The 70716-nt window shown below is 50.1% G+C and overlaps 1 non-coding gene across 1 annotated transcript; it reads right to left on the reverse strand.

Moving 5' to 3' along the window:
* Positions 1 to 9506: 9506 nt before the first annotated feature.
* On the reverse strand, positions 9507 to 9710 carry LOC134433972 (small nucleolar RNA SNORA74). Its single transcript, XR_010031781.1, has one exon. It is a non-coding gene; the product is annotated as a small nucleolar RNA SNORA74 (small nucleolar RNA).
* Between the last annotated feature and the right edge of the window lie 61006 nt (positions 9711 to 70716).

Consider the following 70716-nt stretch of genomic DNA (forward strand, 5'->3'; position numbering starts at 1 on the left):
TTATGAGTCTCCTGAACAGAAGGTTCTTGCTTATTATTGATGGGAAATACAATGTATTGTAAATAGAATTAAGGTTCAAAGTAAATCACGTATAGTTTCTATAAGGTGTAGGAAATTAGTGCCTTTAACACAGCATTCAGTTGTAGGACCCTTCCAAGGGGATCCTGATAGAGCATTAGATTGCTGCATTGATAAGTTGAAAAAATTAAGTTTGAAAGTGGCAGGACCAGTGAAATTAGGAGCAGCAAGATTGAAGACAGATAAGAAAAAGAAGGCAAAAAAGGGAACGGTCTCATTTGAATAGGGGTATCAGTGATTGCTAATTAATTTTCTATGATTAGAACAATTTTACTGTTGTGGGACCCTCGGGAGGATATAGTTGTTGAGGAGGATAACGAACAAGAACTACGATTACGAAATAAGATACACCTTGTGTTAAAGAAAGACCTTGAGCTGTTAGCCTCATATAGTAAAAAGGTTGAAGAGGCTTTGCGATCACCACCACTGAATTGGTTGCTTTGGGTTGAAGATACACAATTTTATACTGGTCCTTACTTACATTCGCTTCCTTGTTATGTTTGCAAAAAGGATAAAGATAAATGCTATGCATGGGTAGCTTTGCATTGTGCAGATTGTAATCAGATTTATTGGTATTCACAGAAGTCATTGGGATATTTATGGTGTACATCTTGTTTTGGAAAGTGGATTCGAAATCATATCTGGGTTAGAGCTCTTGAACCAAGTACTGGCCTGCCAGGACGGACAGGATTACAGCTCTTTGAGAGTGCAGAACAAGTGGTTATAGCATATCTTAGGTGGAAGTTACAGGAAAACCTTAGAATATTTGAAATCACTAGAGCCTCACGTATCATAGCAGCTCGCTGCAAAGCTGATTTGCCTTCAAACTTACCTCGTGCTATACTTGTGAGCAAGGATGCTGATTTAGAATTAGATCAGTGTATTCAAAAATTGACTCAGCCTTACAATAGACAATTTAGCGAACCAGGGAAAAGACAGCGAAGAAAGAAAAAACAAAGTAAGCAGAAAGAAAAATGAGGTTTGTTTTTGTAATACTGCTCAATGCTGTAGCAAGTGAAGCAGTAGGAGTAACACACTTTAGTCAACCAAGGGAAAATTTATGGGTAACACTTGCTAATCAAACTAACCAATCATCACTTTGTCTTAGTCTTGGAGGAGTCACTAACCCATTTCGAACATGCCTGGTGGGACTTCCGGTGTGGTCTCCTGGAGAATTTTGCAGTTTGATAAACAATCAAACCTTATGTATGTCTAACATGTCAAACATCACATTGCCGGTGCAACAAGGGTATACTGCAGGTCAGAGTGATGGCTATCGTCAATGCTTACTAATCCAATCACTTAACACCTCTTTGCATTCTCCTCCTGAAGAATTGGATCTTTTTGGAAGTACAAATGCCAGCATATCTAACACTACAGCTGGTGGATGGTTTAGCTTCAAACTTTTGGGTGCTCAGAATTTAAACCAACCTAAAGAAACATGGGCCACCCTAGATTCATCCCTGAATGTGAGTGAATTCTCTCCACAGCATTACAGTCAATGTAACGGCACAAATATCACAGCACCAATGAAATTACCCACAGGAATATTTTTGATTTGTGGAGACAGGGCATGGAATGGTATACCAGCTAAACCACAGGGTGGACCCTGTTTTTTGGGAAAATTGTCACTGTTTCATCCTAATGTGTCCTTGCTAATGCAGCTGAGTCAAAATTCAAACAGGAGAAAATGTAGCATACATGACTTAGACTGCAGCAAGAAAGGAGATCCACGGTTTTGGGGCACATTCAAACAGGTGGTGGTTTCAACTATCTTACCAGGAGGATCTGCCAATAAAGCTATGAATTTAGCAAAACAACTAGGATGCTGGGCAAAGAATGAGCTGAACAAGACATCACAAATTCTAGACATGCTAACTGCAGATGTGCAAAGTGTTAACCATGCTGTTTTGCAAAATAGAGCTGCTGTAGATTTTTTGCTCTTAGTACAAGGGCATGGATGTGAAGAGTTCGAGGGAATGTGTTGCATGAATCTGTCTGATCATTCAGTGTCCATTCACACTAAGATAAAAGAGTTACAACAGGGACTTCACAAACTTAAGGAAGAAGACGGTTTAGGAATTGACGAATGGCTTAAAGGCCTGGGACTCGGACCGTGGCTGAGGAACCTTGTGATCTATGCTATAGGATTGCTGGGTGTAATTTTACTGTTTTTGCTTATTTTGCCTTGTATCTTTAACTGTATCCAAAACATGGTCAGCCGTACAATAGCAAAAACATGGCAAACTAATCTCCTTGCACAAGAAGAAAACGGGGGAAATGTGGAGAGCATTATTAATAATTGGTTAGCTGAGAAAGGCCACACTGATATAATGCCACTGGTTAAACTGAAGGAGAAAAGTCAGCAGTCAGCAAGCTAAAAGGAAGAGTCAGCAGCGACCTTGCTGCAACATGAGGATAGGGAGTTGAGATTAGTCCTGAATACATCCTAAGAATATGTAGAAAGTATCAAAAGTAGAACCACAGGAATGTAGAAGTAGGCGTAGGTGCTGATATGCAAGCTGACCAATCCTGAGCTCAACTTTTGCAATATGTATGAAGCTCATTATTAACTGTATTTAACCCGCCGTACTGATCAATAAAATTGAGCCTGTGATGATCAAAATGATGTCCTGGTTCCCTTCCGTCGACAGTACAACCTCCTGTTTCTACAGGAGCAATCAACCCCCGAGGCTTACAAAGCCTACAGTTGTGGCAAACAGATGTTACTAAATATCCTTCTTTTGGTAAATTTAAAAATATTCATGTTTCCGTAGACACGCTCTCTGGTGCAGTTTTTGCTTCCCTTCACACACAGTCATGCCTGTCATCATTTCCTGCAAGCTTTTGCTTCCTTGGGTGTACCCAAGAAGTAAAAACTGACAATGGTCCCGCATACATATCTCAAAAATTGGCCACATTTTTAAATGAATGGGGTGTTCGACACATTTTTGGTATTCCCCACTCTCCCACAAGCCAAGCAATCATTGAAAGAACACATCAAACCTTAAAACGCATATTAGATCAACGGAGAGGGGGAACGGAGATCACCCCACAGATGAGACTGAGTAAGGCTTTGTATGTTTTTAATTTTCTAAATAGTTCAAGTACAGAACCAGATCCACCAATCTTTAGACACTTTTCAAATAACACACAGGCAAAACTGAAAGAACATCCTCCTGTTCTAATTAGAAACCCTGACTCTGGACAGATGGAAGGTCCGTTTCAATTAATAACGTGGGGCAAAGGGTATGCTTCTATTTCCACAGGTGCTGGAATTAAGTGGGTTCCTGCCAAAAACGTCAAACCATATCGCACTTCAGAACCTGTTGTCGAGCCTAGAACCGAGGAAGTGAGTACGCAGACGTGAACCGAAGCGAAGGATCCCGGGTCTCGCCTGACGCCTCTTGTGCCTGACGTTCTTTGTGCATCGGTGGAACCCATGAACTCTGATTTTGTGTCAATGTTATTTATGAGTATACTAATTGAATGCTGAATGTTTGTTTAACAAAGCTAATTTTTGGCTGAAAACTTAGGTTATTGTTTTTGCTTAGAAAGAATTCTGCCAAAACTTAGTTACTGAAAGAGATGGGGCAAATTCAAATGGTATACTTGTTTTGCTTGATTTTAATTGTTTTTTGTCGTGCAGATTTGCCTGTGGATCAACCGAAAACGAATGTTTGGGTGACCTTAGCCAAGGCTGCCGGATCGGATACTATATGTCTGTCTAATTCGAAACCAGAAAAGCCTTTTTCAACCTGTTTGGTTGGTGTGCCAGTGAAAGAGTTGCCTTTGGTAAAAAAACAATCCAATGGTAAACCAGGTGGAATTGACAATGGAAACAGTCCTTCCTTCAATTGGAACATTTGGTCCAAAAAACTCCTTAGGGCAGCATCTGAATTTCAAGAATTGGAAATCCTTGGTTCTTTGACCATGGATTTTTGTTTTGCTTTCATGACTCGTGCCTGGCGAAAAGGTGATCCCCCAAAGTTCAGTGTTACTCCTCATTATTTTGCATATAAAAATTTGAGTTTTTGGTGTAATGTTTCAAACAGTTGGGATGTGGTTCCGGAAACGGATCAGTATCCACGGCAATTGCCAAAAGGGTATTGGTTCATTTGCGGAGACAGAGCTTGGCACGGCATTCCAGCCCACCTTGAAGGTGGCCCTTGTAGCATTGGTGTGCTCACCATAATTGCCCCCACTGCCAAAGCAGTGATGAAAAAGAAACAAAGGAAAACAAGAGCCGTTCCTTATTATGATGAGAATTGTCAGAGTGATTTTATGCCTTGGAATGCCGCCAGAAGGGTTTCAGCAGGTATATTTTTACCCCAATTGGCTTCAGCTGTGGCATTGAGACAATTAGATCGAGTTGGATGTTGGCTGAGCAAACAAGCTAATGCCACATCCTCTGCAATCAGTGATATGTTGACTGATATTGATAGTATTAGACATGCTACTCTTCAAAACAGGGCAGCCATTGATTTTCTTTTACTGGCACAAGGACATGGTTGTGAGGAATTTGAAGGATTATGTTGTATGAATTTGTCTGATCATTCTGAATCCATTCACAAAAGCATTCAAAAATTGAAGGATCTGACAGCCCAAATTAAAGAAGATGGAGGTCCCTGGTTGGATGATTTGTTTCAAAATTGGAGTTTTGCACCTTGGCTAAGGCAACTTTGCAAGATAGGTCTTTACGTATTAGGTGTTCTAATACTGATATTGATAGTGGTACCTTGTATACTCTGTTGTGTTCGGCGAATGATGAACAAAACAGTCCGAGAAGTTTTTGTCATTCAAGCAGGAGAATTAGGAAGTAGAAGCACAGAGAGTGTACGAAATCTCACAAAAGCAGTAGATGAGGGTATTGACATGAACGAAGGTTTTGAATTAAGGCCTTGGAATCGACCAGAGTTTTTCAAACGATGACTTGTGACTGCCAAATGTGATTCATATCTCTTTCAGGGATTGGGTCTTTACAGCATTAAGTTGCTGTGCCATAATATAGCAATGCTTCAGTTTAGTGAAAATAGTCTTCAACAGATAATAACCAGAAATTTTGCAATAGAGCTATGAAACGCAATTAGCAAGCGACAAGAAAATGAAAGCTTCTGGGTCAAACAGAGAGGGGGAATGTTGGAATCCATAAGGTTAGAGGGTTTTTAGGAAATGGTTAAAAAAGTATAGGCCTCAGACTGAAGTTTTGTTAGCATTGCAAATACAGCAGAAAAGTTTCCCATGCAAGCAGAAAAGTTTCCCATACAAGTAGAAAAGTTTCCCAAGCAGTAGACGTGACAAAATAACGATAGGTCTCTGTGGAATTTGCTTTAGGATGGCAACAAGGTTATTTAATGTATATCTTTAGAAGGTTAGCATGAATAGAACTCTGTTCTTTGTCTCTTATGAACTAGTCTTTGTTTTAGCTACGATTACGTATGTTTTATAAGATTGGATAGAATGCTTGTCAGTATGTGTTTTCTGTGTCTGATTGGCTGAATTCTAGTCTGAGATGATTTTATGTATTGCTGTATGAGCCCTGTTGGAGGAGACATTTTTTGGTGTGGATCAGTGAGCTGTCATGTCTCCATTTTGTATTTTGAGACTGATGTGCTGGAAATAAAAGCAAAAATCTCTTCACTGGTCTGGTTACAATGTTATCCATATTTGGATATTTTGCCGTGGCCTAGTGGGTTCCTTTTTTAAGGCGTGGGTTCCTGACACCATTGGACTTATACCTGTCCCGTCCCCCACACTGCCCTGTCCCTCTGACGGTGCCCAGGGCAGCCCCGCTCTGCAGCACATCCTCCTCCTCCTCCTGCTCCTGTGCCAGAGAGAAACTCAGAGAGTCCTCCTGACACATCCCCCAGGCTATAGGGTGCGCTGGCTTCAGGAGATCCCTCCAGGAGCACAGGGGACATTGCCCTGCACCCACACACTCACCATGCACAGGGCTGTGAAGATCTTTCCCCAAGTGAAATCTCAGCTCAATGTCTTCCCAATCCTGATTGCCTTCAGCCTGTCTCTGCCTGGCTCCTGTCCCCTCAGTGCCTGCAGGCAGAGCCCTCTGCCCTGCTGGGCTGGGAGAGGAGCTGGCCCTGGGAAGAGCTGTTCCTTTAAAGCTCAGCAGTACAGATACAGCACAAGGACTTAAATGAGACTCTTGGGGATTTGGTGTTACTTACATCAAACTGAGTCCCTGAGAGAGTGTTCAAAACACTTCTCAACAACTCAAAATTAAATTGAAACTCCAAAGTTTTCCAAGTTTTAATGGGTACCACTGAGAGACACAAATGACAAATTTTCCCCTGGTTCCAATTAGAGCAGAACACTGGAGGCAGTGATGACAGTTGGGTACAAACAAGGCAAAGGTGTCTCTGGTGCTGAGCAAAGCTGGATGTGTTTGAGGAATGCAAAGAGCCCAGGCCTGAGCCCCAGCCTCTGGCCAGGCAGATCCTGTCCCTCCCTCCTTGCTCAAGGCTCTTCCTGGGATGGGCACTGGCATGTGGGGATGTGCAATGGCAAGGGCAGGAGCATGGGGTGGCCCCTGCCAGGCTGCTGAGCAGGGACAAGGAGGCAATGAGGCCCCAGCCCTGCAAGGGTCACTTGTCTCCTGCTCCTGCCTCAGGCCCAGGACCAGCAGCCATGGCCAAAGTGCTGCCCAAGTTGGCTCTGGCAGGGCTGTCTTGCAGCTGCTGCCCATCCCTGTGCCCTGTGCAGCCCAGGCTGTCCCACGGTGTCCCTGCCTTGCTCCTCTGTCCCTGCAGGCTGTCGGCATCCCCTGGCTGCCCCACCTGGCTGGGCCCTTCCTTTGCTGACAGCTCTGCCTCCTGCCTGCCTCTGCCTGCCCACACAGAGCCTGGGGCTGACCCAGACTCCTTCTGGGAGATGTGTTGTGCCACAGCCCTGCCCTGGCAGGGAAATTACAGAATCACAGAATCACAGAATTTTCAAGACTGGAAGAGACCTATAAGATCATCTAGTCCAGCCAATGTTCTAACTGTTCAACTAGATCATGGCAGCAAGTGCCACATCCAGTCTTTTTTTAATTATTATCTCTCCTTGTTTCCATTCTGGGTCTTCACAGCTGCACTTGGTGACATTATTTCTATCTCAGGTTCATTTCCACTATGAAGAAGAGGTCCAATATATTTGAATCCACCTTTGTCATCCTCACAGGCTATTCTTGTTTTGTCCTCAGTCTCCACCGAACCCAGGACTTCCAGTTCCCATACAGTGATCATGTTCTTGGGGCCTCCAAATCCCATCCTGGGAGATCTCTGGGCCTTCTCAAAGGTGCTCAGCCCTGGAGATGTGATTTAAGTCCAGGAATGGCTTAGTACAATTTTGCCCAAGATTATATTGGGGAATATAATACAGAATAATACACTGTATCTTTTAAGTGACTGAGGGCAGATTTAGATTTTCTGTAAGGATGAAATATTTTTTGATGATGGTGGCAGGACACTGGCATAGGGTGCCCTCAGAATTGAAACCCCATCACTGGATGTGTTTAAGGTCAGGGGCTTTGTACAACCTGAAGGAGTGAAGGTGTTCCTGGGTAATGGGAGTTTTACCAGAGACTCTTTTCGGTCTCTTCTAACTCAAACCATTTTACATTTCTTTGGTTCTTATATCCCAACTGCTTCTCCACACGGCTGCAAATACCAATGCACACCCTGCCAGCATTTTAATGTGGCCTAATTCCCAACACTTTCATAAAAAGGAAAGAATTGCCATATTAGGGACATGAATTGCCATGTTTATGGAGGAATCATTAAAAGCCCCAAAAGTAAAGAAACTGAAAGGAAGGACCAAAATCTCAGTGTGAAAGATTCACCAAGTGGGATATTGGCAGAGACTCTGATGGTGACCTCCCAGCTGAGGATGGGGGTTTCTGTCTTGGGGTCTGAGTATCAGGATGGAAGGTCGATCCCAGGAGGAGTCCCTGTGCATTTTCCTCCCCCATGGCTCTGCCCTTCCTGATCCAGCAGCTGTGGGGCAGCAGAGCGGGGGCAGTGCAGGGACAGGCCTGGTTCTGACAGGGCTGTTGTGGTTTAGGAATGGTGCTCCCAATTTACTACACCTACTACCAAGACCACGTGTCGCCCCAGATTTATATTCCCACCATTGCCCCCCCACACCACAGGGGCTTTGCCTGGCCTGGCCCTGATTGATCTCAGCCCATGTTTCACAGTCAGGGATAACCTGGAGATGGTGTCCAGGGTTCACCCCTGTGTGGCCAGTCCAGACCCCCCTGAGGCACTTTAATCCTGGCCGCCCCATCCTCCTGTCTGTTGTTGTGATGCTCTTCAGTGCCCAACTCTTGGGCACGTGAGCATCCACAGGAGGGAGTTTCACAGCCAACTTCTCCCCCAGACAGAGATGCCCTGCCCCAGTCCAGCAGCCCAGCTGGGTTTCCCTCTGTGCTCCCAACTGTCCTTTTTCCATGGTTCCAGCCACCCCAGAGAGCCTTTCCCACCATCCCTGAGTCAGTGCAGAGGTGCAATGCTGGCCATTTTTCTTGCTCAGAGCTCCAGGGATGGTCCCAGTGCTGCAGTGACTGCAGGAAAGGGGACCCCACAATGGGACATTTCTTGGTCAGATACAGACAGGAAGAGTGACAAACTGTCTGTGACTCGGGTTTTGGCCTGGCAGTCCCCGCCGTGGTTTGCAGGGAGCTGCAGTGTGGCTCGGCCTTGGCTGTGCCAGGCAGTGCTGGCCTGGGAGAAGGTGTTGGTGCCAGCTGGCCCAGGGAGCTGCAGCGTGTGGGGAACGAGTTCCTCCTGGCCTCCTGCCCCAGGGTGGCACTGCAGGGCCTCATGGAGCCAAGGGGCCATTGTAGCTCTTCAGGGCCCCATGGAATTAAGGGGACTCTTTGGACATTGTGGGGCCTTGTGCGACTGAGGCCATCATGACACTTTAGAAACAAGGGGCCACTGTGAAACTACAGGGCCTTGTGGAACTGACACTGAAATCACCCAAAAAGAAACTTTCTAACACAGTTTGAGTATCAAAAAGCATTCATTTTTATTGCAGCACTGATCACTTGGAGGAGCCTTCCTCCATTCGAGTGCCCCAAACATCATGCGAACAGAGGTTTTATGACACACCCAAGTTCCATATTGATGAGCTATAGAGGTTTTATGACACACACAAGTTCCATATTTATGAGCTATTCCTCTGTGATGCTCTACATCTGGCCTGTAGGCCACACAGTATAAATAATTCCAAGTTCATAAGTGATTTATTATATAATTACCTTGCTTATGTAATTCAACCAGTAAGAGCAGGCCCAGGCCATTGGAGACTCAGGCTGCTACTGGCTGGTTAGCTGAGTAGTAACTGGCTCAGCCAATGAGGATTACCTTCATGGGCCTTCTCATCTATATAAGGATGTTAGATCTCAATAAAGCTGCCTGTTGCTGCATGAACACTCACAGTCTAGTCACCGGTCTCCACGGGCAGGAGTTACTCCACTCTCAGGCATGCAGAGTGCTGCCAAAACCTGGCACCACTGAGCACCAGGACGGCCTTGCTGGTGCCAGGAAAGCTCAGCAGCACCTTTCTCTCCCAGCAGCATAACACTGCCACAGGCACTGAGCAGCCACGGGCAGCTGACTACTGCTGGGATACAAAAACCCCAAAACTGGGGGGTTTACAGGGCAGAAAAAACGTGGAACGTGGAGGCACTTTTCTGATGATGCCTACTCTCATCAAGGCTTCATCCAGCAAGAGGAATAGATAAGCTAAACTTATTTCTGGATAAACCACGTTATTTCCACCCTGAGGACCTGAGGCTAGCACAGGAGCCAGCAGAGGCCTTTTAGACAGCAAAACATTTTTGCCCATTTTCCCAGGCTGGCTCACAGTCACACCTCACCCATGTGGCTCCAGAGCTCTTGCTGTGTCCCACGGGGAGGTTATCCCTTCACATCTGCTCTCGCAGGCTCCAGTGCCCTCCCGGAGCGCCTCCCCGGCTGTCCCAGCACAGCTCAGCACAGCTCAGCTCGGGGTTCCACATGTGACGGGGCCGGGGCACCTCAGAGCTGCTCCTTCGGGCGGGTCACCGCCATCGGTCATCGGCTGAAGGCCTAAAGAGAGGACAGAAGAAACATCACAAATAAGCCATTAGTTCCATCTGTATTCACAAAGCTCAACAGCAGCGGCCTGGCTTGTTGCAGAGGACAAAAGCCAGCACACCGAGTGAAAGGCTGAGGAATTAATGCTGAACCGCACAGCCGAGCAACATCCCCAGTCCCCCGGTCGAACAGATAAATAGGAGACAGTGAGTATTTCAGGTGGCGCCTTCCTGCCCCGGAGCCCCGGTCTCCAGCCCCGCTGCCGCCGCCACCCGTGCCCTGTACCCCCCCCCCTCACCTCATGGCGGTGGTGGCCCCTCATGGCGAGGGAGCTTGGCCCGCCAGAGCCGCTCCTTGCCCTCACGGCGGCGAGCTGAACGAGCCCAGCCCGCCAGAGCTGCTCCTTGCCCTCATGGCGGCGAGCTGAACGAGCCCAGCCCGCCAGAGCCACTCCGTGCCCTCATGGCGAGGGAGCCCGGCCCGCCAGAGCTGCTCTTGGCCCTCATGGCGGCAAGCTGAATGAGCCTGGCCCACCAGAGCTGCTCCTTGCCCTCACGGCGGCGAGCTGAAGAAGCCCAGCCCCCCAGAACCGCTTCATCTCCACACGGCGGCGGGGGCAGAAAAGGAGCAGGCTTCCCCACGCTGCCGAGGTGATTCCACAGACACCGCCCCGCTCGCTTCGGCCGCTCTCCCCGGGGCGGGGAAAAACCCTCGGTAATCAGGCACCGGGAGGGACTTTAAGATCGTCTCGTCCCACTCCCTGCCATGGGCAGGTACACCTTCAACTGTCCCAGGTTGCTCCAGTCCCTGTCCGACCTGGCCTTGGACACTTCCAGCATCCCTGACAGAGCCGGAGCAGGAACACGATCTGTGGAGCTGGGAGAACTGAACTCAAGCACCGGCTCATGGGAAGCAGAGGGCTGGTGAGCTGCCTCTGCTTGCCCCTGATGTGTCCCACTTCGGGCACAGGAGCTAGAAGTGTCAGCTCAGAAACAGCTGCCAGCAACAAAAATCCAGCCCTGAAATAAGCAGAGAAAAAGCTGTGGTGCTGCCAAGTGCCTTGCTGGGAGAAGCACAATTCCACACCTTCCCTGACCTCCACTGGATGCTGTCACATCAGCCCAGTGCTCTGTGTATCCATGTCTGGGCACAGCAGTGTAACTGTAACTCCCTCGATGGGGATCCATTCAAAGGAAGTTTTTCTCTGTGCTTTGTGCTCCATTGACACACTTGAAGGCCTTTCCAGAAAGCCTGGCATCCCTCCCCCATGCTCCTCATGTGCTTATGCTCTCAGAGCTCAGCAGTGAACTCAGCTGGAGCTGCGCCTTGCCTCAGGCAATCATCCACTCCAGCTCTGTCTTTTTCAAATGTTTCATGGTCTATTTTCAGCCCAAGCAGGCAGCTATTCTTCCTGGATGTGGGGTGCTCCTCTCCAGCTCAGCCTGATCCTGCCTTGTCCTGGGAAGCTCTGAGCTTGTTGTGCCCAGGACACTGCTGTGTGCAGGGACAGAGGCTGGTGCTGAGCAGAAGGAGCTCGGTGCTTCCCCTGTCACTGATGAACCTGGTGAGGAACAGGTTTCCCAGCTATGCCCAGTGCACACAGCAAAACCTGTCTGGGGGAGAGACAGGTAAGAGCAGACACAGAACACTTCATGCTCTTGTTCCTGGGGGTCTCGCTGCCCATGGCCAAGGGCACATGCCCACACAGGCAAGGATGATGACTCTGCCAAGACCCTAAGCCACAGCTTCAGTTTTGAACTGTTTAATTCATTAGCCCAGCATGGGGCCCAAATTAATATGCTTTGTCTCTTTAATAAGACATTTTCAGCAGGATTGGGGAGATACTTCAAAAGCTTCCTGAATGCCAAATACCAGAACTCAGTAACTCTCAGTGCCAGGATCAGTCTCTCACTTCCCAGTACAGATTCCCTCTGTGTGCACAGCTTTTTCTCTGCTTGCTGGCCTTGGAGGGGGGCTCAAACAAAGGCCTGCACATCATTTGTGAACTTTGGGTGAAAAGCATCAAACCAGATGAAACACAGCAGAGCCGCTCTGCCATGGGGGTGAAGCCCTTTTCTGTCACAGGAATGTGCTCTCTGCATTAGCTGCAGCCAGTCCCTGTTGTTCATCTTGGCTTGCTGACCACTAAACAGAGCCTCCTTTTCTCCTGCAAGTGTCGTGGCAAGGCCTGAAAGGACTGAGAAGCTTTGTTCCAAGCCAGATTAGAGATATGAGTTACTATAAAACAAAAGCCCAGCAAGCCTCCTGGAGAGTTCCTCTAGTCTAGACACAGTCTCCCCTGAGCTCCCTGCATCCCAGCACAGCCCTGCAGCTTGTGTTCAAAGCAACTCAACTGGCTCCAGAAGCCTGGGTAACCTCTGTTGAGTGAATGTTCAGTTGCAGCATAAAGGAGGAATCACATCTGAGTGATTTTGCTCCCATAAATTAGCAGGATGGGTTAAACCAGGACATGAGCACTGTCTGCTGGCACAGTGCATCCACTCAAGAGATCTGCACTGGCATGGAGCTGTAGTGCTTCAAAAGATGTGTGCTCCAAGCCTGGGGTGGGACATCCCCCATGTAGCTGATGTCTGCAGCTCCTGTGGCAGCAAGAGAGATCCTTTACTGTCACCTCAGCCCTGAACACACCCGTGCCCAGGGCTCACTGCCTGCCCCCCGTCACTGCTCAGCTCTGGCACTGCAGGGCTGCTACTGTGATCCTTCTGTACCAATCAGATTTTGGCTCAACACCATTTGGCCACACTGTCAGTCACTGGAGAAAAAGACAGAGTAGTACCGTGGGAAGAGGAAGAAAATTCAGTAAACCTATGGAAGAAAAGATCTGTGGATGTACATCATCATTTACCATGGTGGTCACCTCCAGCCCCACAGCCAAGCATGTTCAGGCTTTGGTGAGAAGAACTTTTATCCCCCTGGTGTCTGTCATGGCTGGGGCCCGTGATGATGATACCTCATGGGTGTTGGTGCTTGCACTGCCCTGTGAGTGACACCAGCCTTGCTTGGCTCCCACACAGCAGAAGGCAGGGCAGCCATGGCCTCGATGGTGCCTTTTCCTCTTTGAGGTGCTGCACCCAGGTCAGGGATACCCCACACATGAGCACAGACTGGGAGAAGAGCTCATTGACCAGCAAAGAAGGACTTGGAGGATATAATGGATGAAAAGCTGGACATGAGCCAACAGTGGCAGCCCAGAAACTCCCCTGTGCTGGGCTGCACCCACAGAGGAGTGGGCGGCTGTTGACGGAAGGAGACCAGGACATCAATTAGATCATCACAGGCCTAATTTTATTGATCAGTACGGCGGGTTAAATACAGTTCATAATGAGCTTCATACATATTGCAAAAGTTGAGCTCAGGATTGGTCAGTTACATATCAGCAACTACGCCTACTTCTGCATTCTTATGGTTATACTTTTGATACTTTCTACATATTCTCAGGAAGAATCTCTCTTCCCTATCCTCATGTTGTGGCAAGGGCATTCTGTCCTTGCCTGTCGTTGGTCACTGACTGAAGACTTCTCCTTTCAGCCTGCTGACTGCTGATTTCCCTCTCTCAGCTTAACCAGCGGCATTATGTCAGTATGGCCTTTCTCAGCTAGCCCATTATTAATAATACTCTCCACATTTCCCCCGTTTTCTTCTTGAGCAAGGAGATTAGTTTGCCAGGTTTTTGCTATTATACGGCTGACCATGTTCTGAATACAATTAAAAATACAAGGCAAAATAAGCAAAAACATTAAAATTACACCCAGTAGCCCTATATCATATGTCACAAGGTTCCTCAGCCATGGCCCAAGTCCTAAGCTTTTAAGCCATTCGTCAATTCCTAAACCGTCTTCTTCCTTGAGATTGTGAAGTCCCTGTTGCAGTTCTTTTATCTTAGTGTGAATGGACACCGAATGATCAGACAGATTCATGCAACACATTCCCTCAAACTCTTCACATCCATGCCCTTGTGCTAAGAGCAAAAAATCTACAGCAGCTCTATTTTGCAAAACAGCATGGTTAACACTCTGCACATCTGCAGTTAGCATGTCTAGAATTTGTGATGTCTTGTTCAGCTCATCCTTTGCCCAGCATCCTAATTGTTTTGCTAAATTCATGGCTTTATTGGCAGATCCTCCTGGCAAGATAATTGAAACTACCACCTGTTTGAATGTACCCCAAAACTGTGGATCTCCTTTCAGCCTGCTGACTGCTGACTTCCCTCTTTCAGCTTAACCAGCAGCATTATGTCAGCATGGCCTTTCTCAGCTAACCAATTATTAATAATACTCTCCACAGGCAGCAGGTGAGGGGGGGATGGTCCCCCTCTATTCTGCCCTTGTGAGATACCCCTGCAGAGCTGCTCCAGCATCAGAAGGACCTGGAGCTGTTGGAGCAAGTCCAGAGAGGCCATGGAGATGCTCCCAGGATTGGAGCCCCTCTGCCATGGAGCCAGGCTGGGAGAGCTGGGGGTGCTCACCTGGACAAAAGAAGGCTCCAGGGAGAGCTCAGAGCCCCTTCCAGGGCCTAAAAGGGCTCCAGGAGAGCTGGAAAGGGACTGGGGACAAGGGATGGAGGGACAGGACACAGGGAATGGCTCCCACTGCCAGAGGGCAGGGATGGATGGGAGATTGGGAATCAGGAATTGTTCCCCGTGAGGGTGGGCAGGCCCTGGCAGGGTGCCCAGAGCAGCTGTGGCTGCCCCTGGATCCCTGGCAGTGCCCATGGCCAGGCTGGACATTGGGGCTGGGAGCACCCTGGGACAGTGGAAGGTGTCCCTGCCATGGCAGGGGGAGGAATAAAATTATTTTTATGGTCTCTTCTGACCCAACCCATTCTGTAATTCCATCATCTCCTCTGCCTCCACAGAGGGGCCATTTCCACTTCCCCACTGCCATCACAAGATGGCATTCCAGACCTAAAAGCTGAGCTGGCTCAGCTGATACTTGGAGATCTTTTCCAGGCCCTGGGGTGTCCAACCCCAGAAGAAGCTGTGGATTTAACCCTGCCTGCTGAGCTCTTCTGCCAGGTCTCAGCCCTGACACTGCCTTTTAATCACATCCTTTAACGCCAGGGCTGTGCTTTAATCAGCTGCACTGAAACACTGCTGCCGTTACTGTGTAACCTCTGAGCCATCTAATTGCACTGAGTTAAGCCAGTTACAGCTTTGACAGTGAATGTCATGCAGAGCACTTTAATCTTGACCTGCAATACCTCGGGCTCTTGCAGGGCCTCCTCTGCCTCCGAGGACACGCTGCTAATCAGACTGAGCCAGGATGTAGTTTAAGACATGGACAAAGGGAGCCAAGGGCAAATCATGAGCAAAATGAATCTGACTCATTTTGTTACAAAGCAGTGTTGAAGGTAGAGCTGCCTTTTCTTTGCCTGAGAATGATTTGGGAGAGCAGTGAGAATAATTTGTTTCAATAATTTATAACTTCAAAATAATAACAAAAAAAAAAAAAAAAAGAGAGAAAAATCATTCTTCTTAGATATGTTTTTTAAAAAGAAAGCTTATTTTGAGTTAGGTGCATAAAACGCTGGTGTAGTGTCTTATCCCCGTGTCTGCTCCCACGTGTGAGTGGGTGCTCCAGGCTTCACTCACCAGTTGCTCCCTGCAGGAAGAACCCATGATCCAACCATCTCCTTCCCTGGCCAAGGGCCTGCAGCGTCCCACCGGGGCTTGGTGCCATGTCCTGGGTGCCAGCTCTGCCAGCACAGCTCCCCGGGGATGGCAGTGGGGCAGGATCTGCTGCTCAGCTGCCTCGGAGGCTGGGGCTGGCTGTGTCCCTCTGGGCAGCTCAGGAAAGGCTGCTCCGGCTGCTCCTTGCAGGGAGCTGGAGCAGCAACCTCACTTGATCGGGGGAAAGAGCAGTCAGGAAAGGTTACATAACCCCGATCAGGCTGCCAGAGGGGCGGTGCAGCAGCAGCAAGGGCAGTGCCACTCTGGATGTGGCTGGGCAGGAGCGTGCCCTGCCTGTGGGACCCTGCCTGTGGGACCCTGCAGCCTCTCTGTCCATTCACTCTTGCCTGGGTCTCCTGGCCCTGTCAGAGCTTGCTGGTTTTGTTGTTCAAAATGCCCTCGGGCAGCTCGAGGAGCCCGTGCAGTTCCCTCTGTTCTGGGCTGAAACTGCTGCACAGCAACTCCTTTTTCCATTTTATCTCTGGCAGAGCCCTTGAGCTTTGCTCCCTTCCTCTTCCACCCTCCTCTCCTCCTTCTGAGCTTCTCCTTGGCCCAGTCTCCTTCCCTGGTGTCCCCTTCTGCTCCCAGCTCCTATTTAACCCCCATCTTTTCTGTTCTCTCCTTCAGTGCTCCTAGCCAGAGGGCAGATCACAAACCACAAGCTCTGCTATTCATCTACCAGATCCCAAGCCACTGTCTCAGTGTGATATAGGTGATCTGCTAATCGTGTGGAGAGGATCCCCCAGGATGCAAACTCCTGCTGGGATCTGTGGCAATTCCATGGCATCAGCCACAGGGTCAAACGTACAAGGGGAGGTTGCAGCTGCCTTGCCCGAGTGTGGGCACCACAATCAGCCTGCCTCAGGAATTGAGACCTGCAAAGGCCCACCAAACACACCTGTGTCCTTCCAGTGCCCCACCAGGTCTCCTGGCAGCAAGGAATTTGCTTTAGTTCTGTGAGTTTTATAAAGCCTGACTCAAATCCCAGGGATTTCAGGCAGTGCTGACACGCAGAGTGGGGTGGTGTGAGCACAGCCCTGGGGTCAGGTGCTGGGGCAGATGGGTGGGCACGTCAACATCAACCCAATGTTTTAGAGCAGAGCTAACTAGGAACAGCTTATTCCATTAAGAAAAAAAGAAAACCAATAATCATTCTTAATTAGAACAGAAACCTCCAGATAGGCTTTTTTAAAGAAAATGCCTAAAAATACCATTTTTGCTTTGATTTGAAAATTATTTTTTGCTCTTCAGACTGTAAGATAAAACAATTTGAATTGATTATGCATTTCACAGCAAAAATACATCCCTTTTCATCTTGAAAATGCTGAAATGAGTTGTTACAAAATTTTCAACGTTTACCCCCTTTCTTAAAAAACAAAATTTTTAATTTAGATGAAATGTCTTTTTTTTTTTCTAATAGAAACTCTTGATTACATTTTTACCCAACAGTTCTAATTAGAATTAACAATTACAGCTGATTCTTGGTGAGGTGATAAACAGCTGGACTGCACAGCCCTCTCCACTCTGGGACTTCCAAACAAGCCCCAGCCCTGGCAGTTTAGCCTTCTGCAACATTTTAGACTTGTCTAGTCACTGGAATTTATTTTTCTTTCTTTTTTTCCCACCCTTTCTCCTCTGAGGGTTAGATTTTACCAGTGCAGCATCTCTAACAGTCAGGGAACTTCACAGTGAGTTGAGATCGCATTGATTTCTCGAGGAAGAAGCCGCATACTAATTTTTCCTGCTTTCCTCCCTTGAGGAACACAGGTAACAGCTCCAGGAAGGCAGCTGGGTTTGTAGATATTATGTTTACCCACTGGCTGACAGGGAATTCTGAGGTCTGTGGGACCATCATGGGACACAAGGAGACTTTGGCTGGTCTGGTGCAAGGCTGGATTTGCTGAGAAAGAATGTGGGATTAAAGCAGAACAGGTTAAACCTGAGAGAAGCATCAGGTGAAGATCAGGGGATGGATCAGTCCATGCTATGCTGCCAGAGCTTCCCCCTGCCTCCAGGATGATCCTCACAATCCAGCTCTGTAGGGCAAGGAAAGGAACACTGGAGCAGCAAATGAAGAGGAAATGACTGTGGTGGAGGGGAAGGGAAGATGTCAGAGTCTGCTCTTAAACCCCCAGACCCTCTATTCCAGGCACTGAGGCAAGTTTGTCCAGCCTTTGCAGGCAACCTCCAGAGAGCCAAGAGGCACTGGGACATCCTCTTTCAGGGGACTGGTGTCCCCAGTGCCACTGTGACTCCTGGACTGCCATGTCCAGTGCTTTTCATGCCTGCTCATGCCTGGGCTGGCTCCACGCTGTTAATGGCTGATCTCTCCCTGGAAACAAGCCCATGGCCTTTGCCTGTCCCACCTCGCCCCTCCCACTCCCCTGCCAAACAGTTATGGCCTTCTTGGACAAACCTGAGATAGTATTAAACGAGAGGGAGGTTTCCATACACAAATGTCCCTGTGATTAATGGATTAGGAGATTCTGTGCAAATTAAAGCCTTTCTTCATACTTTGCACATCCAGCTCTTCAGCTGTTGTTCTTTCCCTTCTAGTCCTTTACAGAAGTCCCTGTGGGCCTTGCTTGCCCCATTCCTTTTGCTGCAGTTTTCTCCCCACAGTGACCCAGGGATTTCCCCCAAATCCTTGTGCCCACTGAGTCCTGGGCAGACCCTGCTGCTCCTGAATCAGCACTGTGGAGAGGAGGATGCTGTGAGCACAGCTTGTTTATACACAGATTCAGCCCAAGAGAGGGGCTGTAAACGCCTCTTTATTTCCATATTTATCATTGCAGCTCAGATGGATGAGGAACCCAATGGAAAGTTTAGATGAAACAGAGAAGAAATGAAAAACTGTTGGCAAGCGGCGGCTCAGCTGAGACTGGCAGCCTCAAGGGCTTCCAGAAGGAAAAAGGCTTTCAATTCCTGCACTGCTGCTCCCTAACAACCCAATTCCCCTGCCAGGCCAGGAGGAGTGGGGCAGCTGAGGAACCCTGCCCTCCTATGATCCCACCCCAGGGAGATGGACCTGAGACCCCAAAGCAGCACGTTTGGTCTTGCTGATGTTTGGCAGGGCTGATTTCTTCCCAGAGCAGCAGCAGAGTGTGGGTGTGGAGGCTCCGTGAGGATCTCCAGGTGATGGGCACTGTGGTCACCCATGCCATGGTGGAAAGGAGCCACAAAGGCTTTGCTGGACACCTTTGGAACATCCAGTGCTGGGTGCTGGTGATGGATGATGAATTTAAAGCCCATTTGTGCAGGGGATAATGGCTCATAACCATCCCCTCTCCTTTAGTGGTGCGACACTGCTGAGATGGGTGGTCTCATTTCCACCTTAGGGGAGGCGGCGGGGCGGCTGGGGCCGGGCGGCGCGTGCGCAGTGCGGAGCGGTGAGTCGGGGTGGGGGGGGTAGCAGGGGGCGGTGGTGCTGGCGGCCCGTGAGGGCCGGGGCGCAGCTCCGGGTCGGGGATCTGCGATCCGGGACGGAGCCCTGGTCCCGGTTCGGGGGTACCCACTGCTGCCTCCCTGCTTTGCCCTCGCGCGAGCGGACCCGGCGGTAAGGCCTTGCCGGGTGGAGGCTGCCCGCCGGCCCGGTTCCCCTCATTGGCTGTGGCCGGGCCGTTGGGGACGTTGCGTGTGCGGCCCCGGAGGCTCGGCAGCCCCGGCAGGACGGGCAGCCTGTGCGGCTGGAGTGCTGCAGCAAACGCGTGCCCTGTGAGAGGCACTTAGGCACACAGTCGGAGCAGGGCAAGGGTCCCTTACACTCAGGGCTTTTAAACAAAAATCTTACACGTGAGTTTCCCCCAACGGGCACAGTTTGGATCCTGCCTGGAGCACGAGGCTGCGTGACCTCTGGCCTACTGTGTGCCCAGGCTGCTGTGGAATAAAACGTGCTGGAAAAATTGAAGTAGCTCTGGGATATTTAAATGGATGTTTCTTCAGGGTGTGCGCTCTGTAACACGAGGTCTGAATTTTAAAACAGGTTTAATTGTTTTGGTACAAGCCCGCATATGGTTTTCTGGCAGGAGAACTGGTGAAACGATGCATTCCACAAGGCCAGGAAGGAGAATGCTGAGAAAATGGGATTTTGTATATAAACACTGTTTGGAATGTTGCCTTAAAATGTTTTAGTTCAGTGGTTGCTTAACACTTGCATTAGGAGTGAGCTTTGACAGAGCTCTGATGCTGCCCACCTTCAGGAGGGTCTGGGTTTACACCAAGCTCTATAGACACAATTTCTTAAGTTAGTTATTCTGCAGTGTTTCTTTGCTAGAACTAACCCTGTCTGAGTGCAGCGAAGAGGCATAGCTGCCTGCGCTGGTGCTGCTCATTGTGCCTGCCAAAGGAGGGTGATCAGCAGAGGCATTTCCGTGGTGGAGCTGTCTGTGGAAGAGGCTGGTCTGTGCACAGCCTGGCAGGAGCCTTTTAGGTGCAGATAAGTGTCCAGAGGATGTTAGAAGATGGTGACATGCCCTGTCATTTACCCAACGTGCTGCCGCAGTGCTCCTGCTCCCTGTGATCATTTGAATTCATTTGTTCTCTGGGAGTAGCACTGTTAAGGGATGCACTTCTAAGTTTCTGTCTTTTCTTTCCCCCAATCCTGCCTTAAAATGACCCAGCCTGATCCACTTAGTTTTTCAGCAGCCTCTAGGGTATTTCTGTGGTGGAAGTACCCAAAATGCTGTCCCAGAAACTTCAGTGTAGGAGTCCAGCTACCAGAGGTGGGAGAGCAGTGTTGCGAGTTCCTGGAGGCTGCTGTCTGTGTGACCATGTATTTACTAAATTTGAACGGATACAAATATGATTCTTGGTAAGAAATCAGCTGGAAACAATTCCTGGTGAACTGTCGGAACAGCCTTTGAACCCACAGTGTTGTCCCTGTGTCCTTAATCCTGCAGCAGCACAAGAGCAGGGCTGGTGCTACTGCCACCACCTTCTTCATTTTTACAGTGGAGAATTCCTTTAGCCTGAGCAATAAAACACCTGGCAAACTCCAGCACCCCCACACCTGTGTCTGCTTCTGCTTGGGTTGAGCAGATGGGGTTGAATGCACAGCAGCCATACCTTGAGAATTTGTGAGGCAGTGGATTATTTGGATAAATTTAGGGATAATAGTCAGCCTTTCCATGTGCTAATCCTCTGTGCTACTGACTCCCTCCATGGCTTTTATAACCCACCTCAGCTCTTACACCCAGCGTTCTCCTCTGAGAAATAACGCTCCACTCGGGCTCGTGAGGGAGGTGAATCAGCTTTAATTAAGATTTGTCGAGCACTTTGTGGATAAGTTGTCAATAGCTGGTTGCTATTTTTTATGAGCACGCAGATATTCTTAGCACCTGCAGTGGGAAGTGACACAAGGCTGGGGGTCTCTGGGAAGCAGCCCTGCCAAGGGAGACGGCGCCTGCTCACCGTGAGATCCATTCTGGCTGTGGTTCACGAGGCAGCTCAGCAAAACCCCAAATCCCTCTGAGTCTTTGGGAAATGTGAAACGTTCCTGAGAGCTAAGCCCTGCTTTTGCATGAGATTTGTAGCTTTTGCCCCCTCGCTGGGTTTCTCCCAAGCTGCTGGTTGGGTTTGGTGCAGCTGTGTTCTGGTGTCACCTGCTTTGTAACACCCTGTGGCAATGGCTTTTAACAACTGTCCCCTCAAATTAAGGTGTCTGGGGTGGGCAGGGCTGGGTGATGGCCCCTGTGGGCTTCAGGCATTGCAGAGGTCAGTGGGGTGGAAGGGGAGGAGGGAAGCTAGGAAACCATGCCCTCCCCCAGGGCAGCATCCCATTCCCTGCTGGCTTCTCTGCTGCAGCAGCAGGTGGCAAATGAAGCTTGATGAGCTCTGTTAGTGAGGGATAAGGAAAGCCTGAATGGAAACGGTCACAGCAGTGCTGGCTCTGTGTAGTGTGGGTGCCCCTCAGCAGGATGAGGAGCTCTGTTGTATTTTGGGGAAGAGAAGGCTGTTCATTTGGCTTTGTCACTGCTGTAGGAGTAGCCAGATGGAGGATGCTAAAAGGAAATACAGGGCTGGAACAGCCTCCTTGTCCGTGCCCCTGTCCTGAGCCAGGTGAGAGATGCTTGGCTCCAGGCTGGGCAGTGGTGGATGGTAGTGCAGATCTGGACAGGGCCCAGTTCCCTCTGGGCCTTGATGGAATCCCACTCTCAGAGCCTGACAGCCCATCTAACTTGTCCTTGCAGCAAACTGAGCAGCCAGTTTGTGTCTTGCCTTCATAGAGTGGGGAGTCCTGTGGCTGGTTTTCCTTGTGAGTAAACCCTGTTAAAATCTGAGAGCTGGGACTGGCCCTGGAGGGAGCAGGGATGGAGAAACCCCTCCACAGCTGGTGTAGTGCAGCATGTTTTATACTGCTGACTGCTCTGCTGGCTGCCCAGACCCTCTGGTTTGTGTGTACCTCAGAGCTGATACCAGCACAGAGCCCAGAGCTGGGTATTTTATGTTTCTAGATCACAGAGGGGAGTTCAGCTCTTTGGAGCTGTGGTGTCACAGTGCTGGCACATTTAGTCTGGTCCCCAGTTTTCCCTAGGTTCCCTCTGTCTGGAGAACTTTCCCCTGGACTCTGTTTGTGTGCTTGATCTCTGTTTGTGCTGTTTCCAAGTACACTTCTTTGCATTGTTTTCTTAGCTTTTCTTTCTATTGATTTGTTGGTGTTTTGGGAACTTTTCTTCAGTTTATCAATTCCGATCATGACCTCCAGAGTGCCTCCAGCTCTTAACTCCTGGGCATCCTTTCAGGTTTTATAAAAGTGCTTTCTCTTCTTTGTTCAAACTATTAATGGAAAGGTTGAACAGAAGCAGACCTGGGCTGAGCTCCCAGGGCTCATACACAAGGATTTCTCTTGTGGTGACAGGGAATTGCTGATGGCTACCCCTCAAGTGTGTGGGGTTGAGTTACTTTGGTTGGTCTTTTTTTTTCTTATTAATGAGCACTGGGCCTCGTGAAGGTGAGCTTGCCCAGACCCAGCTCCTCTGGCTATTGAAAGCATCAGATGGATAGAGTGAAAAACCTGCTTTGTGCTGGTCAGAGGTGTGATGGGCAGGTCTCTGTAGGGGAGGATTGTGTTGTGCTCTCCTTCTGAAGGCTGAGGTGATTTTTAAGAGCTTTCATGAACTTTGTTCACCTGGGGCTTCTTGCTGATGCTTGCTGGGGCTGTCACAGCTCTGGGACAATCCTCAGCCCTGCTTCCCGTTCAGAGCTGCCTCAGCAGTGGGCTGTGCATGGGGGAAGTTGTGTCCAGCATCTCCTGCTCCCCTTTTCTCTCTATAAGTCTCTCCTCAGTGAGAGTTGGGCTTGTCTGTATGTGGCTAAGGTAGCAAAAATGCATTTTTCTCCTCAAGCAATTCCAAGTTCCTTGTGTGGTTGCTCTTCTCTGGAAAAGATAAAACTACCTGCTCTGGAGAAATTAATGATGCTCATTTTTATTCCTAAATAGTGTGTCATGGTGGGTGTGGTTGCAAGACACCTCACTGCACCAGGCCTCTGCTGTCACCTCAGTGCCAACTGCTTAAGGAAGAGCTGAAATAGATTTCACTGGAGCAAACATCTCTGCCTAGCTCTACCCTCCCTGCGTTCTGTGAGTACTGAGCTGCTGGGCTCAGCTGCCTGAGGTTCAAGAATTGGTCCTTTTCTCAAGTGCTGTTCCATCTTTCTTTGCACATGGGTGTAACTGTGGGGCGAAATTTGGGCCCCACTGAATTTAAGGACAACACAGGGTGTTCATGTCTTCCTCCTCTCCAGGCTGGTAACTTGTGGTACCCAGCTGTTCAATCCAGCTGTGCTTCAGGGACACCATCAACAGGATGGAGATGCTGTGCCCTCTTTCTATTGGTCTGTGGCTGATGGTAGAGTCATGGAATCATGGAATATTCTGAGTTGGAAGGCACCTACAAGCATCATTGTGTCCAACTTGGTGGATGCCCTGACCTAATTTCAGTTCCAGGGCAGAAAATGCAGTCTCCCTAAAACCTTCCTATGGCTTCTGTTGGATTCTTCCTCACTTTTCTCCAGGGGGCTGTGTGCTGTAGTTAAATATGGATGGAAAGGTTGTGTTCCACTCTGGATTACAGCTGAATCTCAGTGGTGGATAAATTGCATCCCAAGTCTAGTTTGCAAAGCCCTTTGGGCTTCATGGGCTGCAGGAAGCTGGATTTTATTCTGGATGTGTGTTTGCTGATAATTCTATAGGATTTGCAGACAGCAGGTTGTAAGAGCCCTGATTATACTGGTTCCCTGTGCAGTCAGACTCTGCCCAAATAATTCAAGTGCCTGCTGCAGAGAGAGGGAAAGGAAGATGGAAGGATGATTTAGAAATCTCTGGAGTAGATGGGAAAAAGATGCATATGTTGATCTGAAGGAGATACCAAGCCACATATATGTCTTCCAGCATCTAAATAAAAGTCAGGATTTTTTAAATGGTTGCCTACTTAAAGCCCAAATACTTCCTTTAAAGGTTTAACCTAATTTTAGAATTTTTATTTCAAGTGTCCTTCCATAAAATTAACTTTTTGAATGCAGAATGCTTTAATGTCTTCCGTGTTGGTGCTCATTTTCAAGAAATCTCTGCACAGTTATTTCTTATGTACCAGTTAAATCTATCAGCCAACAGCTGTCAAGTGTAGCAAAAATGCTATAATAATATTATGGTCTAATAACAGTTATAATGATTCTAATACCTGGTGCAGCTTTAAAGAGAGGCTGATTCAGAGATGAGTGCAAAGGAGGTGTTTAACCTTGAACTGCAGAGGCAGGGCTCTTCCAGAGGTGCCTGTGCTGCGCCCTCTCCTCCCCATCAGACATCCCCCTCCCTTTATTTCCTCCAGCAGACTGGGAGCAGCACTCTGGTGTGTTTTTAATGTTCAGACCTCATTCTGGCTGTGCTCACAGAGTGCTGGTGAGCTGAGGATGAGCAGGTTTCCTGCAGTACCTGGGAGTGTGAAGCCTGCTTGTGTTCAGCCTCTGTCTGCCCTGCTCCTGGCGTGCTCCCACAGCCTGATGATTGTGGCACTCGAGGATTGCTCCCACCCTCGGGAGCTGCAGAGCCTCAGCAATCTCCATCCTCTCTGCAAGCTGCTTGTGCTGCTCTTAACCATTAGGGGTGGCTTTGCCACAGCCTGGGAAGCACAAAGCCAGAGTCTCCTGATGGAGAGCATTGGGGGTGTGCAGGTGAGTGGCTGAGAGTTGTTGATCCCTACAGAGGCTTTGCTGTGGGGGTAGCAGAGCACTGGGCTGGTGCTTGAGGGCTGTGCTTGCCTTGCCTTCGACAGGCTGGCCCCACAGAGCCTGGTCAGAGTCTCCTTCCCCAGCTGCTCCATGTGCCAGCCCTGTTACATCACTCCCAAAGCCCTTTCACCACTATTTTTCCTTTAGGAAGGATGCTGGGCTGCATTTGCTGTGTTCCTGTGGTTTTTGCCCGATGTTGCTGAGTGCTGTTAGTGCCTTGGGGTGCCAGTGCTCATTGTGGCTGTAGTGTAATGGATCCCCTCGTGTCACAGCTGCTCATTTAATCCTGTGACATGAGGGGTGAGGAGTCCCTGGCTCACAGACCAGCAGCCTTTCCACAGAGGAAGCTCTGTGTGGGCTGGAAGTTGACAGCTTTCAATGATTATATGCCGAACCTTCTTCCTATAAATAATTGATTCACAGGCTGATGAGAACTACAGGAACTTGTCTCTCAGTTGCTGCTCCCTGGCATGGACAGCAGCTGGAAATGTGCTGTTTTCCTATAAAATGGATCCAGAGGTGCCCTTGCTAGGTTTTCTTTATTTCCAGCCTGTTGATAGGCTGACCTGCTCTGCTTCTCAGGGAAGCCCTGCCTGCCAGCACCTGCAGCACACCTTGTGCCAGGCCTGGTGCTGCTGAGAGCTCTGCCACCTGCAGCCTTTCCCTGGGGGCTGTTCAGCCTCTCCCTTGGGCACGTTCAGCCTTTCCTTTGGGGAGGTTCAGCCTTTCCTTTGGGGAGGTTTGCCTTCTTGCTGGAGTCAGTGTGTGTGTGTGTTGGTGCATCACCATGGAGATGAGGCCACAGGAGCTGCAGGGCGCAGCCTTTTCCAGGCTCATGTGAAGAAGGATGCGGTAACGGGCTCCTCTTATTTAGGGAAAATGGTTTCTTGGAGTAAATAAATCGTCAAAGAACACTTGGCATCAGCTCAGGTGCTATTAAGGAGAAGATCTCTTGAAGCCAGAGCTGTAAGGCTCATACAATATTCACCTGCTTTGCTGTGTTCCACATCAGGCATTGCTGCTGTGCCCAATGCTGACTCACTGACCCACTTGTGCTTTTACTTACCCCGAGATAACAAAGCTCCTGTTGCTTTTCTCCTCCCTGTGTAGGTATTTGTCATCCTGTCACAACAGCACCTTCCTGGATCCCTTTCCTTGCCCACTGAGTGTCCAGGCTTTCAGTGCTTTGAGTGGTTACAAGGCTTCACCTCCCATGGCTGCTGCTGCTTTGGCCGGATTTGGGGAGGACGTGGAGGGTGTGTGGCTGCAGTGAGTTCTCCCCCATGCAGAAACACCTCTCTGGGTTGAGCACACCCCAAAACCCTGTTCTGGTCATGCAGACATTCTTGGGGGGTTGGGACACTGCCCTTTCTGTGTGCCTGCCCCTGGCACACTCTTTCCTTTCTAGTTTCTGGTACACAGAACCCTCCCAACAAGGTCTGGAAGGGCCCTGTGGCAACTCTGCCTCATTGCCTCCACGTCTTATTCCAGACTTCATCTGTAAACATCTCTTTGCCCTTGCTAAAAACAATGTCTCTTAATTTCTCTCTGCAGGAGTATTATTTAATTTGTAACAGTTTTAGGACATTATTTGAAAAATCCGATATGAAGCTGTATTTCATTTACTGTAATGATCCACTAATGCAGGCATATTTCAAAGGCAGGCAATGCAGTACTGTGGGGTTTAATTAAATTTTGTTTTTCAACTGAGCATCAATAGACAGACAATAAAAAAATGGTGGACAATATGCATACAGAACGAAGTCTCTTCATTTTCCTTTTCAAGACTGTGGAAGTGAAAATGTATAGCCCTTAAAATGGACTTGGCCTGCTCACAACTGCTGCTTTAGTGTATTTAACTCACTTCAGGAGGAGTTTTTTCTTCTTACTCTGCCTTAATTAATTTTCTTGCTCTCTTCCTGCCCACAAAATAAACTCTTACACTGTGGAAAATTTCCAGCAGGAGCCGTGGGTGATCTAAGTGCTCCTGCAAGTTCTGCATGTAGTTTTGAATACTGTGTTGGTACCTAGTGTGTGGTGGCTCCTCCAGATGGGCCCTCCTGAGGGTGACAGAACAGAAGGGCTGGGTGTGAGGTTCCTGTCTGTGGGAACTGGACATGGCATGTGCCAGCCTTGGAGAGGGAGGGAAAAATGGTGTTGCTGCCATGGTTGTACTCAAATCAGGAATTAGTAAGTGGCTCTGGAGTGCATTTTGTTCCTCTTCTCCCAGCAAGCGTGGGGTAATCAAGCACAGAGTGTATGTGGGGAAGCTCAGGCAGAGTGTTCCACATCAGCAGGAGGTTTCTGGGAGCCATCTGAATGCTCACAGCGTGGCACTTGGACACGTGTTCTTGGGTAAAGAAATTTGTCACGGGTGCTGTTAATGGGCTCCTTTGTTCAGATTTGAGGAGCAGGGTGAGATGGGCTGGCTGAGGCAGATTTGGTTTCTCCAGGTGTCTGGAGAAATTACCATTGTTCAGGAACAGAACCAGAGTTTGCTGAGGAACCCGATGTGAGTGTGACTCCCACTGCCCTCCAGCCCTTTGATTCTCTCAGAAATCTCCCAAAGGCAGAGAGCTGAACAAAGCATTAATTTTTCAGAGGCAGAGTCTCCATTCAGAGATGTGAGTTCAAGCCATGTCCTGGGTTGATGCCTAAGGCTTTGCCTGCTTAACCTGCCTTCAAAGGCTGGGGGCAAGGGCTGTGCCTGGAGCTGGCACTGCTTTCCACCGCTGAGCTGGGCTGGGTCACAGTCCAGAGAGCTGCTGGCTGGAAACTGGAGCGTGCAAAGGCTGGGAATCTGTGGGAACCTGACTCCTGATGTCTGTGCAGCTGTACCTGCCTGAAAAGCATGGCTGGAAATGACAGACTGGAGGCTGTAACCTCCTCCTCCTCCCTGGGATCTCAGTGTAACGCTTGCCGTGTTCCAGGCACAGCCTGTGTTGTTTGCTCCTTGCTGGAAGCAGCACCGTGAGTCCTTTGCAGCTCTCCTGGTGCCTGGGCCGGCTGAGGGTTGTGTTCTGAGCTGGTGAGAGGCTCCTGGAGCAATGGATGGGGTCCTGTGCTCCTGCCAGTCCCTGTGGCTGGAGAGGAGTCCTGGCACAGATAGAAGGGGTATAAATAGAACTCGTCATCAGGCACCGGATGCTGTTTAAATAAACTGGAAAAACCCCTCACAGCTGAGGTTTGTACTGGCCCTGCTAATGCTGGGGGAATGCCCCATGCCTGAATCCTTGTTCTTCCCTTGTTCCTTGCTTTAGGCTGCCAGATTTCCCATTTGCTCATTTCGTTTTTTGATAGGCAGTGTCAAGGTTCTGTTGCTGGGGTTTGGGGCAGGATGTTGCTTTCTGGTGACTTGAAGCAACACGTCCAGCTTCTCCTGTCCTTCCTTTGCATCTCCTGCCTTTCTGCCTGTGGCTGCTCTCACTGTGCCATAAACTAATCTCCTTCCAGCTAGGAACTTCAGGCCTCTTGCAGACTCACTTTTATGGGGCCATTATCTATCATCTATAGAAGGAGAGGCTTTCCTGGCTGTGGCAGGGCTCAGGTGGCTGCTCCCAGATGGAGCACACTGGATCATCTGGAGCCAGTGGCTGAGCTCTGGGCTGAGGGATGTGCCCTCTGCAGACCAGGGAGTGCTTGAGCCTGGTCTTTGCACGAGCAGGTGAGTGATTTGAGATCCTCACAGTACTGCTGGCATGATTAATTCTTGCAGAAGTGCCCACAGCAACTTCAGGGGTTTGTTCTGCCCAGCAGGATCACAGACAAGGACATGCCTGGGCCCTGTGCTGTAGTGGCTCTTGCAGGACTATGCAGCAAACAGGACCTGCAAGGGGCGTCAGCACAAGGGCACAAGCCCAATGCATGGGGAACTACAATGGTGCTTGGGAGTGAACAAAAATAAGTCTATTTAAAATGAAAAAGTAGTAATCTGTAATGCAGTTTTGAGGGAATTATTGTAGCAGGAGAGCATGTGCTGGCTGGGAGGGGAGAAGCACTTGCTCAGACAAGTGATAATCATTGCAGCCCATTCCAGACACCTGGCAGATACCAGCCTTCCTCAGGCCTCCCTGGGATGAGCGATGTGCTGTGCCACTGGATGAGGAATGTGGAGTTTCTGGACTATGTGGAGGGCTAATTTAAACACCAAACCCTTGTTCCTGATGGGAGCTGCTGGTGTCTGCCTGGTGTGGGGTGCTGCACGGGACCAGCAGTCTCACAACAAGGAGCGTGCTGGGCTCCTCAAGCACTCGGGGCTGACACGGCCGGCTCGCTTCCTTGGATTTCTCCTCTGGAGTTTGGCAGCCGTCTGCTTCAGGGAGCACAGTGGCCTCATAAGAGTTTATTTGATCTGACACATGACAAATTGTTTCTGCTGGCGGCTGCTTGAGGCACAGTCTGTTCGCTGGCAGCTGCGGCTCTGCGGGCACTGGGAAGTGGAGGAAGGCAGCCCTGCCTCCTCCTCTTAGGAAACATCAGTGCAGAGAGCGTTGCTGTGACCCCCCCTGCCATCCCAGCCTCCTTTCTGCTGCTTGGTAACGGTGCTGCTGGCATGGATTATTAATGGTGTTTGTGTGCTGGGTGTGTCTGCAGGTGCTGGTTGTGGCTCCCATGGCAGGGCAGAGGAGAACCTGTGTTCTGGAATCAGACCCAGTTACCACTAAAAACACTTTGTTAAGTTCCTTTTTTTAGGACACCCTTTTAGCTCTGCAATGAGCAGCAGAATATTACATTCCTCAGCAGAATAAAAAGTACATGTCCCCTGTGAGATAGTGTCAATACATTTTATTTGTTCTATTACCCGCAATCTTCAGAATATGTCCCCTAAGCATTTTAATCTGTTTTTCCAGAGTTGTCTGAGAGTGAGGAATTGCTCCTATTTGCAACTTTGGGAATGATTACTTGTTCATTAATTTCTTCCCTTTCCTGCTGTCCATCTGTTATTGCTTCCAAGAGAAAAAAAACCTCTCTGTAAATCTCCTCCAAAACAGGCCTGAGTGCCTGATTAGACAGAGAGTTATGTGTGCTGGGAACGTGTTCCCAGGAGATCATCCTGGAGCTGTGCATGGAGCCCTGGGTGCTGCTGTTCTATGCCCTTGGCACACAGAACCCACCAGGTGATGCCTTTTCCTTGGTCTTAAAATGAGGAGCCAGACACAGTTAGGGGATAAAGGGTTTTTATCTTGGTATTTAATAAAGACCTTTATGGTGCACCACTTCACCAAGGTGGAATGTGCTGAAATGCACACACATGGTATACAATTTATAGACCTTGCAAATTAGCATATTTAACAAAGATGCCTCAATGAGAGGCTTGAAGGAATAGCCTGATATCTTCCTATTTCAAAGTATTTCTCACTGGATGGGCTTAATTTTAGTTTACAGGATGTATTTTAAGGGGATCTTGGTTTCTCAAGATAGCTTAGGGCTTTCTGGCCTCCAGCTGAGAGACCTTTTGGATATTTGGTTTTCTGACCTAACAGAATGCCAGGCTTATGGTAAGTGATCAGACATAAGGAATTACAAGTGTGCATGTTAGGGGCACTGAGAATACATAAAAGGTACATAAAAGAATGGCAAAAATCCTCATGGCATCATGGCTCCCTGCTCCTTGCCCTGGGATGAACAAGCCCAGCAGGCAGCACGTGCCAGGGCAGCCAGGCACACCTGGAGCACACCTGGAGCACACCTGGATCACACTTGGGGCACACCTGGAGCACACCTGGAGCACACCTGGAGCACACCTGGAGCACACCTGGATCACACTTGGGGCACACCTGGAGCACACCTGGAGCACACCTGGGGCACACCTGGAGCACACCTGGAGCACACCTGGGGCACACCTGGAGCACACCTGGGGCACACCTGGAGCACACCTGGAGCACACCTGGAGCACACCTGGAGCACTCCTGGGGCACACCTGGAGCACACCTGGAGCACACCTGGAGCACAGTGGCAAGGCAGGAGCTGGAGTCAGGGCAGCTCCAGCACCCAAGCAGGGCTTTGCTGCTGCTGTGCTTTGCCTGCAGTGCCGGGGCTGTTACGAAACAGGAACGAGATGGGACAATGCAGAGCAGTTCCTGCTGCCACGCTTTTGTCCAGCAGCTAAAAGCCTGTTCAGAGGGTTTTGTGGAAGCCTTGTTTGCTTTGGTCTTTTTTTGCTCTTTCTTTAAGTACAGACTTAAAAGAGCTGGAGACTGGGGGCCACTGTAGTTATTTTTTCTTCCTGAATAGCACAATAAATGTGCCATTTGTCAGGGTCCTTGCCTCAGAAAACATGTGGCCTGTTCCCACTGCTGTTCCCTTTGACATATGAGGAGCTGCCCCTGCCTGCCTCTGGGTGCGTGGAGATTTCTCACTCCCTCATTGGGGCCAGTGCTAAAACTTGTCTTGACGTGTGACGTGTGTGGTCACTGGAAGTCACTGTGGAGGCTGTCACTGAAACAGCCTGGATTCACAGAGCAGCTTCATTTAGATGGCAGCTGATGGAGGAGCTCTGCAGAACGGCTGGGTAGGAAACCTGTGTGCAGGAGGGGACAGCTGAGAGCTGCAGTTATCATGGGAGAAGCTCAGACATGTACAGACGTGGTGTGGCAAACCTGTGGTGGATGTGCCATGTCCCACCTGCCATGGCACCACCAGGATGCACAGGCAGCTGCTCAGGATGTTCTGGTGTCTCACAGCAGAGAGGAAGGTGCTGCAGGTGCCTCTTGGATCAGAGCTGAGGGTGTGTGAGGGAACAGCCTGCTGCTCGCTCTGACAGCAGATTTCGAGCTCTTGGCTTTGCCAATCACCTCACAGCAAACACCAAGACATGGGAGTGAAAGTCCCTGTGTCCTTTGGCTGCTGCTTGGGTGTTTGCAGAGCCAGCAGGTCCAGTGACAGCCAGGACTGTCAAAGGAAGAACCCTCTGTGGAGCAGTGCTGCTCAATACTGAGATATGCCAGTCCATGAAATGGCTCTTTATAGGGTGTCTCAGCAAAAAGATTTTCCTTTTGAGTGTCTGGATCTCCTGCTGTTGGTCTGAGCTCCAGATGAGAAACAGTGCTTTCACTGGAAGGTACTGAGGTTACAAACAGAGTAATTGTCCCTTAGAAGGGAAAATTGTGGAGGAAACCCACTCAGAACACGTCTCTGTTCTTCCTCAGAGCAGGTTTAGGAGTGCTGTGGCTGAGGGGCAATGAGGATGGAGCTGAAGTTCTGCTGAGTGAACCCCAAGGCTCTGAGGAGCAGGGAGCCTGGTCATGGAGCCCAGGAGGGACCTGGGAGCTTTACTGGCTCTTTAGTTCTCTCTGCACAACCCGTGAATGCGGATCTCCTGGGGCAGCAGAGCGTTCCTTGTGAGGGGAGCCCATGGTGCTGCGGTTCCAGTGGCACATGCAGGGTCCCATGGCAGTGCAGGCAGTCACAGGAAAGCTGTTTCATAACCTCTGCTGGGATTCATGAGATGTTCAGAGACAGGTTCTCCACTTAGTCAACGTTTTATAAGGATTTAAGGCTGAGGAGCTCTTTGAAGTACCGATGCAGCTTGTTCTGCCATGACAAGGTGGAGATGAACGCTGGCGTGACTTCCATTCCCAAGGAAAGTGCTCTTTTGCACAGATCACAAGCTGTGGCTCTGCTGCTGTTTGAAGAGACCTGAGGAATCTCAGATCCAGGCACTGTGTACCACATCAAAGCCTTCCCATCTGAAGGTGAGGTGATGGGGAGCTCCAGCTGCATGTCCTTCGTGTTTGGGCAGCAGAAGGAAAGAAGGTCCCTGAACCAGGAGTTGCTTGGAGGATCAAAGCTCTGCTTAGCAGAGGCTGACAGGGCAAAAAGCCAGGATGGCAGCAGGAAGGACAAAGCCTGCAGAAGATCTGGGCCATCTGATAGCAGACCTCCAGAGGGGCCTGGGAGACCTTCTGCTGTGCTGGAGGAGGCAGACCTGCAGTGTCATGGGCTTGACTGGAGCCATTCCGTGGTGCCTGAGGGATTGTTTAATTAAAAAGAATGCTGCACCATCAAATTTCAACTGTTTTCTCCACACATTGCTGCAAGTAACATCTAAAATAGCTCTAAAAGGCAACAAACCATTCCCCAAAGCAGGGGTGGCAGATGAACAACATGAGAGGGAAGGAATTATGTTCTCTTTCTGCTTTCTGTGTCTGTGCATTTGCTTCTGCATTTGCAGGCCTTGGGGCTTGTTTTAATTTAAATTTCCTTAGGAAAAACCCTGTTGAAGGAATGCTGCCTGCAGTGGCTGGCTGTTCTGCTTTGGCTTTGTCCTGGGGAAGCTTTGATGGTTGGGGAGCAAGAGATGCTTTTCAGTCTTGGTGGGAAATGCCTGGATAGAGGAACGGCAATGACCACAAGAGTCACTTCTGGATGGTGGGACTGGCAATCTCTCAGCTCTCCCTTCATGCTCATTCCTGTCCCAGGGCTTATTTAATTGCTGAACAAAGGCATCCTCTGCAACCACTGAGAAAGGACCAGTGCAGGGACGGAAAAAAAGCAAACTTGCATCAAGCCTTTGATCCAAGCACAGGGAGCTACTGCTGCTGACCTCAGTGTTTGTAACCACGGTGTCAGTGTTGGAATGGAGCAGCTGAGCCCCAGCGTGGGCACTGATGTGTCCAGATTGATGCAGGGACTGGGGACAAAGCCAGGACTGGTCCTGAGGGAGCCTGTGTGGCAGCAGGTTGTGTTCATCCCCAGAGAGCTCCTTCCTCCCCTTCAGGGGTGGGGTTGAGATTGGCTTGTTAGGGCTTTATCCCAGGTTTTGCTGCCAGTCTGGCAGCTCCTGACTGGGTTTGACCCATGAGGTGGATCCCAGTGGCCTCTGCCTTTTCATCTGGGAGCTTGCCACAAAACTGGAAGCATGTGGGAGCCAAGCCAGGGCTGGACATCCAGCCAGGCATTCCATGAGCTCAATCCACAAGCTGCTATGCCATGTTATTCCTGTGCACATACCCAGGGCATGCAGCAGGTGAGCCCCACGTTTGCTGCCCGTGTGCCATCCTGCTCCCTGCTGCTCCCGCCCCCTGGCTTGTCACAGGGAGTCAGAGCTGTCACCACCGACTGACGCTCTGTGGAGAGGTGAGAAAATGCATTTTTCATGAAGCTCACAGCTCGTGGCTCCTGGCAGATCAATAGGGCAGCTGGAGGAGTCCTTTGCGTGCCCACTGTTGGGGCAGCTCTGTGCCAGTGCTCTGCAGGGACTGGCAGGGGTTCCTTGGCTTGGCAATCCCCGTGGGAAGGAAACCTGCAGGCTGAGCTGGGGCTCCTGACTGAGATTCAGCCAGGGGCAGGGATGGTTGTGCTGGGCAGGCAGTGTGGTGTGGCTGCAGCTGTGGGAGTCGTGTGCTGGATCCATCGCCGCTGGATTTCTGTAACACTGAGCAGGATTTTTTTTTCCATGGTTTCTTAACCTCTTAATTGAGTTTCTTTATAGGGAAGCTGGCATCTGACAGGGGAAGGAGGTTGTTATTCCCTATGAGAACCATGGGTGAACAGCAGGAACTTGGAAAATACAAAAAGCTGTTTCCAGAGAGGCTGGGAACAAGCCAGTTAAATCTTTGGCAATTCGTGGGCCCGGCTGCAGTGGGACATCAGGATTCTCTGGGACCTTGTTAGTGCAGCATGTGCTTTCTTTCCTGTTAGATTCTCCAAGCTCGGGAAAGCAGAGGGGATAAAAACACACGGAATGCTGGGAGACTCCTGGGATAGTGTGAGGCAACGTGTCACCTTGCAAATAGGAACTGGTGGAAAGGATAGATCTGAGAGGGGGAGAAAACATCACTCATTGTCTGTGCTGTGCATGGGAAATTGCAGCAAGGAGTGGGAGAAGGGAATAGGTATGGGTAGGATGAGAGGTGTTTTGGCTGGGATTCGGGGTGGTGGGGAGGCGAAGAGGAAGGGAAAAGCTGTTTCATGTGGTGGAGGTCAGGCAGTGTGACAGCTTTTAGAAAGATGTTTGTCCTGAAGGTCCCTGTGCACTCTCATCTCCAGGCAAGTCCTGAAGTCCTAAATTGGAGCAAATCAGCACCAGTGCTCTGGTGTGGGCCCAGAGGTCCCTGCCAACCGCAGAGCTCTGAGGAGTCAGTGTCATGTGGTGTGCAGGCAGAGCAGAGCCCTGTGAGAGCAGCTGCCAGAAATTCAGAGAGATGCGCTGCTTATAAATAATAAATGATAAATTCAGCCTCTGATCTCCGAGGCACGCTTTGCTTCTGCACGCTCCATGCTGGCAGAGAAGATTCCCCGTGCTGGACTCAGCAGTCTGTCTCTGGCGTGGAGGGTCTGGGGGAGGCAGCTCAAGGAATTGGGGTCGCGCTGAGCCCCGGTGGAGCGTGGCCCCTTCTGCGGGCAGCACTAATGAGCGTGGCCCCTGTGCCACGGCCGCTAACGAGGGTGAGGGCAGCCTTGCTCAGCCATCACACCACCCCAGCTCAAAGCTGTGCTCCTGCCCTCTGGAGAGCAGCGTTTTGTGTGAATGCAGCTTGCTGAATGAATGAATGAAGTCAATTTAAACGATAGACTAAACGATGCTTAGTGTTAAACTGTGCGAGCTGTATAAACAGCAGGGTCAGGGTTGCTGTGGCCGCGTAGAAGGGGCGGTTCTGGCTTTATGCAACACACAACAATGCCTCCCTTGCTCTTGGGGGAGCTGTGGCAGTGCTGGTGAAGCTGCTGGTGCCAGGAGCTGCCCCCACCGTGCCCAGGCACTGCTGGGCTGTCTCCTGCTGCTGGACACATCCCTGTCCTGCTCCTGGCACCTGGCAGGGCTGTCGGAGCTGTGTTGGGTGGTGTCATGGCCAAGCTGCTGCTCGAGGGGCTGATGTGAGCTGATGGCTGCACAGGTAGCCTGGAGGAGTTATTAATATTTATTGTTATTATTTGTTAGCAGCGGTTACAAAGGTTGCATGAGTGCTCAGTAGATGCAAAGCTCTGTAAACATGTGTTTGTGCCATGGTTATCCTGCCCCTGCCACCCTGTGCCCGTGTTACAATTCCCTCCTGTGGGCTGGTTCAAGTTTGGAGCAGGACCTGCTGCCCCTGCTCAGGCTGGGCCCAGCCAGCCCAGTTTATTACTACCAGCCTCAAAGTGTGGCTTCCTTGCTGTGTGGGTTCTCTGTAGGCAGCAAGAAGGTGTTCCCACAACTTTTCCCTTTGTGTAGGAGTGTTTTTAACATGCCAGAGCAGAGTCCTAGTAGGAATAAATGATGAGGAGCAGGCAAGAAGAATAAATGTATTTTTAAAGCCATTTCATAAGCGACATGAATGGAATGGTCTGTGTGGCAGCTACACCCTCTCCACTGGGATCCTGGAGGTGTGAGGGGGCTGGAAAACAACTGCTGCTCCCTGGGCTGCCCTACCTGGCTGGGGCTTTGTGCCCAGGTGGGACCCTCTGGCAGGGCTGGGGGCTCTCACTGGAGTGGGGCTGGGACACCCACTGCAGGCACAGGGGTGCTTTCCTGAGGACAGGATGCCTGGAGGAGCAGAGCTGCTGGGATCATCCTGGGCATTGGCCTCGGGTGATGGTGTGTGCAGGTTGTCCTGTGTGAAAGCACAGGGTTGTGCACACCCAGCTAGTGGCTGGGGAAGGGCATTCGAGTGTGGCCTCCCAGTAATCCTCTGTGGCCTCCCAATAATCCTCTCTTTGCCGTCCAGCTGTTTCCTGTCCTAGGCATAGGCTGAATTTCAGCTCCAAGCCTCCTCTTTCTCCTGCTGCTGTAGCTGTGCAGTTGGCAAGCAGGAGGGACAGCTGGCCATAGGGTGCTCCCAAGGTGTCTGTAGCACACCAGCAAACATGAGTGCTCCTCACAGACCTGGGGACCCTCTTGCTCAGAGGAGGGAAATTGCAGGTCAGGTCAGCTGCATTTCCTTCTCTTTGTCTGTGGCACTGCACATCACTCAGCCTGTCACAGGGGCTCGGCCCTGGATGCCACCATTGGAAGGACATTGTGTGTGAAGGGGATCTCAGCTCGCTGTGAGTGCACTCTGTGTCCTGAGAGCCTCTCCAGTCCCACAGCCCCCGTGCACGGCTGGCTGGAGCTCATTCCCTGAGCTGCTGTTGCCCAGGGAACTTCTCCTTCAGCCTCAGAGGCTGTGAGTGCCGCCAGGGCTTTGTGCCCTGCTTCAGCTGGAGGTGCCTGGGGGTTCCCATCCCTGCCCTGCTCTCACTGAGGGAGCTCTGTTGGTGCTTTGTGCTGGATGGCACAGTGTGCTGCTGGTGCTCCCCTTGCCATCTCAGTGAGGCTGGCTGGACAGGAACCTGCCCTGAGTTAACCTGCAGACAGTTTGTAAGGCTGTAATACCAGTCCTGCTCCCTCAGGTCATCCCTAGGTGAAAACAAGGATTAGCTTATTGGTATTGCTTATTCTTTGAGATAATTGGTGTTTTTGTATCAGCACTGGGGTGGCAGCAGGAGCAGGACAGTGCTTGTCCCCTGTGCTGGCACTGCTGAGGGACCTCCAGTCTTGTGTCCAGTTCTGAGCTCTCATGGCAAGACAAACATGGAGGGGCTGGAGCATGTCCAGGGAAGGGAACAGAGCTGGGAAGGGGCTGGAGAGTCCCAGCAGTGTATGGAACTGTGAGGAGCAGCTGGGAAAGGGGCTCAGCCTGGAGAAAAGGAGGCTCAGGGGAACCTTCTCCAGGAGGGAGGAGCCAGGTTGGAGTCAGGCTCTGCTCCCAGGGAATGAGGGACAAGACAAGAGGAAATTGCCTACAGGCTCAGGGTGGGCACAGCAGGAATTTCCCCATGGAAAGGGGGCTCAGGGATTGGGAGGGGCTGCCCAGGGGGGTTTGGAGTTCCCATCCCTGGAGGTGCCCAGGAAGGGCTGGAGGTGGCACTGAGGGCTCTGGGCAGGGGACGAGGTGGGGATCAGGCACAACTTGGACACAATGGTCCTGGCAAGTCTCTTCCAAGCTCAGTGATTCTGGAATTCTGCTTCCAGCTGGCTGCAAAGCCAGAGGCTGATGCTGGGGCTGAGGGGCTCTGGGATGTCTGTGTGCTCTCCTGGAGCAGCCTGTCAGGGCTCAGATGAGGCTCCGGGAGGATTTGTTGGAGTGGCACAGGACGGGCAGTGTGGGCTCTGTGCTGGGCTGTGAGGGCAGTGCTGCCAGCAGCAGGAGGCATCAATGACATGTGCTCCTCTCACTGGCTGCCTTGGGGCCGTCACCTGTGGCTGTGGGAGCTGCATTCCCGGGGCTGTGCAGCCCCCTGTGCACAGCTCTGCCCTCACTGGAATGTCCCTGCTAATGGGGAGCACAGCTCTGGGCTGTTTCTGCTGCTGTTGGTGCAGACCAGGATTTCTGGAGCTGTGGAGCAGAACCTCCCAGCCAGCAACATCCCCATCTCTGACAGGAGGGTTACTGCCAGCAGAGGAGACTTCTCAGAGTCTGACCCTTTGCTCTTTCCCTAGTGCCTGATTTTGTTTGACAAAAAGGATTATTGAGAAAAAACCAGCCCCTCCACTCTGCACAAGGGGAATTTGTGACCTTCCTAGTCCAGTTTTGCTGCTGCCTGGCTGCTGTACGTGCTGGATCCCCAAAGATGCCCTCAAATCCAAGCAAACATTCCGTGTGCAGGTGGGGTCACCACGACCACCCTTTCTGCTTCACAGGCTGTGAGAGTTGTTTCTGGAAATCCACTGTATCCACAGAACATTCTGTGTGGAAATCCTCTCCTGCTCTCATTGTGTCCACAGAACATTCTGTGTGGAAATCCTCTCCTGCTCTCTGTGTGTGTCTGTCTGTAAGGAGATGTCAGCCTGTGCAGAAGCTCCTCTCCAGGAGCTCCAGAGCCCCTGTTGCACATGTCGGCTCCTCCTGCCTACCTGGGACTGAGCAAAGTGCTAATTGTTGTGCAGATGTCATCTGCCAGGCAGGCAGGAGGCTGGAGGCTTGGAAGAGGCTGTGCTGTCATTTGCTAGCAGCCTCCTTGGTACACGTGAGCTCTATTTTTATTGGGAGTGTGCGTTTGCTTTCAGCCACTGCTTTGTTGAATTTTTCTTTCTTTTTTTTTTTTTTTTTTTTTTTTTATTTCCAGACTTGCAGATAAAGTTTGAGGGATACATCTATTTTTCATTATTCCAGTTTTGCTGCTTGTTTTATAACTGAAAAAACCTCAATCAAATCAAGAAACCTGTTCCTGTGTAAAAAGCTTTAGTTTGTTCTGACGTGAGAGGGAATTAATTGTGTGTTGTGGTCACACTGGACTGAGGTCAGGACCGTGGGACTGTCCAGAAGGGCACAAGGATCAAGATCTGGGAGCAGAGGGAGTTTGAGGCTGTGCACTGTGCTCTGGGTGTGCCAGCTCAGGAGCCTGGGTGTTGGCTGTAGCCTGGATTTGCTTGGCCATGTCCCAGGAGAGAGCAGGAGGCTTTGGCCACAGGTTGGCTTATGAAAACAGGGAGCTTTTCTTTTACTCCAGCTGTGGTTTAATAAGGGCTTGTGGGCCCTTGAGGTGGTTCTTTGACCCTTTAGGAAAGAGGAGACACTGAAGTAGGAACTGGGAGGTGATGCTTTCCTGAACTGTGTGAGTTAAGCAGGGGGATGCTCATTGCTCAGGCATGCTGTGGGTGTCAGAAATCCAGATCTGTTCCAAAACCAATTAATGAGAAAAATCCAGTTGATGTGGTCGAGGTGGCTCAAAGGAAGAGGCTGCTGCTTAGGAAGACCCTGGCTCAGGAGTTTTTGGAGGCTGCAGAAGTACATCAGGTGCACTGTTACCTCTGCTCTGTCCCTCTCCTGGTTTCCTCTTCCTTTTCTGGCAAAAACCAAGCAGGGAGAGGAAGAAACAACAAAGTGGAGTGTAGGGACAAGGTACCAGTGAAAGGGTGGAAGGAGAGGAGGCTTCCCTCCACGTCCCTGAAGGCTTCTGGGGGCAGAGGCTCTTTGGTGCCAGGAGCTGGTGGTGGGTGCTGCTGTGAGCAGGTTTTCTGCTTTGTGGGACACAAAGTGGTTGCTTCAGTGAGGGAGAGCTCTGCTATCTGATGTGCCACCCTGATGGACAGCAAAGCAAGATATTTCGGACTGTGTGTAGGGGAGGAACTTCTTTAAAACCTGGATAGGAATAGGAGCAGACTTGATGGAGGGATGAGTAATGAAGGAGTGTTTGAGCAGAACTAATCAGTCCTATCTTCTTTCCAAAGACCTCATTTAGTTTAATTTAGCAGCATGTAAATTTAGAGCCAATCACAGGAAATACTTGTGCAGCCTGTGTGCTGGCAGGCTGCTGCACTCCCTAGCCCAGCAGAGAGCTGAAGGCTGCAGGTGGATCCCGAGCCTCGTGTGAGGCACTGGGGGCACACGTGTGTGTGCTCACACGCAGGGTGGGCACAACCGCTCTGTGCCTGGGCACTGGCACCCACAGCAGCAGCAGCAGCCTTCATTTCCCTGTGATGTGCTCTGTGCCCCATCAGGGTGGCTCTGTACCCATCAGGGTGGCTCTGTGCCCCATTAGGGTGACTCTGTGCTCCATCAGGGTGGCTCTGTACCCATCAGGGTGGCTCTGTACCCATCAGGGTGACTCTATACCCATCAGGGTGGCTCTGTACCCCATCAGGGTGGCTCTGGACCCATCAGGGTGGCTCTGTGCCCATCAGGGTGGCTCTATACCCATCAGGGTGGCTATGTACCCCATCAGGGTGGCTCTGGACCCATCAGGGTGGCTCTATACCCATCAGGGTGGCTCTGTACCCCATCAGGGTGGCTCTGTGCCCATCAGGGTGGCTCTATACCCATCAGGGTAGCTCTGTGCTCCATCAGGGTGACTCTATATCCATCAGGGTGGCTCTGTACCCATCAGGGTGACTCTATACCCATCAGGGTGGCTCTGTGCCCCATCAGGGTGGCTCTTTGCTCCATTAGGGTGGGTCTGTGCCATGGCTCTGTACCCATCAGGGTGGCTCTGTGCTCCATCAGGGTGGCTCTGTGCCCCATCAGGGTGGCTCTGTGCCCCATCAGGGTGGCTCTGTACCCATCAGGGTAGCTCTGTGCCCCATCAGGGTGGCTCTGTGCCCCATCAGAGTGGGTCTGTGCCATGCCTCTGCTCCCTGGAACACCTGAGCATGGTCAGACCCAGCTCCTGGCCCCATGGCTGGGCTGAGCCTCTGCTCTGAGCAGCAGGGAAAGCCTTGTGCTGTAGGAACCACTGAGTAAACCTTGCTGACCTCTGCAAAATGTTGTTTTCCTCAAGAAAAACCTACATATGCATTAGATGAACCCCTGCTCCTTGGACAGCTGGTCGTTTTGTTTAATTTGAATTAACGCAGCTGCTTCAGTGCTTAAAATGAGGCACAGGCATAAAAAGCCTTCACGGGATTGCACGGCTTTTTATTTTTCCCTCCAGTTGTCATCCATGGCACTGACACAGAGATTTTAAACAAGTCTTGCAGGTCTCCTCATATTTTCCAGGAGAGATATCATCCCCTGTGGGGTCAGTATGAGTTCTTGGCATTTCCTGTCACAAACCCCATTAGCAGTGAGCCCCACGAGTCCCTGTGCTCACACCTCGAGGTGTTGTGCCTCCTCCCATGTCACACCCCTGATCCCACGCTGTGTGGCAAAGTGTTGTGTAAAGAGTCCTGAAACCTGCAAAAATGGAAAGAAAAATACTGTTGGGTTTGTTTTGCTTTGCATTTCAGGCTGGTGGCAATGTCTCCTTGGGCCAGGCTCCTCTCCAGCACCTCCAGGGTCAGCCTGCTGCTGCTGCTGGGCTCTGTGCTCCTCTCCTGCTCCAGCCTGGGACAGAGAGTGCCTGTAAGTTTTGGCTGCTCCACTTGACTTCAGACTGATAAAACACAGATGCTTTTTGCCTTTAAGGAAATGCCCATTATTCTTTAGGAAATGTCTTTCTCCTGCTTGAAATATGAAAACAAACCAGAAAGGGTTCTGCTGATTTCTGTGTAAATGAAGAATCGCTTGTGTGGTGCTGCCCGTTTTTGCTAGAAATGCTAATGAAAATGGGGTATTGCAAAGCAACTGTGGCCAGGCAGTGACAGCAGCACTTAAATGAACCAAGTCACATCCTTTTATCCTTACTGAGCGTTTAAACCCCACACTTTTCCTGAGCAGAGCTGGTAAACATCAGCTGTCTCCATTATGTGTTTGAACAGATCCAGCACTGGGAGGCCTGGTGGTAAATTTACAATAGCCTGTATCACTAACTCCCTCTTGGATAATCACAGAGCTGTGGAAATCAGCTAAGTAATAACTGCTCCACTCACTCTTTTTTAGTCCTGTTGAGTCATGGCTCAGAAAATGTTAACATTGATTTTCATCTGCAGAACCTGGGCTTTTATGGCTGTGATTGTTCCTGAGCTTTAACCATTTGTTATAATTTAAACAATTCCAAGCCCCTGATGCACTCAGCAAAAGCAGGAGTTAAGATCTGGTTCCTCGTGCATTTCTGAAATCGCAGTTGCTTTCCACAGCTGAAATAAAAACATTCTATGGGTTTGTCAGCCTTCCTTGTGTGTTACCACAATCATGGAATTGTGCAATTGTGTAGGTTGGGAGAGACCTTTGTGATCATTGAGTACAGCCTTTAACCCAGTGCTGCCAAGGCCACCACCAGCCCACATCCCCAAGTGCCACATCCACACTGTTGTTGCTATTTCGCATGTTTTGCTCAGGTTGACATTTCTGTTGCTCAGAAAGACTCTTCTAGGCTGGAAACGGATATTTATATGCAGAGCATCCAAATTCTGATAGAAAACGTGCATGCATTTTTTCCCAAAGAGTGGAAGAACTGAAGGCAGATTGTGTCCCAGAATTTCCCAGTTAACCTCTGAATTTACTTACATTTTTCCCTGTGAAAACATCCTAAGGATTAAGAACCAAACACTTCACGAAGTGAGCTGTAACTCCATCTTAATTGCCAACAATTAGGACTAATCATTCCCTGTAGGGTAGTTAACTCAAATTCCTCAGTGGTGACTGAATTGGTGATCTCAGAAGCTGAAAATATTCCCTTCAGCAGGCACTGAGCTGTGGGGATGATGAGCCTGGACCAGTTCATCTGTTCCTGCTGGAACCAGAACAGCCCAGACCCAGAGTCAGTGCCAGGTGTGAGAGTACAGGTCATTTCTGTGCACTCTCCAGAGTTTGTTGTGACTCCCACCAGCTCCCTAGGGAGGCTTTCCATTGAACACCAAGGTTTCCCTCACAGCAAGGATTTTTTCCCTGCTGTTCTTCCCTTGGTGTAACATCGAGCCGCTCGTGCTGGCTGCTCTCCCACACCTCTGCCAGCCTCGTGCTGCACTTGCCATGGAGGTGGTGATTAAATCCCCGCCTCATTGTTTTAAAAGCCTTGGAGAACACTGGAAGAGGGTGGAGAAGAGGATCCTCACATTTGTATCATGTGGGCAGCTCGGTGTGTTTTTTCCCATGTCCTATTTTGGAAACAGCTGAACTATTTTAGCTGAAATCTTCTCCTAGCCTGGAATAAGTGCATTTAAGAAAAAGAAAAAAAAAAACCAACCCAACAAAGCCCAAAAAAACTCACCAAACCCCAAACCAACCAACAAGCCTTGAGGCATTCCACTCGTGTGGAAAATTTCAGCTGAAAAAGTTAAAAGTTTGACATATTTTTAGGCAAGGGAAAATGGGGTCTTACAATGTTATACAACCCTAATAATAGCCAGGGCTCCTGCCTCTGACTGAAATACAGGTAAGGCTCTGTGAGAGCTGGTTTGAAACCTGCAACCTGCTCTGGAATAGGAAATAAGCTGCGTTGCTTTGTTCAGCACAAATGTCATGCTAGTTATGCATGTTTAACCTTTAATATACTTTAAATCTAAATTTAACCATGTGAAAAGAATCTCAGATGTCAAAAAAAAAAAAAAAATCTGCTGGCGAGGGAAAAAATTTTGTATTCTCAGCCAGCACTAAATTACCCAGAAGCAATTGCTAATGAGCTGAATCTCTTCTCTCCAAAAGGAGTTTGCCCTTACAAAAATAGAAGAGAGCGACATAAAAGATGACAGTGGGAAGGAGCTGGGGACAGAGGATGACGCTGATCCTGAAGACCTGGAAGTGTTTTACCCCACGGGTCAGTGGCAAACCCTGTGTCTGGGTAACTGCTAATTATAGCATGCCTCTGGAACCCACCTGCCAGCACTGACAGGAGCCTTGCAGACGCTCCAAGAGCTGTTTGTGCCCATGACAATGTGTGCTTTTGCTGGTGCTCACACAGAGAGGAGGACTCGGTGACCCAGTGCAGGGACTGGAGGTGGTGAGCAAAGCGTCCAAGGAGGGGAGAGGTTGCTCCAGGGCTTTCAGGTCACTGGAGCAGGAGGAGTGGGCTGCCAGCCCCCTGTGGGTGGGGGGCTGTCTCTGTCACTGGCTCCACAGCCCTTTCTCTCTTCATTTGTCAAGGGCCAGGTTTTATAACGTTTGTTGGCACGTGGATTCTCAGGTCTGCTGTGCTCCGGTGTGGTGCTGCTCAGTGGCAAGCTGATTAGGAGCTGTCACTGCAGCACTGCACAGCTTTTTAACAATGGCTTTTCTGTTCCTCGCCTGTTTGAAAGCTAGCTTTTATTTCCATCTGTGCAAACCACAAAAAATCTCTTGCCTTTCTTTGGGTTGGTGTCTTTCATTAGACATGCCTGGGACTCTGTGGTGAGAGGAGCCCAGCAGAGCAGCTTGGCCTCTGTGTGCTGAGAAGGCTCTGGAGGGGCCAAACCCATTCAAACACACACAGATGCACATGTGCATACATATTTCAACAATTAGCCTGTCTCTGGGATCCTGAACGAGCTGTTTAATCCACTTGTGCTTTGGTGTCCTCATGTATATGCAGGTGTAATACCTTCCCACCTCACAAGGGTGAACTAAGTAGTAATTAATTTTTATAAAGTGCTCTGAATTTAAGAGCTTTATCCTGTGCTCAGTATTATCATTGAAAGAATAAGTATGGGTTCCATTTGTCTTGAAATTTCTGCCAGATATAGCAGAATGACTTTTCCAAATGTAAATCTTTGTATAACATAAATGGCTACAAAAGCCCCTGCGTTCCACAGAGCTGCAGTATATACTTATATTCCATTTCTGTACCATTATGTATGGAAGGCGTGTGGTGTCCCTGCTCATTATTCAGCCTGGCAGATCCCCACCAGCTTTGTTGGAGCAGAACATGTACATACTTGCAATCATTAGAAACCTCATTGCAGGGTTTGTTCACAAGCACCTTCTCCACTGCTCGGGTGCCTTATTCCGCTTCATTTTTGTAGTTATTCCATGTTGGGCACATGCAGTGAAGGGCTTGTGGAAGTGGAGAGCTTGTCAGTATTCACAGAGGAGAGTAATTTTTGTTACTCTTGTAAAGACTTAAATGGTGTCCTGCCTCATGTTCTGACTGCTACAGACCCCAGCACTGGGGACGTGGCACAAAGAGGAGCTGGCCTTGGTCTCCTGCTGCCAGCCTGGGTTTCTGTCTCCTGGGGTTCTTCTGCAGTGAAATCCCTGTGAGGACTGGCACTGACACCTTCAGCACGTGTTAGCCAAGGCTGGGGCCCTGCTGCCAGCATGAGCCCATCCCTGTAGCCTCTGGCCACACTTTCCCAGTGTGAGCTCAGCTCTGGCTGGCAGGGAGCTGACCTGGCACAGCTGCTGCTGTGGCTGCACAGGGATTCACCTTTTGGTGCTGCAGCAGAGCCACGCACCTTGTCAGCGTGTCCATCCCACTGGTTGTGCATCTTGCCATGTTTTCCATGTGGCTGCACTCACTGGCAGCTGAGCAGAGCCTGGCTGGGCTCAGGGTTTGCCTGCTGCTGCCCATGTCTCCAGGACACCCCCACTCCCTCTCCCGTTGTATCCCTGTGGCAAACTAGGCCAGTCTCTCTGGGGGAAGCAAATTCAAGTGTTTGAATTTAGAATTTGGATCTACAGTTCTGAGCACTGGGAGGGAGCTTGGAGCTGCATTTCCCCCATCTCACTCCTGTTTCAACTTGTTCCTGTTCTGAGCTCACGCAGGATTTTGTGCTTCTCTACAATGGCGCAGCAGCTCATCTTTTATAGATGTGTTCCCAGTTTTCCTCTGCTGAGTTTCCAGTTCCCTGTTGCTAATTGCATCAATCCACATTTCCACTGGGACTGCAGCAGTGTCATCAACCTGTAACCTGTCAAATCCCTCCCCAAATTTGATTGTTGTTGTGTCTGTAATGCTTTGGGCGCTTGTTCCTCGCTGTATACAGTGTGAGCTGGATTTTGATCAAGTGCTTCCTTGCACTTTGAGCACACTTCAAGCTGCTGGAGGTGGCTGGATGCAAACACAGAGAGACAGTTGCCCTAAGAGCTGTGCTGCCTGTAATTTGGAAGCAAGATCAGTTGTCTCTTCTGCCAGGCAGCCAGAGCTGACGGCTCTGGAAAGGTTGGTGAAACTTCCCAAAGCCCTTTAACACTTCGTTAGGCATTGCTTCTTTCTCACTTGGCACTAAATAATGCACCAGGTGCAGGCTCAGACTGAAGGGAGATGTGTGCCCCAGAGAGGCTTCCAGCACCTCTGCTCTTAGACTTTTGGGCATCATCTGTGGGGCTTTTCCTTCTGTCCATGGTTGGAGTCCACAGGAACCTGGAGGTTTTTAGGGGTTTAGTGAGTGGGATTGCTGTTTCCTCTGAATGAAGGTTCACACCCCTGCTGTGACTCCTCATGGTCAGGTAACAGAGTTTGTTAAAGTTGTGCTTCCTCTGCAGTCTTTTTTCTTTCAGAATACACTTTCTCCATGTGACAGTACCCTTGGGAGCTGGAACATATTTTACTTTTGTTATTTGGGCACCAAATTTCCCAATATTTTGTTCAACATTCCTGATGATGATTGGAAGTTGGATTTCTCTGGCCATCTAGTTATATCACTGAGCAGCAGATTTTCCACCCAGCAGTGGTGGGAAATTTTCCACTCAGCAGTGGCTCCTCTGGGAAGAGTTTGCTGTGAAGATTCAGAGCAAGGATATTAGAGGCAGGGGTTTAATTGGGAAAGGAAAAGGGCATTAATCGCCCCCCAGCAGTGATGAGTGGAGAGCTGGGGCTGCACAGGGCTCTGCTCTGCCCATCCCCGTGGCAGCAGTCCTTTGCTGCTCCCTAATGTGGCAGAAACCCTCTGGCAGCTTTTCCAGCTGACAGTTGGGAGTTAGTGAGTCCAGTTTCCAATCCAGTTGGACAAATGAGAACCTCCACTGCCCAAATATCAAAATATTTACAGATTGCTCTGCAGAGAGGCAGCAGTGGGGCACAGAGGCTGCCTTTGCTGCAGAGCAGCTCCCTGCAGACTGGAGGGATGGAGCAGAGCCTGGCACTGTGACTGGCACGGTGCAGCGTGGATCTCTCTGGGCTTTGCATGGATGTCTCAGGGCAGAGCAGGGAGCTCAGCTGGCCTGCACCTTCAGCTGTGGTTAAAGCTCTGCCTTGCAGAGCTGAACCTGCAGTGGCTCCCCACTGTTTGTGCTGCCCAGAGTAATTTTCTGCAGTGCCCAATGATTTCCCAGTTAAAAACCAAGGAGCCACAGCTGCTGCTGCTGGTCAGGCTGCCAGAGTGAAGGTGATGTGAGCATGCTGTTGGTGCTGCTTCTGCAAAGATGAAACCATCTCATGTTCAGCAGGGAGCCAGTGATACATTGCTTGGCATTTAAATATCCATGGCTGCAGCTCCCAAGGATCCTCAGGCTGCCTTTGCTGCTCCTGCTTGTCACAGGTCTTCTCCCGTCTCATTTGCTGCTCAAACAAGGTTTTACACCTGTGGGAGCCCAGTTCTGCAGGCAGCCACGGCAGGGAGGCGTTTTCAGGGCTGCTTTGAAGGGCTTGTTGTGCAAGGACAGGGCTGAGGATGGGCAGTACCTCGGCCCAGTTTCACTGCCAGTCTGTCCTCCAGGGGATTCCAGTGGCCAAATGAGGCAGCACTGATTTGGCTGACAGGGGGTTCCTGAGGCAGGGGAGGCAGGAGGCAGCAGGATCTGTGCCAGGCCTGTGCCACAGCCCGTGGGGGTGACCTGGCTGCTGCTGAGGGTCCCCTCACACCTTGTCTGCTCCTGCTGCTCGCTGGGATGTCCTGAGCTGCAACAACTCTTGCTAATTGCTCTGCTGAATTCATCACTGTCCAAGCCATTGGCTTCTCACTGACCCAGACCTAACTGAGACAGTGGTGGGCAGGTCTCTGAAATATTTATGGCAGCACAGTCAAGAGAGGGCTGTGAAATACAGAGTGAAACCACCAGGGTATGCTCGTTTTTGCAAAGTTTGACATGTCTAATCCGGGAAATAGGAGCCTCATCAGATCAGCACGGTTTTGCATACAGAGGGAAGGCAAATGGAAGTTTAAAAACCTCATCTATACTAGATGAAATGCTTCTTCTCCACGTTTCTTTATAAAACGACTTGTTAGTGATGTGCAGATGGGAGGAATCTCGACTCTGGAGTTGTTATAATCTTGTCTGGCCAGCAACAGGAGAGCTGGAGGATGATTCCAGCAGGTAGGAAAGGCCAGGCTGACTTGAGAGCAAATGTTCAGTGCTTGGAAGCTGAGTTATAGTCCCTGGTAGTTCTCCCTCTACTTGTTTTCAATCTGACTTCTAGCATAGGAGGCTTTCCATCTCCTTAATTTATCTCCTGCCTGTCCTTTTTATTGCCAGCTGCCTTCATGGGCTCCTCTCTCAGCTTCCTACCCTTGTGAGCTTTCCTTTGCCCCTCATCCTCACATCACAGGCGGCACAGTGTCCCTAACACTTGTGCCTAATTCCAAGTCCTTGGCAGAAGTGCCAGGGCTGAAGCTCCAGTGCTGCTCCTGCCTGGCATGTGGGGCAGTGCCAGGCAGATGGGGCTCACCAAGCACACCCTCCATGCCCTGGTCCTGGTCTGGGTAAGAGGGACAGTGGGGTTTCCCTCCAGCTGTTGGTGAGAGGACAGGATTGGGGCTCAGGAGATGCTGGGACAGTGAGCAGACAGGGGTTCCCAGCCCCCTGCTCCAGCAGGAGGATGTGTTTGAAGGATGCCAGCTCTGGTCAGGGAATCACAGCACAAATATCCTGTCCTGCAGCTTGGTTTCAGCATTTCTGCACAGAATTGGGACCCCCAATTCCATGAATTAGGAGCCAGCTTTTGCCCCCCAAATGCAGGTAAAACTTCTCTTCTGTCATTTGCAGAAGTGGCAGTGTCCTGGCAGCACTGGTGTGGTGAGGAAAAGCCCTGCAATGCTTGCTCAGGTTTAGGAGCAGAGTGGGCTTGGGGTGGGTTTTTGGTGTGTCAGGTCAGTCCTGTCCCTTACTGGCTGTGATGTTACTGGTTTCAAACTGGTTACAAAAGACTTTTGCAGGGATGCTCCTTCTGCCAAAAACTAACTGTGCTTCTGAGCAGCCAGAATAAAATCTGAGCTTCTGTAACACAGAGCCATGGACTAGGCTGTGGGCACTGCCAAAACAAGGGTGCAGGGCTGTGTTTCCATGAGCCAAGCCATGACTCCTGCTAGTGGTTTGTGGAGTTCTGAGCCCTGCAGGGTATTCCAGGTGGCCATAAACCAGGGGATGAGGTGCTGAGAGTCAAGCAGTGGTTTTAGTGCAACAGGCGGAGGTTAAGCTGCAGCTTTCAGAATAATTTCAAACTTCACTTTAATGATGCTCAGGCTGCTGGTGGTGTAATAGCAGCAGACATCAGCAGTGGAACCATTCCTGTGGTTAAATGTACATTGTTTGGTGGGGGAAAAGTGCTTTGAAAGAAGAGAGACTGTTTCCCAAGGAAGACATCTCTCATTCCTTGCTTTTATCTCCTCCCTGCCAAGCTGGGAATGCCGTGAGCCTGTGAGCTGCTGAGAGGTGCTCAAATGTGTGCTGGGTGATGAGGAATACCTTGCTCTGGTTTTTATGTGCAAGTAGGCTGGATTTTCTGCAATAGCTCCAATAACCTTCGAGTGGCTGTTTAGAAGAATGAACCTCATTAAAGAAGAGGTATTTAATAACAGGCCTATTTTTATCTCTCTCTTTATCTAACAGTCTGCACATTTATTTCAAGCTTGTAACCGTGCTTTGGAAAAAAAATGTTTTCCCTCCTCTGAAATGTTTTGGCAGTGCCTCCAGCCTTGGTTATCTTGAATTTCCAGTCTGGCTAGCATCTCTCCTCCTTCCAAAGCCAGCAAGCCACAGCAGGCCCAAAGCTCCAACATTTTCCTTGGGAAATGGGAAATTCCTGGGGGAATATGCTTTCAAAACATGGGACTTGTGTCCCAGGGTCACTGAAACAGTTCTGAAGGTTTGATCAAACATAATCACAGCAACTCCCTCAGGCTTCAAATGTGTGATCTTGTGTGGGACAGGCACTGCAGGCACTGCAGTGTTTGGTGTTTGCTGCAGGATGTGACTGACCACACACTCTGGGAGAGGCTGGCAGCTCTGGGGTCAGGCATTCCTGCAGAGATTTTTTTGTCCTAAATTTGTCAACTTTATTCTGTAATTTCATAGATTAAACCCTGACCTATAGATATCTTGCAGACATTGTGTGTTCAGCCCATTCTCCTGTGTTTGCTGTCATTTGCTGGTGGTGAAGGAGGCAGCCCCAGCCCTGAGGGGATGCACCATCTTTCCACCTCCTTCCACATCTGTCCCTTTGGCATTGCTGTCTCTGTACCCAGACCCTGCCCTGACTGAAGGTTTGCTGGAGCACAGGTGTCTGAGCCTGTGGCCAGGATGACCATTTCTGAGCCCTTTTCCCAGGATACATGTGGCCATGTGCTCCAGGAGCTGCTGGATTTGGGCCCTGGGATGTGTGTGGCAGTTGTTACAAAAGAACTTGGCTCTAGGGGCTAATCCCTGGTTTTTCCTTGCTGTTCAGTCTGCATCATATACATCCCTTACCCACAGTTTTGCAGCATTATCTTTTTCCATAATTAGGGAGTGTTTTCCATGGTCTTGCTCAGGCCCTCCCTTCCTGCAGTTTCCCCCGTGGGTTAAGGCCTGACTTACTGAAACTTCCACAGAGCTGATTCTGGGTGGGCAGGGACAAGGCCAGAGGGTTTTCAGCAGTCAGCACAGTCAGATGGCTCCTGTGAGGAATATTTCACTTGCTCCTTCACAGCTCTTGCCTGCAGATTGTCCTCTTGCTCAGATGGGGCTCCAGTTTCTTTTTTTTCTCCTTTTTCTTTCCCAAGGTATTCAGTTTTCCACACATTTATTTATAGGGTCACACAAGCAACAGGTCTGCTTTTTCCACAGATCCTTCCAGAGCCGTGTGCTGTGCCTGCTCCATTCTGGTGCAAAAGCACCTTCTCCTCTGAGGAAAACTCAGAATATCCATCCAGCTGTCTTGACTGAGCGAGGCATTTTCTCTGAACCCTGCCCTCTGTTCATTTCAGAATCTGCAGGGAATTTGGGACATAAATTAAAAAGCTATTTGATGCTCCTTGAGGTCTAGAAGCTGGTTTTGCATTTGTTCTTACTTGAACGCACACTGAGACAAATGGCTCTGCTTTACTGAAGCTGCTTCCTTTGGCATCCTGAGGAAGCTTCCCAGTTAAAAAATAAATATGGCTCTGTTTTTCCAGCCCTGCTTTACCAGCAAAAGCTGGGGAAGGAAATGTAATCTCCTTGGGTCTGTCCTGATTTTTTGTACAGCTAATTCCCATTTATTGGAAGAACTCTTCCACACCAGAATAACATTTAATTTTTTATTATGTGTTTACATTTTGGAAGGAGTAAGGGTGGTGATGTTGGAAATTCTAATGAGGGACAACATGTCTGATTCAAAAGACTCAGGCTCCTCTCTCCTGATTTTTCTGCCTGATCCTTCAGACTGCAGGAAGTTTTGCTTGGGTCATTCACTTGCAGCAGGATGTTATGTGAATACAGAATTAATGTGTGCAGCCTGTCACTTGGAATTGCTGCTGTTCTGCTGCTGGAGAGCTCCCGGGGTTGCAGAGTCCTTGCAAGCAGCAATAACAGGAATGTGCCTGTGATCCTGCAAAGCCAGAGGAGGAGCAGGGAGCTGCAAGTCTCCCCCATCACTGTGGGGTGTGAATAAATAGATCTAATCAACAATTTACATGTTAGCCCTGGACCAGGATTTATTTTCAGGATGTGTCAGTCAGCCCAAGCAAAACCTCTGCATCTCAGGCTGGTGGTGTTTCTAAAAGCACCTCTAAGTGATCACTGAGGCTGGATTTTGAGCTGCATTTACATTTTGATAGAATCTGCTGCTTTCCTTATCTGAAACAAAGCCTACCTGATCTTCATTAATTACACTATCATTTCACCTAACCAGGGTGCTACTAATTACAGTTATCTGTCTGTTCTTCACCAGATAATACACAAAAAAATTGTTATCCCTGGCTGTATCTGGATTAGCTGGAGCTGTAAGGGGGGTGCACATGGTGATGGGTTTTACAGGTGGAGTGCAGGTATTTATAGACTGTCTGAGGAAATGCTGGATGAGTGGCTGCTGCCCCACTGGCTGTGCTGCCATCCCAGCAGCAAAACATACAGAAAACACTGCTTAAACACAGAAAAATGGTTACTGCAGGGTGGCTGGAGCAGGCCATCTCTACAAGAGAGGTGTTGGAGTCCTGGGACATCCCAGACCCTCCTGAGCAGAGCCCTAGGGCTGGAGGGGACACTGCTGGAGCAGAGGTTGATCCCAGAGGTGTTTCTGGGCTCAGCTATCAGGGACTGTCTGGCAGTGCCTTTTTTGAGACAGAAAATCTCACGGGGGCTTCACAGAGGGCTGCAAGCCCTGGTGGTGGTGCTGACTGCTGCCCCACTAACATCAGCTGCAGTCTGAGCGGAGCAAGCACAGAAAGGGCTGCTCTGAAAAGAGGCAGCAGGAAATGTCTGAGCTGCTGGGGAGCTGTGGGTCCAGAGGGCTGGAGCCAGGAGCCAGAGGCTGCAGGGAAGGGGGTCCATGAGGGCAGAGCCTTTGCTGGAAGAGAAGTCAAGGGGCTTTCACTTGACTCCTGTTTCATCATCCTTCCACACACTGATCTCTTCAGATGCTCTCCAAACCTTTGGTTTGCTTTCTGAAGGGGAAAGGACTTGTCCTGGAGGAGGAGCAGAGCCAGGCTGCTGAGGAGAGCTGGTGGCTGTCAGCTGGCAAGAGGGGAGGGACATGGAGGCCAGAAGGGGGGGACACTGGGTGAGGAGATGTTCGCACTCAGCTCCATCCACTGCGAGTGCCAAACACACCTGCACTCCTGTTTGTACGGCTTGCTGTACTTGATAAACTGATAGGTGTGAGTTTGGGGATTTCTGTTACCTTTTTGTATTCTGAAGAGAACTAAAGATGGTTCACATGATTTTTTTTTTGTGCCTTCTGCAGTGCAGGTGATACAGGCAGGGATGGAACAGTAGCATCTTTATACTTGTCAAGTCTCCATCCACACCCAAGGCACTGCCTGAAGCTCAAAGTGATTTTCTTGCAGGCTTAGAACACTACACCAGCAGGGAGAACAAGAAACTCAGTGGAGATTATGCTCCAGAAAAACTGTATGCGTGGCCCAAAAGCTAAATATGGAACCATGGAAGTGCACACTGCAGTGGTAGGGGAGGTGGGAATGCTGAATGGGGAGGTTTCCTGCCCTTCTGGCACCAGGAACCAGGGGTCCTCTGGTTCTCCATGCTTCTCCTTGAGGATCTCTGGTTCTCCATGTTCCTCCTTGAGGATCTCTGGTTCTCCATGGTCTTCCATGAGGATCTCTGGCCGTCCATGGTCTTCCATGAGGATCTCTGGTTCTCCATGGTTCTCCTTGAGGATCTCTGGTTCTCCATGGTCCTCCTTGAGGATCTCTGGTTCTCCATGGTCTTCCATGAGGATCTCTGGTTCTCCATGGTTCTCCTTGAGGATCTCTGGTTCTCCATGGTTCTCCTTGAGGATCTCTGGTTCTCCATGGTTCTCCTTGAGGATCTCTGGTTCTCCATGGTCCTCCTTGAGGATCTCTGGTTCTCCATGGTCTTCCATGAGGATCTCTGGTTCTCCATAAGGATCCGTGGTTCCCCATGGTTCCCCCCAGGGCTGTGCTGGTGCCTTGCCCGGAGCTTGCTGTGACAGCAGGCAGCAGTTTCAGGTGGGGCTGCTCTGCTGGCAGGGCCTTGGTGTTCCCAGCAGGGCAGGGCAGGGATGCTCCTGTCCCAGCAGGACACTGGGCATGCAGGTACCACCCCACAGCAGCTGCTCCTCCTCTGCATCACTTCTAGGGACAGAACTCCTGTCCTGCTGCGTGGCAGGGAGCCCTGCAGAGCCAGCACGGAGGGGACAGGCTGGACAGCAGCTGGGCAGCACTGGTTTAATCCTTTTTGCCTGTTCCTGCCATGGAAGCTGTGTACTGGGTGAGATGTGTGTGTTTGGGGAGGGCTGGCCCGACCATTAGCCTGTCAGGGTTTGCAGCACTGGCAGCTGGGGAGAAAACTGTTATTAAGTGTAACGTGGCACCTTGGAGACGGAAGCATGGGGAGACAATAAATACAGCCTTCCAAAATGCCATTTTATGGTGTCACTCTTTAGAATTTATTAAGACTTAGTTGCAGCCATGCCTGCAGCCTCCTGTGCTGGAATCCATAAATTGTGTTCATTATCTCCAGCACTTGCACTGACCTGCTGTGTTTTACAAGGGGGGGACACTGGAGGCGTGGGGACACCCCAGCTGCTTTCTGCAGCCATTCCCCTGGTGCCAATCCAGCTTTTCTGGAATTGCTGGGACCCCCCAGGCAGTGCTTGGCTGCGTGGATGGACCCCAGGTGTGATGTGATGGTTGAAGAGAGCACTGAGGGACTGAGGAGCTGCCAAAATCACCACAGCTCCACGGGGAGCAGGGAAGGAGCTGGGGGAGGAGGGAGCCATGGGCATGTTGGAGCACACTGGCACATTGTCACTCCACTGTGGGACCACTCCAGCAGTCTTGGATGTGCTGAGGATGCTGGAGGTGGAAAAGGGTTCACAGGAGCTCCCTGAACTGCACACAGGGAGATGCTACACCCCTGCTTGGTGTCCTCTTGCTCCAGTGTTCTCAAATGAAAACACAAATGAAATCGTGCTCCTTTCACCCACTTTTTGTCATGACATATCCCTGCAGCAGCATGTTTGTGTACCCTCATCCTTATCCTCAGCATTTAGGTCCAGGATGGAGGAAAACAAGTTCAAGCCCAACCTCCTGATAATTTATTGTATTCCTTATGCTTAAGGGCAAAATTTAAGCTGCCAAAAGCAGATGTTTGCATGCTCTTTTTTTAGCTCTCAAAGTACTTTCTGTGTGCTTGATTGATGGACGTCCCTGTTACATTAATAGCTGGGCTTTGCAGAAAGCTGTTATTACCAGGAGAATCTGGTGTGGGTTTCAGTTTTTCTTCTTGCATTGAAAATCCATTATTAATGTCTTTCTGAGGAAAATAAAAAAGGTTTCAATTCAGGCATTTTACTTTGGTTTCTCTGGCTTCTTCTCAACTGTCTTTACAGAGGTGCTTTTAAAATCAATATTACAATTGTCCTTCAAATTTTACTGAGTGGTTGAAGGTTTCTACATCTTGTTATTGATTTCTGATTGTACTGCAAGACATGTAGGTGCACACAGGTTGCTCTGTGATGGATAACTTTATATGTGTCTTCCTAATCATCACTGAGTTGCCTTCTGCGTGTTCCCTGTTGCTGGATGCGGCTGCTGGGCGTGGAAGGCACCAGGAGAGCTCTGAGTGCAATCCTGAGACACCAAACTTGGGACTGCTCATTTAATTTGGGTTTGGTTTTCAATCAGACACAGGGGTCACATGAGGCTTGTGGGGTCTCCTCTTTTGTGTTGTCTTTGCAGAGTTCTTCTGCCTTGGCTTTTCAGGCAGCTTCATGTTCTGTGTTGTAGGAGCAAAACAAGTCATTGTCCTGGCTTTGTGTGGGGTGGTCATAATGCACCTTTAGCTTCCAGCACTGACCTTGGCCCTTGGGGCAGCTCTGCAGGCAGATCTCAGCATTTCAGAGGTGCAGAGTCATTGGGTCCCAGAATGGTTTGGGTTGGAAGGGAGCCTTGAACTCATCCAATTCCAATCCCCTGCCATGGCAGGGACACCTCCCACTGTCCCAGGCTGCTCCAGCCCCAGTGTCCAGTCTGGCCTTGGGCAGTGCCAGGGATCCAGGGGCAGCCACAGCTGCTCTGGGCACCCTGTGCCAGGGCCTGCCCACCCTCCCAGGGAACAATTCCTGATTCCCAATATCCCATCCATCCCTGCCCTCTGGCAGTGGGAGCCATTCCCTGTGTCCTGGCACTCCAGGCCCCTGTAAAGGTTCAAGTCTCAATGAAGCAATGCAGAAGCGCAGTGTGCATTGGTAACTGCTGTAAAGCTGGATTTGCAGACTGAGGCTCTTGGAGCACATCAGCACTGATGGCACAATCTGTGTGAGAGCTTGTTGGCACCAGAGGAACCTGTGAGGAGTGACAGGGCTGTGGCCAGCACGGGTGCTCCAAAATGCGTCCGTGGCTCCAGGTGGGCGTACAGGGGAAGAGCTCTGTGTGTGTGTGGGCACAGTCCTTCCCAGCTCTGCATGCCCTGGCACAGGCTCCACATCTGCCAGGGGCTGTGGCTGTGCCATCAGGCACACTGGAGAGGGCTGGCTGTGCACAAACCTCTGCTGGCTGGACTGGGCTGTTTGCTCCTCAGGCTTATCCTGGACAGGCTCCTGCACCTTCAGACATGGAGGCTACACCTGGCTCCTGAGGAACTGGTTGTTGCAGTTAGTCTGTCCGTGCTGGGGACCCGGACAAACACTGGCACAGGAGCTGGTCCTGTGTCCCCGGGGTGGCAGGGCTCGGTGGTGGCAGCACTGGCAGGGACACGGCAGCCCAGCCCTGCCTGGCCCTGCCGAGCCAGGGAGGGGACAGGGCTGGCACCCATAACAATGGGCAGGCTCTGACACTGCCGCTGGAACTCACTTAGCAATTCTGTTGATGTTCTGGAAACGAAAATATAATTCAGGCCACCTTCTCCTCCAAGCTGACCCTGAGAATCTGGGAGAAGAGCTACTGAATAATTAGGGGCTTTTTTTTTTCTCCCCCCTTTTTGCTGGAGTTACTGCTCAGTGTTGAACTGTCCTCTACCGTGTCATCAGTTCCCTTGATCTTACTGCTCCGAGTGTACTTAGCATTAATGTTATTACATAAATTGCAGTCCCATTAATCACTGGGGGCTGCGGCACATCCTTGTTGTGCTGTTTCGTGGGTGGCTTGGCTGGTGGGAACCCCCTGGCCAGGAGTGGAGGCTGTGGCTGGAGCACTCCCCCTCTGCTCCTGAGCCTGGTTTAGCTGAGCTTTGTGTGTCTCACCCTGCAGGATCTGGAGTGTTTGCCAGCACTGCCATGATTGCAGCCTTGCTGCCGCAGAGGAGAAAAGGGAAAGGTGGGTTTGTCCCAAGGGAGTTTGGCTGGACCACATCCCTGCTGCTGTCCCTGTGATTTGGGTCTGTGGGGTCCCAAAATGCAGAGCCCAGCCTCGTGGCTTGGCAGTGAACACCCAGAGCCCGTGCTCTGTGCAGGGTCTGCTGCAGGGCTGTTTGATGATGCTGTGCTTCTGTCACTGTGGCAGAGCTCTCAGCCTTCCTGGCAATGTAAATTCTCCTGGCTGCATGCTAAAATTACACTGAGTTATTGATTTGTCTTTGAGAGGATTTCCTTCCCGAGGGACATTTCTGGCTGCTGTAGTGATTTAGTTCTTCTGCAAGTGCAGAATCCGTGGCAGAGCAGAGCCACCCTCCTGCCCTCGAGCCTGCAGCTCAGGGTCGCGGTCCCTCAGGCTTCCTCTGCAAGCTGATTTCTGTTCCAAGGCTGGGACAAGGTTACATGGCTGTTATTTCCGTGTAACAACTGCAAATAAAAGGGCATTTTCAACTTTCCACTGCAGAAGCTGCAAGTCTGGGACAAGCCTTTGTGCCGTGGCACCAGCATTCTCCTGGGCATGTCTCAAACCCAGCTCCAAGGCTGGCACGTGGGACATGTGGAGCCATGCCAGCCTTAATACACTTGGACTCCTGGGAATGTTTTAGTTCCTCAGAGTGGGGTATGATGGGAGCAGGAGCTTGCAACACTTTTCTCCTAAAGCTTCAGGGTACAGCCTCTCTTTTCTTTGCTTTCTATTGACTCACCATGGAGCATGTCTAAAAACCAGGCCAGGTGAATTCCTGCTGCTGGTCCTGAGGAAGCCAAGACAGTTCTTTTCTTCTATCCCCAGTTTTCTCCCCTTGGCCCTGAAAGCCCCCCCACCAACTATGGCTCAGCTGGTGAGCACCATCAGTAGAAAGACCTGACCCTTCAGGACATTGCCCAATGTTTCAGATACTCTGTGGCTGGAAAATGCCCAGCTCTGTGTCCTTGGTTGCCCATTTGAAGCATGTTCCTGTGGGTTCCTGTATCTAATCCCACTTTCTAGTGGATTTGGCACCAGTCTCAGCTGCACAATGATAAAATGGGAGGCTGCTCGTGCATGTGGTGTTATAAAACACCATCCACCAATTAGGCCCAGGGAGAACGTCAATTTATTTTCCTGTGAACCAAGTGTGGCACAGCTCCTTCCTTTCCCAGTGATCTATCTGTGAGATAAAACACATCTTTAGTGTCTATCTTAAATACTGCAGTGTTGGCAAGTTCTCTTGACAGAAATTAGGCTAATGTCCCTTACGGCTGCGTTAGCTGTAGAAACAAGGCTTTAAATTGAAGCTTTGCAAAGCGCTATTCCAGTGCCCTCTCCAAGGCATCTCCTTATTCCAGCTTTTATTATCCAAATTTGTTCTCACTCTGCCTTGGCAGCAGGGCTGGCAGGCAGCTCTGCCCATCCATCCTGCTGGTCTGGCAGCCAGGGGGTGGGAGCAGCACCTCCAGGCTGGCCCGGGCAGTGCTGGCCAAGCCCTGCGGAGCCCTCGGCCCCAGGATGCTCCGGCTTGGGGGGCACCACTGCTGGGACGGGGCTGGGGCCTGGGTGAGGGGAGGCAGCTGACACCCATCGAGCACAGAGGGGATCCAAGGCAGTCAGCTGCACGCCCTGACAGCGGCACAGCGTGTTCTGAAACGCTCCCACTGCGAGCTGGAGCTGGGAGAAGGGAGTTTGTGTCGTGCGTGTCTCATCCTTGCAATTTCAGTACTGAGCTACAGACTCAGAAGCTGAGGACAGGAACAGAGAGTGCTGAGGCCTGGTCATGAATCCCCTTCTTGAGCTTCCCAGCCCTCCCCTGGAAAATAGTTTCCTTTTTAACTCCTTTACCCTCCTCAAGTTGAGCCCTTTTAGCCTTTAACTCCTTGTTTCCAACAACAGATTAATCATGGCTCTTTTAAACCTCCTGGTTCTCACACTGGTGTTGGTCCTGATGGATTATCCCTCCCTATTGTGTTCTTTCTGTGCCTCCACATTGCCAGGTTCTTTGGTGGCCCTCTCCTGAGTCGGTGAGAGAGGAGGAGAGGCTGAGAGTGACACGTGGGAGACATGATGGTTGATGATGTTCTGGAGGTGCTAACCTCCATCATAGTAAAGAAGCCTCTCTCAAAAGGTATTAAATGCCTAAAATCCCACAAAATTAATATCATCCTCAGTTCCTTTTGTCAGGTTCTCAATTCTCCTGGTCAGCTGCCTTGTTCTTCTCTGCCTACATCCTGCATTGATCTTCTCTGAACGTAGCCAAGCCTTCAGCATCCCAGATGGTCTTTCTGGACTAACAAATAGACCTGAGGAATGACAATTATTGAATGGATTGTAGCATTGGCTTGGGGATAAATATTGTAGGGAGTTGGAAAGGGATTAAAACTGGCATTTGTAAGTAAGCTTCTCATGGATGTTGACTTGGGGACATGGTGAGACAAAGGTCACTGCAGTGTCTCTGCAGCCTGGTGTGCCATTTGAGAGATGAAATATCAGTGTGGCTGGATACGTTTGGTGTCTCTGTTTCTTCTGCTTGGACCTTTGTGGGATTAAACTCTCTAAACTGCTGCAGTTCACAGACTTCAAGCCCAGTATCAGAAGAAAAAATAAATCAAGTGCCTTGTATTAAATCCTGAGCACATGGCTCCTGCTGCACCCAGGGCTGTGGTAACTCACTGCAGTGCCTGCCTTGAAGCTGGGGAGAAGGCTTTGCTGGCAAAGTGAAAACAGGTTGTGCCCACTCTACGAAAGGACACCCCTTCTTCTTCCTGCCCTGTGGTTATTTTTTCCTGGTGTGTTTGCTGCTGTTGCACTGAAGGCAGAGCAGCCCTCCCAGCAGGGAGGTGGAGAATGGAGCACTTGTTGGATGAGCTCTTTGCCACAGGAAGCATTTCCCTCCTGCAGCAGCAGCGGCAGCAGCAGGTACATCAGCAGATGCTGCAGCAGTGCCCCCATCAGAGGCCCTGTATTTCCCCCTGGAGCCCTCCTGTCACCCCTCCTTCCCTGAGATCCCTCCTCCCCAGGCTCCTCGCTGGCCTCCACCTTCAATTCCATCACTTCCAGACTTCCCAGGGGGCCCAGGCACCTCATGGGAGGGCCACGCTGTGCCCTGTGTGTGACGGACACCCCTCCTGTCCTTGTGGCTCCCCTGCACGGGAGGGATGAGGTTTGGTGTGTGTTCAGCAGGCTCAGCTCTGGGCATGAGGCTGGGCCCCCTGGTGTGCCACCACCATCATCATCGTCACCTTGCCTGCCATGGAGGGTGGGTGGCAGTCACAGGGACCTGCTCTGGCACTGCCAACCATGGCCTGCCTGTCCCAGGGGCTCACCTGCCCCTCCTTCCCCCTTGCTGCAGGAGCTGCAGGAGAAGCCAAGTGGATTTGGCAGGCGGTGTGAGGAGAGAGCCCAGCCCAGCCTCATGGGGTGCCTCTGTTTGAATAGCCGCGTTCAGAGCACTCAGCACCCACTGATCAGCTGGGAGAACATAAATCCCAGTGCCACAGGAGAGCCCTGGCTCAGGGAAAAGGGCCAGTTGTGAGCACCGTCCAGCCCAGTGTCCAAATGGAATGGTGCTTTCACATCTCTAATCAAGGGTTACTTAGTGGAGAGCCCCTTCCTTGTGAGGCTTTGTTCTCTGCTAGCTGTGGATAGAATCATGGGAGGAGGGATTGGATTCTGGCATCATTTTAAAAACGTTTTCATTCTATTTGCCAAGGGGAACAAATTACAGAGAAGACCTCTCAGCACTGTGACAAAAGAGTGGCTCTAAAACTCTTTTCAGCCAAACAGAAGTTTGAGCTGAAGGCCTGATGGATGGTGCTTAAAGATGTGGTTACTGCAGCAAGGTTGGCATTAAAAATCCCTGGGTGAAAGAAAGTTCTCCCAAGGTTACTGTGGGGGTGTGTCTCCCTGTAATCGTGGTGTGAGCAGCCCTTAACACCCCGAGTCCACCAGTGAGCTCTGTGGCATCAGCCACGGGAGAGCAGCAGCACAGCAAGCACCAGTGGGTCACTTGTCTCTTGCTACATGAGAAACTGCAATGGGATCAGCCCTTTTGGGGTGGCATCACTGTGGCAGGAGGGCTGGAACTGGATGATCTTTAAGGTCCCTTCCAACCAAACCACTCCATAATTCTTTCCCTGTCCCTGTTCAAGTGGGGTTCAAGCAGAAAGCAGAGCTGCTGCTTTGGGACCTGTGAGGAGCCTGGGCAGGAGCACACCTGCTGTTGGGATGTACCAGAACAGGGTGGCTTTGGGGCTTTCTCAGGAATGCCTTTTTGCCAGCAGCTGTGCTGGATGTTGGACAAGGGACAGATTCACCCTTGGCAAGCTTGAAAGCATTTCAGATGGCTTCTGTCCCTGCTCCAGTGCAGCACAGAACAAAATCAGATGTTGGAGAAGATGTCACACTTAGACATCACCATTCTGACAGGTTGATTTCCAGGATGTTTATTAACATAGCTTGGAATGTCACAGAAAGGTTTGTCAGATAAACTAGCCAACTGAAGTTCTTACATGAGACTTCCTTGGTTTTGTTGAGGTGCTTTGAACTCTTCATTCAATCTCTCAACAATTCATTCCCTTCAGGCCTTTCTGGAAGAGCCTCTGCAAGGTCTGTGGCTGGGGGATCAGGCCCTGCCTGCTCCCTGTGTGTCTGGGTGTGGAATCCTCTGAATCCCTCAGGGCAATCCCCAGGGCTGTGCCCTGGAATAATATGCTATAGAGTCTCCACCTAGGCTGCAAGAGAAAACTTCCCCATGGAGCCTTGCACAACACTATGAACCACCCCAGTTCCTTTCCCATATGTCCCAAATTCTGGTAGTTTCTCCTTTCCCTGTTCCCTCATTGGTTGTGGTATCCCTGGTGCCTGGCTCTGTGTCTCCCCTGTAGGGCAGTGCCCTTTGCCCTGCCCTTTGTGCCACCCCAGTGCCTTTGGACCATTGGCCACTGACCCCTAATTAACCCTGTGCACACCACATGGCCAGCTCTTTTGTCTCTGATTCCCCTTTGGCGGGCTGGAATAAGCCTTTGCAGGAATTTATCATACAAAAGGCCCTTCTGCCTCTCGTGGCTGAGCTGGCCATGGTGAGTGTGGTGTGTGGACTTGGCTGCTCTCCCTGAATGTTCACCCAAGCAGCTTTTCCAAGGAGATGCTTATTGGGAAATAGGCAGCAGCACCCACCATCCAAACCCCTGTGTTGCTCCATCTGGGTGCCCTGGGAGGCAGAAGGAAGCAGCAGTGCCAATTGTTTGCTCATGCTGTAAGGACAGAACTCCTCTCTTAGGGTTTCCTCTGCAACCCCAGGAAGAGAAGGACATCTCTGTCCTTGTCAGCCCTCTGGGCAATGATCAGACAGAACAGCGATGAAACCAGGCTGGCAGCACCAGGGCTGGTCACTCGCAGGCAGAGCAGCCCAGCTCCTCCAGCCTGAGCTGGGCAGCGCCTGGGAGAGGTGGCACCGTGGCACTGGGCATGGTGCATCACCCCAGGGGTTCCTGCTGCATCCCATCCCCTGCAGAGCCCCTGCTGTCCCTGGTTACCTGAGCAGTGGAGAGGCAGTGCCCAGGCTGGTGCTGCTCTGAGGAGATGCTGCACTCAGCAGGCAGCTCTGGCTCCCCGGCAGTACCGTGGGAGGAGGAGCTGCCCAGGGAGTGCATTTGTAAAGCATTTCTTCCCCAGGAAGAGGAGTTTGTGACAGGAGTTTGTACTTGGGATGTGCACACAGGTGTCTGAGCTTCCTCCCTGCCTGAGGTGGGGAATGCTGGGGGTGCTGGGGCAGCTGCTGGGGGAGCTTCCAGGCCTGGTGCTGTGAAACCTCTCCACCAGCTATCAGGAGGAGGTGACACAGAGCATATTAATGACATTTTCCAGTGGCGCTTAACTGGGAGGAGCAGTGAGTGTCAGACAGTGAACTAATGCAAAAGGCTATAGCTGAGTGAAGAAGGGAAAGAAAAAGAAAGGAAAGAAAGAAAGGATAGGAAAGAAAGGGAAGAAAGGAAGAAAGGAAGAAAGATAAAGAAAGAGAGAGAGAAAGAGATAAAGAGAGAGAAAGAAAGAGAGAAAGAGAAAGAAAAGAAAGAGAAAGAAAGAAAGAAAGAAAGAAAAGAAAGAAAGAAAGAAAGAAAAGAAAGAAAGAAAGAAAGAAAGAAAGAAAGAAAGAAAGAAAGAAAGAAAGAAAGAAAGAAAGAAAGAAAGAAAGAAAGAAAGAAAGAAAGAAAGAAAGAAAGAAAGAAAGAAAGAAAGAAAGAAAGAAAGAAAGAAAGAAAGAAAGAAAGAAAGAAAGAAAGAAAGAAAGAAAGAAAGAAAGAAAGAAAGAAAGAAAGAAAGAAAGAAAGAAAGAAAGAAAGAAAGAAAGAAAGAAAGAAAGAAAGAAAGAAAGAAAGAAAGAAAGAAAGATATATTAATGAGATTCAGGCTCTGGGCCTCTTCTTCCCATGAGTAATCCATCTCATCCTTACCTGTGTCTGTTACATGTCTTCCTTTTGTGTGTAAAAATGTTCTGTTTTGAAGTAACAAACAATCTGGAGAGTGGTAGATTTGCCTTTGTAGGAAAGAAGGGAAAGAAAAACGGAGGCAGGCTTTGCTGCTTCCTTGCTCAGCAGCTCTAACCAGAGTCTGGGGTCAGGGTGTGAGCTGAGCCCCCAGACTGGGTCTGGCTCCTCTGTTTTCCTCTGAGCACGCTGGTGTGGGACATCCCATCCACCCAGGCACAGCTGGAGTCAGGCACAGTGTCCCCATGTGTCACCAGCACGGGATGCCCCAGCCTCAGCCGGGTCCCCAGCCCTGGCACTGGTGGATCCAGGAGCTGGGGACGCAGCTGTGGGGAGCTCTGCTGCTCACTGGGATTTGTCTCCTGGTGGTTTTTAATCATTATTTTATTAAGGGAGAAGGTGTGGTGCCATCAGATATTATTATGGATGCTCTGGCAGTGTGATTATTTCAGTACTGCAGCACTGCCGGTGTGTTTTGCTGGAACATTCACATATTGATTCCAAGTTCCTTTGTTGCCTGTACTAGAAAGAAAGTCCCTTTTCCCTCACTCCCTGCGTGGAGAGAAACAAAGAGTAAAGGAAGGTAGATGTTATCTGAAGCTTGCTCACACACGGAGGTAATTTTTGAGAGTTTCAGAGCCACTTACTGACTCATAACTGGGGCTTGTTTTCAAACCCTTGATAGATTTTGAATTCTCTTACAATGGCAAACAAGGATGCTCACTTGGGGACAAGCCAGGAATCTGCCTCAGTGAGCTGGATCACCTTTGTTCTGCTTGCTTCAGCCTTCCCAGGGGACATTCCTGTGCCAAGGGGGCAGGGTGGTGCTGCAGGGGGAGAGTCTCCTGTCCCTCTTGGGCTCCTCTTGATGGGCAGTCAGTGGCTGGCAGCTTTGTCCAAGGGGTGGGGATGGGATGGGATGGGATGGAATGGGATGGGATGGGATGGGATGGGATGGGATGGGATGGGATGGGATGGGATGGGATGGGATGGGATGGGATGGGATGGGATGGGATGGGATGGGATGGGATGGGATGGGATGGGATGGGAAGCCACTCTCAGGAGTGCAGTGAGTTACTGCACAACCTTGGTGGGAGGTTTGCAGGTCAGTGTGTGATGTACAACTTGCCAGCCTGTAGCTGTGCAGTGAGCTGGGGCTCAGCCCTGTCCCCATGCTGGAACACAAACCCACCTGTGGAAGTGTGGAATGATGTGCTGGAAAGGAGCCCAGGACGAGACTTTTCTCCTTTAGTGAGGAAACACAGCTGATCATTTGGTTGCTCTAGAAGAAGAGAGATGGGGTTCTTTGGTTATCACTGCGTGCTGCATATTCCATCAGCAGCCCTCTGCTTTTACTAATGCGGTGCACAACGTGCCTGATCCTCCCTCAGTTGTGAGCCTGGTGGAAGCATGTCCTGTTTTCCATTTGTTTATTAATTTATAATCTTGTTTTTAGCCTCTGCAAAGCTTGATATTGGTATAGAGCCTGGGAAACGTGCACAGAGCAGAGTAACAGATAGTTGTGATTTGGTTACAAGGCAATAATTTAAGTGGACAGGTTTAGCTGATAACATAAAGCACACCAGAGAAATCGCTTTGGTTTATAAATGTCAGCAGAGCCCCTGTGAGGGAGCTGCTGCCTGGTGCTGCTGCTCCAGCCAATATATTATAAGGAGATATAAACAGATGTCTGAAAAAATCTGGCTGACCAAGATTAAAAGAATGGGGCTATAAATTAAAGTCTTCCTTGGCGTCTCTTTAAGCATCTTTATGGACAGAGTGCATCCAAATGGAGGAGTGCCAGTGCTCAGAGGGACCTCCAGGTGCTTTGGGCTGCAGAGGCAGCACCCAGGGGTGGGGACAGCTTGTGGGAACAGCAGAGTGCGTCAGAGCTGGCATGGGAGACCAAAGCCTGTCCTGGTGCTTCTGCAGCTGATAAAGGGATTAAATCAGGAGCAGGAATAACACCATCCCTGCAGCGTCGCCACAGGATCAGTGTCTCCTGCTTGGAAAATAAACGCTGTCACTCTGCTTTGACATTTATTCCCAATAAAGGCCTTGTCATTTGTGCAGTGACAAGGGTTTTATCCTTTGGGAGTACTTTTCCTGTTGGACACTGTCTTTTTGGCTGTGAGGCAGCTGAGTGACTGAGGGGCAGGTGGGTGGCACGTCCCCAGCAGTGGCATTGGGAGCTCTGCTCACACCCTGGGGCTTTCTCCTGATCCATCATCCCAAGGCAATGCAATAACACCTATTCCAACTGAGAGCAGGTTCAGACTGGATATTAGGGAGGAATTGTTCCCTGTGAGGGTGGGCAGGCCCTGGCAGGGTGCCCAGAGCAGCTGGGGCTGCCCCTGGATCCCTGGCAGTGCCCAAGGCCAGGCTGGACATTGGGACAATGGGAGGTGTCCCTGCCATGACAGGGGATGGCACTGGATTAGCTTTAAGGTTCCTTTCCACCCAAGTCATTCTGTGATTCTGTGATCTTTTTTTAAATTGTTTTTAATTTATTTTAGTTGTGGTTAAAAAAATCCCAAGAGTGGGATATTTTTTAATTGGTAAGGGTTCCAAACCAATTGTGGAAGCAGGAATTTGCTGCTTCCCCCTCCACAGCTGGAACCCTTCTGGCAGGTTTGTGGAGGGGATTTCACAGCTATTTCTACTCACTGGGTAGTTGATTTAGAGCTGGGAAATTAACTAGAATGGAAACTCTTCTTTCCCTTTATGAGGAGCAAGGGATGAGGTCTGGCAGCTGTAGGATTTGCAGCTCTCAGGAAAGAGGGACAATTCATTAACACATCTATGCAGTGCCTACCTGTGGATACACATATTTTATTTGTCTGAGGTGTCAAGGAGAAAAAATGTTACGAAATGGCTTAAATGAAAACGTGGTTTTGTATTTTTTCAATTGAGTTTCATTTCTCAAATGCAACTTAATGCAAACAATAAGTAAGAAATTAATTTCTCTTGGGAAAAAGCTATTAACCGAATGGTTCTGTTTTAGCAGCATGTGAAGCTGTGTAATTGCTTACACATGTATTGCTCCAGTGTGTGCTCCCAGTTGTTGAATAGTATCAAATTATAGGAATCAAAGAGAATCAACTATTTTTAAGGGAAATGTCTAGAAGCTACATACTGAAACATGATTAAAATTCAAGATTTCCAACTTACTCGTCTAAATCAGCAATTTTAATCACATTATTCAAGCCAACCCACCCTCAAACACACTTTTGACTTCAAAATACCCCAAACTAAATAAGACAGAAGACCTTCCTTGAGCAGCTGTAACATTTTTAATGTCAATGTCAATCTTTTTGTTGAAAACAGAGATGTTTTTCATGGTTTATTTATTAAAGCAGCACATTTGTCCTGTTGTGCCATGAACCTGGGTCGCTGTGCTGGGTGGGGAGGGGAAATCTCTGAAACACCAAGAGCTGCTTAAACACATCAGGGCTGTGAGTTTTGCTCTGGGGTTCGGATGCTCCTGGTTATATCCCATTTAGTGTGCAAAGGAGGAGCAGGAAGGGTTTGTGCCTTGGCTGATGCAGCCTCGGGGATTTGGCTGTGCTGAGGGTGCAGCTCATGAGCACCAGGCCTGGGTTTGGTTTTGTTTTCTGCTTGCTGATTAGACAGATGAGTAATGCCATGGTTGACTCTCACATTTAAAAGGGAAATGTTAACAGAAGTTTAATAGTTGTGGTTTACCCCCTTGTGTTGTTATCAGGGATGCCCTGGGTTTGGGACATTTGGGAGGGTCGCTTGTTCCTGTGGCATCGCCTGAGCCCCACTCACAGTGTCAGGAAGGGATTTCCACCCCTGGGCAGGGAAGGAGGAGTCGATGGACAGAACTTTGGGGGGGCTAAGGGGTTAAAAGATGAAACCTCCCTGGTGTGGGTGAGCACATGGTGGGGAAAATCCTCTGCTCCCAGCACTGTCATATTGTCTCTATTGAGTCTTCTGTTTTATTTTTGATAGGGTTTTAATAAACCTTTTAAATTTTTTGGAAGTGAGTAGCATTTCTCACACTGAGAATAGAGGGCTGGGCCCCCCAGTCCCCCACCCTTCTGGAGCCTGCTCCTGTGCTTTCCCTTTGGGTGATTCCCTCAATGGGATTCCATCCACATTCCAATACTCCCTGGCAGGCGGCTGTGGCTGGATGCAGCTGGAGCTGTGCTGTGCTCCCTGTCAGGGGCCATTCCCGGCTGTGTGACAGCCCAGAGCTGCCACAGCCACTGCTGGGGCTGTGACCTGGCCTGCCCAGCGCTGGTGGCATGGTCAGGAACGCTTTGGGCTTTGGGGGGAGGCAGCCAGCTGGGCCCTGGCTGTGTCTGCGGAGGAGGGGATCGTCCTCCCGCCTCCCGTTCAGCCCGCGATGGCATTTCATCCTTCAGAGCCTGGCCTGGAAGGGACCTCACAGCTGACCTTGTTCCACCTCCCTGCCGTGGGCAGGGACGTCTCCCACTAGAGCAGGTTAGCATTGGCTGTGTTTTCCTTGCTGGCAGAGCCCTGTCCTGGTGTTGCCCGAGCCAGGGACAGGAGATGTGATGTTGGCCTTTTCATGGAGATCCTACAAACTCCTTTCTGACCAGCACTCCACCGCCAGCAAGGGGCACACATTGGTGAGGGCACCAAATTCCTGCAGAGCCCGATTTCTCAGCATGGGAGGATGCTCCCATAGATAGACAGAGATTAAAGGTCCTGTGTATCACAAATTTGAGGAGCAGGAGAAGGTTGGGATCTGTCCATGGAAAACATTCCAAGTGTGGAGGAGGAACATGTAGCCTATCCTCCCCTAAAATGGGGAGATAATCACACCTGTCCTCTCACATATGCAACCAATGCAGCTTCCAGTGGACAGGACTGATGGAGAGAAAGAGAGTCTACCAGAAATACAAACCTTGTTTTAATAGGAAATCCTCCAAGATGGATTTTCCTGCATTTTCTAAAAGCATTTATACCTATTGGATGACTACAGGCTTTGAAATGTTTCTGTCTGAATTGTGACAAACATCCCAGTCTTACACAGGAGGGACCAGGTCCTTTGATCAGGGAAATGTCTCTTTGGTCTTGAACACGGAGGGATTGATCCATTTGTTCCCAAGATCAGAGTTTTTATCTGTGAGTACATGTACTTATTCTACAAAATAATTACCCTTGCCTTCACTTCCCTTTGGTAGGAGATGCTCCCTGTCTCCTGCAAGCTGTTACTCTATCCCAGGTATCTTTTTAGGTAAAAGGAAGAGAGAAAGGAAGGGCTGAATAAGAAATCCTCCTCAGAAGGGGGAAGATGAGCAGCTTTGGTCTGTCTGTCCATCTGTGAGCAGCTCTGTGGCTGTTCATCTGCGTCCTTGCTGTCCTGGGCAGGCAGAATTCCTGCATTAGGAGAAGAAGAAATGCCATCAAGAGGTAGCAACAAAATATTGCCTCCCTTTGACCCCAGTGCTGGGCTGGCCATTGAGATGTGTTTGGTGAAAACCACTCTGAATTTCCTATCTTTTCTGCATTTAAAACTGAAGCTTAATGTATTCTGTGTATTTTTGTTGGCAGATAGTAGTGATCATAAATTCCTTTTAATACAGTATTTCCACACCAGCACAGCCTTGATGTGCAGCGTACCTGGCTGTACTCTGTGGGATGCTTTGATTTCCCTTTGGCAGCTGCATTTTATTCTGTCTGCCCCAATCAGACACAATTCCCCTTTCTCCATGTAGCCTCCAAATCCACTCCTGGTGTGGAGTTTTAGTGCTCTGCTAGGACCTGGGCTAGAAGGGAGGGAATCAGTGTCTGCTGGGCTCAGGGTTCCATCTCCACTGTGGATCAGAGCCAGCCTGGCAGCGGAGGGACACCTTGGATGGCTCAGGGTGGCAATTCTGGGAGGGAAAAGCAGCACTTCAGGGGTGCTGCTGCATGGGAGGAGGTCAGTGGTAGATATCCCACTCCTCACTGTATGGGATGGGGAGGAGCTGCTCCCAAGGAGGAGCACATGTCTCCAGTTCCCAGTTCCTCCCCAAGCTGGAGCAGTGCAGTGCTCTGAAATAATGTGACCTTTGCTTGCAGGTCAGGCTGTTCCTGCAGGGTCACACGTGCGGCTGAACCTGCAGACAGGAGAGAGAGAAGCCAAACTCCCGGACAGAGAATATGGGGAAGGTGACACGAGAGAAGAGAGAAGAAGAAAAAGGTACAGATATACAAGGCTTTGGGTTGGGTGGGCTGTGGGATTCATGCCTTTTATTAGAGGCCAGGTTCCCTGGTACACTCAATTCCTGCATCTTCCTGAGACTTCATTGCTGGGTGAGGAGCTCAGCAGTGCTGAAAGCAGAGGCCTGTCCTTTGTGTTCCATTTGGGATGGCAGTGGAAGTGCCCTGAGTGCACTTTCAGAGCACTTCATGGCTTCTCAGGCCACGGCATCAAAACAGCTTCCACGCAGCCTGTGGAGTTCTGGCAAAGTCTTTGGGTTGTCCTTGATTTGCTGTGTTTGGAGTGTGATGGTTCTCTCTGCGCATTTTAGGCCGAACTACTTCCAGGAGTCTGTCTTTTGGAATTTATCTGCTGCAATCTAAAAACCTTTCTCCCGTACTGCGGTGATGACATCTTGTACTGCAACATGCAAAATGATTTGAGCTTCTGCTCAAACTAATGTTGCCTTAGCTAGGCTGGCATCATGGTGTAAGGATATCCTAATGGTTGATGCTTCGGCCATTTGTGCAATGGTAGGTTTTGGGGAAAGTGACATGAGGGATGAGAGAAAGAGGAAAAAGGAGCATGCAGGTCATTGGGTTAGATAGCCTGTGGAATTTATGCCATTTATTGGAGTCCAGAAT

Source organism: Melospiza melodia, unplaced genomic scaffold, assembly GCF_035770615.1.
Source record: "Melospiza melodia melodia isolate bMelMel2 unplaced genomic scaffold, bMelMel2.pri scaffold_28, whole genome shotgun sequence".
NCBI classification, from domain to species: Eukaryota; Metazoa; Chordata; class Aves; order Passeriformes; family Passerellidae; genus Melospiza; species Melospiza melodia.